Below are 72,089 nucleotides of genomic sequence, written 5' to 3' on the forward strand. Positions count from 1 at the left end.
AGTCTTATAATTTCGCGAAACGTCTACGCACACATAGATAAGTTAGCATAAGGATGGGGCGCGAGTGTCGTTTGATGCAATTGTTAATTTTTAATTTTTTATAATAGTTTTGGACTTTTTTGTAACAAACTATAATATATTTGTTACACTTAAGTACATAAACTAGGTAAATGCGATAATTTATCACATAGTAAGAAAATCAAATCTAAAAAGTGTACGAAGGGTAACCTTTTTCCCCTAATGTCGAATTAAAAGTACAAAATTGTAAGGATGAACATAGTGAATACCTGAATATACCTGAATGTAATGTAATGTTTGCACTATCCTGCTTATTTTTTTCTCTAAATTCGAAATTTAAAACAAACGCCAACTCATACCATTACTCATGTCGTTTAGTTCGTCTGGTTAATTTCTAATTATTTAAATGCTTTATTAAAATAGTGCATAGTGCTAAGAAAAAACGGTTGATATACATTCCATTGTGTATTGATGCTATACTTAGTATCTTTCATGACCAGATACCGTCAACGGCCCACTCCCCTGATTTTTGTGTAATATAAAATAATTTTAAATGAATTATTTCATAAAAATACGTAATTAAATTTTTAATAATAAAGACTTGTTTAACCAAGAAAAAGTATTTTGTCTTTAGTTTTTTGTTAGTTAAAAAAAATATTTGATTAATATTTTGGTATAGAAATTATTTGAGCATCAATATAGAACTTAAGGAAGAAGTTAAAGATAGATGTGAAAACAGCAGCTATAGGTCAATATTCGAAATGATAAGAGCAAATACGGTCAGAACCATCCGAGCTGCTAGTTAAGATATACTTCATGACATCATATAAAGTGAAATGGCTAAAAAATTAAGAAAAAATACTAAATATCTATAACTAACTTAGTAGCTTATATCATCATCAATATAAAAATCTGATTGATTTGAATCTTGCCGTTTGTCGTTACATCGACCATAATGGAGAAGAAAAGTAATACCAATTAAGCTATATATTCAAATTTGATTCCCGTCATGCTTTTGCTACTTCAAATGTTGGTAGTAGTTTCCATAGTCTAGAATAATCATCATCGGATACAGAATTAATAAAATAAACTATTAATTTTGTAATCCAATAGTGGATAATTAAATTCATGAAGAGGAACGCGGTCAAACGGCAAAGATTGAGGTCCCATTCGGTTGCTATAAAGTGATACTTTATGAGTAGAATTCGCCCCCCGGCCTCTCGACGCTTACTTCTATGCGAAGCCCTTATGATATATAAAAACAAAATTACCTTTTATCTCGCTTTTAATCCTACTGTCTCATTGACTTATCGTCTAGACTTTAATATAAAATCAACTCTAAAATGAACTTTCTATTTTAAGAAAGTTTTATTTTTATAGTATTGTAATAATGTTCGCTAAAACGTTGAGTGGTTTGTGTTCAAGTTTAATAAAGAAGTTAAATATCGTGTAGCGAAAACTGAATTCGTTTTTCGTAATCGCTTACTGCTACTATACGCTCTAAAGTCGAGATATGTATGCACCAAAATTCAATGATATAATAATATAAGTCAAGCGACTAGTACAAATGGCATATAACACGACCTTTAATAAGTCAATTATATATTTGTTTACTTCTATTATTTTTAAGATACAAACAATCAATGATCATAGCAGAGGATCATAACAGAATCATCATCATCCTCCTGCCCTTATCCTAATTATACTTGGGATCGGTGAAGCACGTCTTCTTCTTCCATACTTCTCCGTCGGACGTCATGTCACAAGTACTTTCTAACCATATCGTCTTTCACACAATCCATCCATCGTTTCTTTGGTCGTCCCCTACCTCTATATCCACATCCATGCTCAAGGCTTTCCTCACAACATGGTCCTCATTCCTCCTTGATTCATGATCGTAAAAACATATATATGTACATATTTTTCTAACATTTGCCATGGACCAGAATACTACTAGCAAATCAACGACCCAGCTGCGGCTCGGCAAAGTTGGATCGGGATCATATCGTAACCGATAAAAATTAAAAAGAAGAATTGGTCCTCAGTTACGTATTAAGTTTACTTGAGGCTATTTTTTGTGAGGAATACTTGAAGATGTATCGAAATAAAACGTATTTATTTAATTATTCTTATAAGTTAGTAGAATGAACCCCAGGCATTGGACGAATTAATTCTAACAAACATTATTTACGTTTCAACTTAAATATAGTTAGTTGCTGAGTATCATAATTTAGTATTTTTATAAAAATAACATGCAAATTCTATTTTAAACTCACAGTAATCGGCCGAACTGTTTCTTTGGTTGTTTTGCTGCCATAGTTCTCAAGGGTCGATAAATCTGCGTTATAAAAATTATTATTATTCATTTGTATTTAACTAAACTTAACTTAATAATTATAAATAAATAGAATGTAAGTAATTTTAATCTTCAGCAAAAATAAAATTCCTAATTTAATGTAAATACTAAGGTAAACAAAACATATTAGGGCCCACGTAATCGTCCACCTGAATGTCTAGTTTTTGATGTATAGGTATCATAAATGTTCTATTAGTTTCTATGTCAGTACCTCTGTCAATATAATATTATATGAACATATTTCTTTAAATAATATACATGGTTAATTTATTACATCACATAATAGAACACTGTAAAAAAATTAAAATTCCAACTCTACAAACGGAAGCGAGCCACGAGTATAAAGCCAATGCCAGAAATTTGACAGATGCCAGCCAATGATAGAAAAAAAACCTTTGTGGTAGGTTTAATCATTTCTATTTGTAGTACAATTGTGACCTTGATATTAAAAATATAGAAAGAACAGCCTTTCAGATATAATTAAATTAAAAAACATACGGTTAGCCTCGCAGGTATTGCGGTGTGTTTTGAAGAATTTCCTCAACTTCTGATTAATAATGTTCATATCCAACGTAAATGAGCCGTAGACCAGCGGATCCATGCAGGAATTTGAAACAGCCATGATGAAGAACAGATCTTGGACCTTAGCTGATACATGCACTGCTGACTTGCGATCGAACATATACCTATAAAAAATTACTTTATTGATAAATGGTAGCAAATTTATACGAGTATATATATAGTTAATCTGTTAGCTAAACAGAATTATTGGTAATTACCTATTCCCGATAGCACGTCGTAGGGATGACTATTTGTAATAATTTTAACTCCCATATGATTTATGCAAAAGTGTACCATTTTTGAACTATCACGTTTTTTAGCTTATTTTCAAAATAAGTTTCAAAAATGTATTGTATTGTAATGTAAAATTTATTTAAAATAAAAGGATTCAATTGAAATCTCGTTTATTCCGATTTATAAAAAAATATTAAAAACTTCGTTATTCGTGAATATTAAAACAACAATTGTCCAAATATAAAACTTAAAAAAGGGAGCGGAAAACATTATTGCTTTAATATTTACATAATTGCTTTATTATTTTGGAAAATGCCATAAAAACAAAAAATAAACGTTGTATTCATATTCTACTAAACTTAAATTCGCTCTTTGAATGTCTTGTAAATATGTTTAATGCAAAAACCAAAGCAAGAAGCAAAGTGGCAGGTTAAAAAAAATAAACCATATTTTCAAATAGTTCTTTTTCCAAATTGGTGCCGTTTCTTGAAGTACCTACATTCACGATTGTTTTTTTAATTTGAATTCACTACTTATTACTTATTTGAAACACGGAAGAAGAGCTTGATCGAAATGAACATAACGTGTAAAGCTGCTCGTCAAGATTATTCACGGTCGATTTCCTAATCGCAGGTACACTCCATTAAAACTGACACATAGAGTACCATATACCAGTTTTTAATGGAGTGTATAGGCGAATCCAGAATTACCAATAACCTTATATATGCTGCTCCGTGGAAGCAACAAGCCTATATGAATAAATAAGCCTTACGCCTTTTATTATATTTGTAAACAAACCCTGGTGGTAAGTGGTCACGGCCGCTCGTAATTAGCATAATGTCATAATTAGCGCTGTAAAAATTTTTCACCCTACCTTACATCGTCAATGCGTGACCAAACATGGAATCTAAGATATTATGTCCCTTGTGCCTGTAGTTACACTGGATCACTCACTTTTCAAATTAGATGATAATATACCAAAACACAAAGTTTTGTGGTAGAATAGTTGATGAGTTGGTGGTACCTACCCAGACGGGCTCGCACAAAGCCCTACCAGTATGTATAGCTCCGCTATTGGTATTTGGTGATGATAAATCTTCATTAGACATACAACACTATTTTACTAATTCACTTATATCCACTGCACTGAACTGTTTGCAGTGCATAACATAGCAGAACATTAGCAATTCGTACGAAATATGTAAATCTATGGTTTGTTTATCTTTACCTCTCATGCCCATGGAATATTTTCATATTGATTTCTCTTGGTGTGCTTAAAACAATACTTGAACATGTCGATTGGATTCGACAACGAGTTAATAAATCACCTAAATAGATAATCTTTGATCTGCTATAATTAGTCAATGCGACGCTAATATATACCTTGGTGTGTGTGCTTGCTACCTTTAATAAAAAAAAAAAAAACATAAACGCTATGAAATTACAAAGGCATTGAATTATAAAAGCATTTTGGATCAAACTAAAAAAAAAAACGTAACTTGATATTTTAAAAACTTTTTCACATTAATATGTGGTTTGTTATAAAGATTGATAAAGGTTTAGCTGGTAGTTCAGAACTGTCTAGATCTTCTCCCTTGACGATGTCTAAAATTCGAAGACGTTATAAAAAAGAAACGATTTAATAATAGTTAACAACTACCTAGTCTTCCCTTCGTAATAGGCTTCGCCCGCATGAAATTCAGTTCGTGACTGTAAGGGTACATACGTACTGAAATCTAATAAGATTTATTTGTAAAAATAGCTTATCATCGTAATGTAACCAATTAACAGTTCAAGGGCGTTTGTGTGCTAAAGGATATTACAACACTAATGACTTTTTAGTTGACTGCACACCTTGGGAATGAAATGATCGCCTCCGGGCTGTTTCAAATAACTAAAATATAATTATTATTAAACATGCAAAATGAAAAAAAAAACCAAAAAACAAGAAATATCCCGCTGAGTTTCTTTCGCCGGTTCTTCTCAGGTCCGAGGTGTTAAACACTTCTATATTGAATAAAGATTTTTGACTTGACTTTGACTTTGACTTGACAAGTCAGTAAAGAGATAGTTTGATATGATAGAGATAAAAAAATATTAAAGCTATTAAAATGTTAAAATTATATATTGATATATAACTACAAAAAATGGCTACCCCTTTTTTAAAATTTGTGCCAAAGTGCGCGCCGTGAGGAAAAAAGCGAGAGAAAGACTCTTATTATTTTGAAGATTTTTTTTTTTCTTAATTAAATTAAGGCTAATAAATGCAACAAATAATACAATCCATATTAACATTGTTTAATGTATATTATATAATTATTCATATCGTTTATCTTTAAGTCTGTTTAATCTGCAATTAATTACAACACGTGATGTGTTATTAATTAGTATAATTATTTTCATCTTAATTGACACCTCAGCTTAAAACATACTATATGTCTGTCATGGCGAAAAATAAAGTATAAATTATTATTTTATTTTATTGTTATTATTTTCATCTTGACGCATCAGAGAAACAAAAACTAAGATTGGGCATAACATATCATCCTTTATACATCCTGCATAAAAGTAAACCAACACTAATTTTACATTATTATTTCGTGTATATAATCTTAAATTGAGTTTATAATTAATTATATAACTTACCATAAAGTCATGGTAGCATAAGGAAGCCAGCAGCAGGCAAAAACACTGACTATTGTGACAGTCATTCGAAGGGTGCGACGTCGGGCACGGGCTAGCGGACGCTGGTCGGACCGCCGCAATTGTATTCGACCACTTTCGTTTGACAATGATTTTCCTAAAAAATTAAAAAGTATGAAATATTTTGTGGGAGTGTGAAATCTCTTATTAATTCAGTGTATCTGGACGCGAATTTGACTTAGATTCGATTCTGACGTATGTTAACCGATATGCGGTCGTTGAAGCTCACCGCAGATCACATTCGTAAAATGTCAGAAAGTAATATACCCCAAAAAATTTAATTCTAATTTGAATTACGCATTCCATCGTTCCATCGACTGTTATGTATGTTATATTTTCCATTTCTCATCACTAGCCCGTCTGTCAAAAAGATCAAGCTATCTTATACAAGTAAAATATGTGACATTGACTGAATATTTACAACATTTAAAATGTATTAATTGAAATATAATTTCAGACGTGATTTAAGAAGTGAATAGTTATAGAACAGGTATTATAGTTATACGTGTTATAGGTTACGTATATTCCAATAACTGTAATAGTTTCATTTTAGAGTATATCATTGATTTTATTCTTTGTATTGCGATTATACATTAATTATTTATACAAAAAAGATTGTTATTAATGATAATAATGTTTGTGTATAGTGCATCATTATTTGGATTATCATTGCGTGCGGTCAATTTCCTTAGAGACATATTTATATGCTTAATAACCAATGCTCAATCATGATAAATATTCATATAAAATAAATTAAAGGACATGCAAATTATACAACGGTGATATGTTAAATTTGTGACGGAACGTAATGGACACCTTGCATTTATATCGATACTCTTATTACGGACAAAGAGCCTTTCAATTAAAAAAGATCCCTCGTAGTAATTACAAAATAAAGCTTAGCGTTTGGTTTTTATTTAAATAATTTAATTAAGTAAGCAAGTAACATGTTAATGTTCTATGGGTAGTGAAGTTAATGGGCCGTGACTTTTCCACTGCTTGGCTAAGTTTCTCGAAAAGTTTGGAGATTATTCCGCCATGCTATTTGTGATGTGTCTTATATTATGTTCTACATATAGAAGGATATCACCTTATAGATTCAGTTTTTCTGTACCATCGAGTTCGAGATGTATAATCAAAAACTAAAACAAGAAAATGGTAAATTATTAAACGGGTGAAAAGTAAAATTGGCGACTGTTACTGGAATACTTTTATACTATGTAAGTATATAAGTAAGATAAGTTAAGTAATCATAAACAAATGAATACTTACTTATTAATTTTATTCGGTGGATGTTTAATTGAAAACAAATTATTTATTTCTGGCATAATGGTGTTAACATTTGAAAGAAGAAGACACTACATCGTTCCACTGATCCCCCTAAACATTTTTATGTAAAGTCGATCTTATCAATCAAAAGTATTGTAAATAAATTACTGTAACTATAAAACTCAATGTCTACTTATGATTATTTAATTATACCATTTCAGGGTGAACATTTTAAACGTTTTTAAAACTCTAATTATTTTAATAATTCGATATAATTACAAAAAAACATCAAATATCGTTATTAAATTTAAATTACATACTCATATATTAACAAGAATTTATTCATGTTTTTTTTTTAATATATTCGTATTAACCGGAACGCTTTGATATAGTAAATAAAAACAGAAGTAAAAAATAAATAGAGCGGATATCAAGCAATGAAATTTATGTACGTGTAAATATTATTTCACAATCATCATAGAATTAGTTTATTTATTTATGTATTGAACAGCTAATCACCAGGCAAATTAAATTAACAACGATATAAATAACATTATAAATGATACGTCTTTAAAGGTGTAAACAACATTAAATTTCACAAATATAAATATTACTGACCTAATTATATTAAAATAAAAAATCAAATTTTAATAACTAAATTATTTAAAAAATAAGGTAAAAGTTATACTTGTTGTTGATTAATTTTATTTACAAAAAGGAATAAACTGTACCTGTTTTCAAGTGTTTGTCATTATAAATAATTTTCACTTCAAGTGAAAGTAAGTTTGAGTTTGAGTTTGTGTTCGGAGCTGATATGATATTGTTGGAGGCAAGACTAGAAACAGCGACTTTATCATTCCTATTCAGCAGCGGCACGGACAAGCACACAGCTCTACAACCAAGTCTAACTCTACTGGTTTTGAAAATGTTTGTTGTTATAATATACTTCGTACTTGATGGTCAATGAAAAAGATCACGAGGATACCTGCAGCTGATTGATTATAATCAGCTGTATTACAGCAGTAGCATGGAATAAATTCCAATCCTTTTCTCTGATAACAGAAGATGTTGTCATAGCCGAGCAATATGAAATTATCCGTCATTTTAATTTATAATAATAATAATGTGGAACAAAATACAGTTTAAGTTTATGTATCTATTTTTTTAATGACGTTATCATTGAGTTGCAAAAATATTGAATGAAATAAAAATGTACATTTTCTAATTGCAATTTAATAATAATACAAAATCTTAATGTATTTTAAGATAAAATAGAATACGCCACAGTGTTATTTTTATTAAAAAATCGTTTAAAAAATTCATAATAAAAGTGGAACGGCGCCATGTCTGGACGTGAAGTGTTTTTAAAAGATTAATGCTTGTGAACGTTATTATAGATAGATAAAGAAGCCAAACATTTTTCCTTTTTGGTACATCCATGTATCCGTATGTATAACGGAAACTATTAGTTGAAACATCCTGTGTTCGAGATTTTTTTTCCAAAGCTTTCGAGGTAACGTTCAAATAATTTCCACAAAACTCTATGATACTAGTTCATGTTTCTGATACTATACTACATCGATATGAACATTTTTATATACTAACAACATCATATATTTTAATATTTATTGGAATTTCTATTATGTCAAACTTCACGTATATTCAAAATTTATATATATAAAACATTTTTTTTTCAGTTCAGTTCAAGTTCAGTTAGAATTGGAGTTTATCGAAAACAATTGACTTTAATTTTGTTTACGTTTATTTTTTTATACAGTCGTAGTAGCTCTCTAACCGGCCAGTAACTTTTTTCCGCTCTGTAAAATTATATAATTTGTTAATTTGTAACAATTAAGTAAATTTCAATCAAGAATCGTTTTTAATTTTCTGCACATCTACGGCTGGAGCTCTTAAAAATTTGGTCATAATCGATTTTTATGTGCAGTTATCGTGCCATCATCAGTAAGACAAAAATCGGCTTACGCTATTAATATATAAGAAGCCTGCCTCATTGTTATAGTCGCTGAATATAAAGGTCACAGATCTCGGGGTCCTGGATTCAAACGTCAGATCAGACCAATATAAGTTAGTGTTTTTCTATTGAAAAATAAATAGTAACTCATTATCTTGGATGTGTGTACACTCCTGTGCCCAGAAAAGTATGTAGTCAATGGCCGTGCGCCTGAATTATTTCAGGTCGTTTCCATTTTTCTGTCTCATCAGATTATAAGAGAGTCTGCATCTGTGTTTGAGTACACACTGATTGACTGCCGTGCCAGAACTTCTTCATCTCGCGAGATAGATTCTAATCAAACGGTATTTATAAATGTATTTTTTTTATTGTATTATAATTACTATGCCAACCTGCCATCGACTATCGCTCTTTGCAAACTGACGTATTCAATCTCGCCTAAACGCTGATTGTGAGCTACGTTTCATGGAATCTGTTTATTATTTGCGATTTAGTTAGTGATAATGTGAAGCATATTTATGCTATATAATCTATATAGGCGACCATTTGGTCCCTGTATAGATTATCTAGTATCTATTAACAGGATGTGTCTATATTATAATGTTCGACGCAAACTCTTCTCGCTAAATTATTTTTAGAATCGAATCTCCCTAAAATTACATTGTAAGGAAACACTCCATTTTAATATGTTTAAAATAAAGTACCTAATGTTATTTAAAAAAATAACTTGCCCTTAATGTCATTATTGTTCTTAGATTTACTAATAAAAAATGTTTTAATAGCTTTTGTTATAATTATGTATATATTATTTTTATATATTTTTACTCACCGTTAAAAATTCTAAAATCTGACAAAGTTCTATAGAGTTGTGAGAACTGTTTATTAATCTCTATATTTAAAAAAATAATATTCTAGCGGTTTCCGAACTTGAATAAAAAAACTTCACGTCCAACAAATCACCTCTTTTTATTTAGTCGGTTTAAATATGCAGATAAAATATGCTTGCATGCTAACTATGCAACTATATAATATTAAATAGATATTTACAAACTTTATTGCACCCAAACACGATAGTACATCACAAAAGCAGAGGATGTTTAGCAAATTTAAAGCGTGACAAAGCTTATCGCTAAAATGATTGCTTCCTTCGTGACAAAAACTAACCTATAAACAATTTTAAGAAATGGCTGTGGAAGTTGAAACAATAATAAAAACAATGAAAAAAAGATGAACACAACATCTAATGTAAAATAATGTATATATGTATGTGTGTGTCCGTGTGTGTGTGTGTGTAAAGAAAAAATTATCACGTTCTGTTTTATTTGTGTAATACAAATATAATGAATATACTGACCCGATATTTCCTTCGAATTGTTATGGATTTCCCAAAATATGCAAGCATAACACACAGTGATAACGATCAATGGAAAGAAGTACATTGCAATCAAACATGTCACGTTGTAAGCGAGCTCCTGGTGTTGATTGGAAAATGCTTCGAAGGAGACGCACTGTTGAAAATCTGGAACTGTCGGATGATGGAGAACACGGAAAACTAGACTCTAAAACAAAAGAAAAAACACATGAAAATCAACAGAGCTGCAATTATTATAACAAAAATTACAGTCATGACTAATCCTTAAATATGTTATAAAATTAGATTAACAGATTCATGTTAATTCCGTTCCATTTAGTGCTACGAGTCGCACTCCTAGGGAACAAAATACTCGCACCTGATTGGTCGATGCGTTCGGCTAAAGATAAGTGAAAAATATCTGACATGTGAGCACACAAGATGAATTTTATACGGGAGCTAGTTTCGTGAGACATTTTTGAAAAATGTCTTCAAAAGCTATGTGAAGGTAAAAAAAAGTGTTCTGTTTTATTTAAAAATAAAAACCTCTTTACTCCAGGGAAGACTTCTAAAGAAACAAGGATCTTGTCTTTGACAGGGGCCGCGCGGTATCGTATGCAATATTAATTACTTTGCTGAGTAACCTATATTTATCACTTACTTTAAGGTTGAACATATTTAGGATATCAGGCACGCTTAATGAGTAAGATATATTTTGCTAACATTTCTCTTAATTAAAATTGCTGACTTCTTTAATAATATAATACTCAATCACTAAAAACATATTTAAGTGTTAATTAAATTTTATACTATATATTATATTGTAAAGAATATGAAAACCTAATTGACTGTTAATTCTATTAATATCTTATAAAACATTCCTTATTTATAAACAGCCAATACTAAAATATATAAATTCACAGTAAATCCGCATCAAACCTTCTTCATCTCTACAGATCACCCAGCGGAAAATGACTTTCGTCCCTCGCTCTCCGCAAATAATTTTTCATTTTCTAGTAAACCGTTTTAAGTGTATTGCAAAATATTTTGTACAACTATAAAAACTTCATCACCTCGTTAAACGTCACTGTTTCGGCCCAATGGGGAACAGTAATGTTAATCTTAAGAGTAACTTTTTTTTAAGTCGACACTGGCCATACATGACATATTGGTCATGCCTTTGGTGTATCTTTCTAATGCTTTGTGGAGTTTGGTAGTTGTATGGGCCTGCATGTTTTTATTTCCAAGCAGTATGACACTTAACATTTTTGAAATGCAGATTGATTTTGTCTTCTTCTTCAGTCAGGTTGTTTTTGCTTTATTGTGATTTCTTAATTCCTAGACTGGTATTTTATTCTTCAAACCTATTTGTGATGGGGTTACTCTGGATGCCATTGTAAAACATGTCCAGAATCTTCTTAGTAGTCACCGTTCATAAATTATTTACCAGTTTCCTGCCGTTTCTTCACGTCGTCAGAATATACGTTCTTAAATACGCTGTCATGCAATTATAGTTTTTTTTGAGATTGACCATGTTGACCATGAGATGTTGGATACTTCCACAATGTCTCCTTCTACGTTTAAATTGCATCCAATTCACGTTATTTTCCTGCAACCTGGTACTCCGTTTACCCACGTTATATTTATATCTCCTAGTTGTTCAGCTCTTGCAAAGATTGTATTTTCTAGCCATATTAGAACTATGACTACGTTGGGGTCATTTGAAGAAAGAATATTGTTGATTTTTAACATATCGTGGCTTTTATGTCTTGGAATATTGCTACATGATGGTGCTGCTCAATATTCTTGAGTACGTACTCGACGTTGAACATGTAACTTGTAAATGTCAACAGTTTTGACAACTCATTAAAAGTTGGCGCTTTGACTTGACGTATGTTGCTTTGGCTCTCTTTGTAGCTGATGATACGTTTTTGAGTCGCTTAAATAACTCCTCCATTAGCACCGTTGTATATTTGTCCTCTATGCATTCCTAAGCCGATTGTCTATTATATGCATTATGTTGTGAGTTTCCTATCATATTCCCTTCAATTGAAAGAGTATTGACACTGTTATTCTACCGTGCTTCTTGACACAGTCATATAAACCTGGAGGTGTATTATACACTTTCGTTTCATATTGAATGGATTCTACGAAGTTGATGGATCTTCTGTTTATTCTGCAGCATTCTGAATTGAATACATGGAGCATCCGCATTTAAACTGTTTCTTCATCTCCTTGACATAAAGTAAAAAGTAAAATATAAAATTAATAATAGTAATAGTAATATAAAGAAAAGAAAAGAATATGTTATATTATATAGATTACTATTTTCACGTAGTATACTTTGTATTTATTTGTATTAACACTCAAAAACACCTATTGAATTAACCTATTATGTTAATTTGGTAGTAAATAACATTTAGTAACCTTACAATAGTTCTACTTTTTAGATCAGCAGTTTTAACACATTATCCTACATAACATCAATGCGATTCATTTCCGAGTTTATAAATATGACGTAGGTATTTTTATTTAAACTCAATTATCGAATAGAATCGGTCATCGGCCTATACCATTTCAACATTAATTTCTAATTCGATACGAATAATATTCGTCTGATCATAAGTTGGTACAAAGGTATTCGTAATTACGTCTGATCTTACATTTTTAAAACATTATACATTTTATATCGTAATATCAAACGCAGCTTTATTTATAGAAAACATTAATTAAAGATTTTTATGAGACTGAAATTATGAATTTATCGGGAAAATAAGGGAAATTGGTAGGGATGACGGTTGTACGATTTCAAAGTATGTAGTTCATCGATATATTTTTCTATCTATAAACGCTTTAAAGATATACTTTTACGCCAAACTTTTTTTTCCGATATAAAAAATGGAGGTTGTCATATCTAGAATATTTCATGAGTACGTATAGACGTAAAACTATAGAGTTTTTAATTAATTTTCTATTTGTTTTTTAATTTCTCTCTTGTTTATAATGCTTCTTCTTAATAACTTCTTGACACAAAATATTAATTGGAAACGTTATTACGTATTATGTTACCTTCGCATGGGCTTCTATTATTTTAAATAAGATATTATAATTAAATTAAGTACCTACTCAGAAGGTGACATTTAACTTGTAACATAGCTTAGGCGTGGCTTGGGCTGACCTTTTTATGAAATGTTACTTTAGGCTTTAATGAAAATGTTTTATCTGGATCAAATGAGATAAAGTAAATAGGAATTTATCTCTCCACCTGTTTATTCCATACGTGATAGTTTAAGTACAAACATATTTTTTTTACGCAAACCATATAAAAATTGTATGCGTGTAATAAATATTTCATCGGTAAATATTTTGTTAATTTAATAATATACTATATAAAATAAGTACGTCTTGAACATAAACCTCCTTTTTTTGAAGTCAGTTTAAATAGGCCCACTGATTTTATAACGAGGACATGCTACGAGAATTATGGTCACCATTTCATGGAATGGCATCTCTGTTGACTTTACATAAAATTTTGATTTAAATAAACTTATTTAATTCTTCTTACTTATTAAAGATTCCTTATAAATAAATATTTCAAATTTGATACAAATTGTATATTACACTAGATATTTTTACAAATCCTATAAAAAAATTTAACTTATTTTTAGGTTTATTGATGAACATACCTGTGGTAAACTGCATAGGAACGCAACCAGCCATGCGAATAGCAACATAGTTTTACTCCTATTTCTTGCCACCGCCAAGCGTAAAGGATAAAGTACTGCGAAGAATCTAAAACAAAAACAACGTAATTAAAACCTTAAGTTGTTGCAATAAAGACGAAGCTTATTAAACAATATGTTTTTTTAAATATTAATGCAACTCGAAGTTGTTTGCCGAAGGTTGTGGATTCAAAGCTTGTGTACTAAATTTGTATCTATGCTGAATAATGAAGGAAAATCTGCTTAAATGTTTTATATAATCTTATATTATAAATATATTAATTTGTGTAGGATTAAGTTACCGGAAATTCTTTGACTATTATTTTTTATTAGGAAATTAAATTAAATTTATACAAAAGTTATTTAACGAGCTCAAATTTTATATAAAAATTAAACTTTTAATTATATCAAATGAGGGCGAAACCGCTTTTAACACAAACTTGTTGCTATTGAAATTTGTTTTTTTCTAGTTATATTACAAAAAGTATTTGAAACATATTACTTAGTAAATAAGTCGTACTAGTATTTGTGGTGATTGTATACAACAATGATAAGATTAATCTAAAGAAATAACTAAGTTCCGAGGTTATTAACAAAGTGACAAGATATTTCCGCGTATAATAAGTTACCTTTCATAACTTAATATGATATCATTATTACATACTTCACTTGATGTCGTATATCAATATGATAATATTGGAAATGTCTTGATACTGTTATAATCGAGAGATCGTTACGATTCAATGATACAAGAACGACAACATTTTTCTATATTATATAGGATTAGTTGTCGCCCGCGGCTTCGCTCGCGTTTTAGTGGTCGGTTGTCATGCGTTAGGCAAAAAAAGTAGCCAATGTCCTTCCTTGGAGTTCAAGTTTGCTTCATAGCAAATTTCGTCAAATTCGGTTCATTGGTTTGGCAGTGAAAGAGCGACAGACAGACAGACAGACAGACAGAGTTACTTTCACATTTATAATATAAGTATAGAAGTATAGATTATTATTATTTGCTTGAATAAAATCGTTGAGAAAAAAATTATTTAATACGTTATATCCTAGTATTTCAATATGAACAGAATGAAAAAATAAATAAAACTTAAAGTTCAATAAAAACAAGCTGTTGTCCCGGTATGTCATTCGTACAACTTCCTGTTATTTTCGAGCTCAAAGCGTTCGAAAACATATTACTCGTCGTATATAATATATTTCTTTTTTTTTTGAGCTTTCCAAGCTGAAAATATTTTTTTTTAATCATTATTAAAAAAAATCTACTTGATTAAATTTTGATAAGAATAGATATATATTTAAATATTTTAAATAATATCACAATAAAATATTAGTAAACTTTATTATAAGGATAGGAAATAAATAATTTATTATTACTGTGAAATACTTTTAACAATTTGTGATTTAATTAATTATCATTTTTATTTCTGTCTAACATTTTGTTCATGTTTATTTGATAAAATGAATTATTATAATATTTATGACTGTAGTTGTACATTTGTAATCATCAATAGTGCAATGGTGTACAGGCCGCCTAGCGATGTAAAAAGTCGCTGGTTCAATCTTGACTATCATCGACCCCTCTTAGGAATATTAGTAATTCCTTAAAACGTGATACTATTCTTAAAAAAATATTGGATGTATGTAAATATAATTGGAATACCTTGAAATATTCAAACATAAAAAAGTGTTTTTTTTTTTATATATATATATAAATCTATTTTATTTCATTGCTTGGAGATGTTTTGCGTATTTTTGAGCGTATATAACATTAAAATAATTGTTTGGAAAATTTCGAAATTTCTTTCGAACAACAATTATCTGGAAATTCGTTAAATTCTGTTTTGGTTATATTCGGTTACAGCACTGAAGTGGTCACTCGTTTTTAAAGTTGAATAAAGTCGTAAAACTAAAATTTAAGATATTTAATATAAATTGGTATTTTTTTTTTGAAAATGTTAAAAATCGAACTACGCAATCAAATGGTACCGCTATACATTTTAGATGTGGCATGTGGCATTTGTCGCAGTTTTCCAAAAAAACAATGAAACCGTTATTTTTGTATTTGTTTAAAAAAAAAATCCATTTTTATTTTTCAAATATGTTTCTATCATTTTATCTGGTTGACTTCGTAATTTATTTCTTGTTGAACCTTACCCAACGTCCTACTTACCGTGACATTATGATAAACCCCAAACACACACACAAGCAGGAAAAATGTAAATGGCTTCCTAGGCCCTCAAATAATACAGATACCATTGGTGTAAAAGAATGACTTGCCATTTATTTCAATCTTCGAGTGTTTCTCTATTCTTCTTGCTCTCTTTTATCTAAATTCCTAGTTTATATTTATATTTACTTGCAACTTAGCATCACAATGGCAACGCTAACTATTTGTCGAGAGCATCTGGCTAAAGGCCAAAGTTATCCGATTCCTGGAGCCCATACAATTTCACAGGATTTTCTAAATACCGAGACGTGGTGAGTAATATATTTGGAATATTATAAAATACATAAAATAATGTTTAACATATATTGTGAGGAGTTTTCATGCATATGTAAGGAGTTTTTATGCAATGCCATTAACCACCCGACGAAAACTACCTCAGAAGTAAAGTGACATTTCATTGTCGTCGGTAGAATTGTACGGACGGTGGTGGACAAGGACTGTTGGCCATGATTAAGGTCACGTAAGACATTTTGATTTGACTTGATGTTATTTTATTATCTGCAGTATTTGTTTGTAATATTCTTTTGTGTGTTACCTCGCTTCTGGAGGCAAAAATATAGTAATCGCGTCGACTACATGTATTCATATCTTTTACGAACAAACTTGAATTTATCGCCGAAAAACAAAAAAATTGTGACACATTCATACGTTTCCCACAAAATACATAAGTGAATTAAAATGAATTGTTCATTCGAAGGCATCATACATATTAATTAATTTTAAAATTTCCAAGGCTTTATATTCATGAACATTTAAAGGTTCATAATAAATTTAATCTTATATAATTAATGATAATCAGAAACCTTTATTGAAAAGTAGTAATAAAGTTTAATGAAAAGCTTTTATATAACGATTCATCGTTAATTTTATAACAATATTACAGTATTTTATAGCTTTTTTTTTTATTTAATTTTCAACATCCACGGGCTCACAGTTGCCCGTGCCTTTTTTTACATTTTATTTTTATAAATTATGGCGTTATTTTATATTTTTACTAAACATCAGCAGATCTTCGTTGGACTTCGAGCTTGTCGTCTTATTTTTTTTTAATTTAAAATAATATATAAATAATATATGGTAATATATAAATATATAAGTATTTTATAGCTCTTAATGTTCCGCAGTTTGATCAATGTTCGGTGATGATTCAACCAAATCGTTTTACTGCGTATTAGTACATATGTATATAGGTCTAACTTAATCTGTCAAACGCTGGCTTACTCACGATGTTTTCCTTTATCGACGGGTACGAGATTAATTATTCTCAGAATTTATGCAAATTTAACCCAGCGGTTCTTGTCACTTGTAGCATCTTAGCTTCTACTATTGCTACAATATTAAGTGGAAATCAAGTATATAAATAGGCCTTGTTATATTATTATTATTATGGATATAATTGTCTTTAAGACTATTCTCACAACGTCGAATATCGTTAGATATAATGACAGTCAACCAATCGATCAAATGGATACTGTAATGTTCTCATAAAAGTGAACACTACAGATACATATGTATTTTTAAATACATATCAACCCTTTTATTTCATTAGTTTAGTTATGACATGCCAAAAGATATTATTATATCCATTTTTTTTTTTACGATCAATAATTTTGTAGAGAAACGCCTATCCAAAGTTTCATTCCATTCCAACTTGACCTGACTCGATGGCAAGAAAAGTTATCTCGAAATATATACAACTTTTAATGGTTGATCTGTAAGGTACGTATTTAGACTGAGCTATTATCGAGTAAGAGAGTGAATTTCGTTCACCGTTTTTTCTCAGAAGGTTATTTTAGAACCGGTAGTAGAATATTTACAATCAATATGAAATTATACAATGTGTAAAAAAATAACTCTAACAATAGAGTTATTTTTTTACACATTGTATAATTATAATTTATTAGAATAATTTAATTAATAATATGTTGACTATTTTTAGAATATGTTGTTATGTAATATTTTAATTTTTCACGATTAATACTGGCCGAATGTCTGATACTGGCCGGTACGAAAAATAATGTCAAGAAATCGAACGCGGCGGCAGTGTTTTGTTGTAATTCTAAATATTTTTAAAATAATTAGAATTATGGCCGAGATTTTGGATAATACAATACATCCCTATTGTGAAACGGATTAGTGGGTAAAATAAATGTGAAAATAGTGTTAATAAATGAATCTGGAAGAATATCGTTGTTTAAACTTTCGACCATCCTAAGACTATATTTTGATTTTCAATTTGTAGTAGGATTATTATTCGTGTCTTTAAGACGCTACAGCTCACAAATGCTATATTAGTTAAAACAATAATCAATCAAGCCATGTTTGAAATTTTAAATTTCTAAAGTTTATTGCCTTTCAATATATTGTAATCAATAATACTTCATTACAAATAGAGTAAATTGGAAAAATATACTGAAAATTTAAGGAATAAATTACGAGGGACGCTATTCGTTGACTAATTTAATGTAATCTTTTCATTCATGTCTTTCTCCCGAAAGAATATCTCAACTGTAAATATTATTAAAGTTTAACAAGATTTTTAGATATTTTATTTTTAACAAATCATTTCATAAATTTCCATCCTTTATATTATGCTCCATCATTTTTGTAAGCGCTTAGTGCGCTTAGTACAATGATGTTAAGAACTGCTCAACTGTAAGTCAAGTTTACAAACAGATACAATGTACTTAAAAAGTAGAAAATATATCACAAACAACTGTGACAACAATTCCGTCACGAATGAAGAAATTCCATTTTTGGATGTGTGATAAAGAGAGTTTGTTACTCTCTTTATCACACATCCAAAAATGGAATTTTCTACCAGCACACGTGTTTCTTCCTCTTTTAACCTGACTTTTTTGACATGGGTAGGGTGACTGGTTCAGTTCATTCAACCTGACTGTACTAGCCATCTTCGCGTGTCCACTTATCATCAGGTGGAGTGAAGTCATATGCCTACCTGAATATATATATATATATATATATATATATATATATATATATATATATATATATATATATATGTAATCCCAAAACAAAAGCCACTAATAGTTGGGTGTAACTGGTTTAACAATCAGTGGCGGGACCCACACTTAGTAACATATGAAATTAACTAAAAGCAACATTATGCCCAAACAACTATTAATATATTTAATATTTGATAAAATAGATACAAAAGAAAAATCAAAAAGATTATTCGATAAATGATTTGTTTCCAAAAAAAGTTTCACAATTTTTATAAAAATATTTAAATTTAATAGAGACACAAACTACACTCAATATTGTCGTATGCGCTCTGTACCAATATGTTTCTTGTCGGCGACAAAGTTTTCCAACTCTTAACAAGGTGTTAAGTCGCCGACTAATCTACCGACAACATAGCGGCGTGTGTACACTACTTTAGGCCACTATTATTAATTATAAATTTTCCTAGAACTCACTGGAATAATATTTATTATATTATATACTAATTTTAGTTTCGCGAATATTATCCGTTTCCCGACGGAATCAAGACGAAAAAAACACATATAAATTTTCCTTTATCTTTGAATAAAACTCTATGTTATAATATATTTTTAAATATTACCATTTCAATATTTTCCAAGAAATCAGAGATAAATACAATAATTTTGTACATTTCCTTTTAATATCTTTTAAACTATGCAGTTTAAGATTTGAAAAAAGTCATTAATATTTGCTACCGTGGATAAAATGTGAGTCAATCAATCAAGGAGTCTAATTATGATCTACTGATTTTATACTTGTAGGTATTTCATTAATCCTCACCTGTCTAATGATATACAGACTAAAACGTTTGACGATAGATAAAGTCCGAAGGCTCGTAGAACTAAAAAAACTTTGCACGCCATATTCCCAGCCAACCATGCGTTCGTCGTTCGCCATCCAATCTGAAAGAAAAACCAATAATAAATGTAAAATGCTTTCAAACTTCCTGAACCCTAAATAAACATCCTTGATACAGGATTTGTAAAAAACCCATACAGGATAATAAGTTTTACTCTTTTTAAAGAGCTAAGCTAATAGTACCTAATATTTAATTATAGTCATACTTATTTTGTAATCTCATATATTAACAGCCTGTAAATTTCCCACCGCTGGGCTAAGGCCTCCTCTCCCTTTGAGGAGAATGTTTGGAGCATATTCCACCACGCTCCAATGCGGGTTGGAACTGAACGAAATTCTGCCACACACATGTAGAAGTCAGAATTTTGTTGGAATTAGACACATGCAAGTTTCCTCACGATTCTTTCCTTCAAAGTTGAGCACGAGATGAATTATAAACACAAATTAAGCACATGAAAATTTAGTGGTGCTTGCCTTGGTTTGAATCCGCAATCATCGGTTTTAGATGCACACGTTCTAACCACTGGGCCATCTCGGCTTATATGAGATTATTTTTGTAATATTTACTTTTTGCTTATTATTATTATAAATGTAATGTACCAGAGAAGATGAAGATATGAAAAGGACGTGTACGATACATCCAATATCAATATATCGTACTTGTTTTGTCATGTGGTTTATACATAACTAGCTATCACAAGAGGCTTTGCTTGCGTTTTAGGGGTTGGTCGTCACGTGTTAGGCAAAAAAGTAGCCTATGTCCTTCCTTGGAGTTCAAGTGTTCTTCATAACAAATTTCATCAAATTCGGTTCAGTGGTTTGGCAGTGAAAGGGCGAAAGACAGACAGACAGAGTTACTTTCACATTTATAATATTAAGTATAGAAGTATAGATTATTGGGAGTCGTGTAAGTAATACGGTACCATATTCTCAAGGTCATGTTGTAGTAGCGAAACAAGGCGCGGGATTGCAGTCTATTATAATTCGGAAATTAAATCTTATTGTGGATTTCGTCCGCAAATCCCTGTCAAAAGCAATAACTTTAATATGCTAGTCTCTTTTGCGACGTGCCTTTATCGACTTAGCACGATAAACGCACGATCAATCGTAATAGTTTTAAGACTTTTCAAACATATTAATTTTAGACTATTAAAGTACATATATATTATAACCTCAAACGCGTAAAACAAATCGTTTGTCAAATATCAGTTGTGTAAAAAACTATTAACAATCCTAAGTAATCAATTTAGGTAGTATTAAGGAAATATACCATAACTTCGATATATTATAATAAGTAATAACTCGTTAGTGTTATAGTCTAATACTCTTGATTATATTTACGCACCTTACGCAAAGCCAATGAAATATAAAAGAAAAAGATTTCCAGTGAACCCTAAAATTGTCTTATAATATATATAAAAACCAGCGGAACCTGCAGCTTAACCCGCGCGAAATTATAAGAATTTAACTTCAGCACCCATTTACGAGGGGTGAATTGAAAAAAGTAGTCTTAATGCTTATCCGGGACTCTAAATATGTCCATATGAAATTTTATCTAAGTTAATCGGTTAAGGTAACAGACAGAGTAAATTTCGCATTCATACATTCGTACATGCTTGAGACATACACATAAGACATACATAAGTATATTTTTCATAATAACGGAAGTATATATGAATGAACTTAGCCCACACACTCAGGAAATTAAATTCGGGATTTGTATACAGAAAGACTATTAGGAAATTATTAGAGTGTGAATAGTGATAGCTTTCTATTTCAATGGGTAATCCGGTAAAAAAATTGGGAATGGAAATCAGAAATATAAGATTAATTACGATGTAACAGACTATCAGTAGCGACATAAAATCATTCAGAAAATCTTGAATTTGAAATAGCACATTATGTTTTTTGTTTTATTTATTATAAATGATACGCATACTGGCAAATGTTTTTGTTGGGAAAAGATCACGCATATAGAAATTTGAACAAGGAATATGATTATGTACTTTGTACACGTACACTGGCTCACACACCCTTCAACCACGAACAACTATACTAAATATTTTGCTATGGAAACAGGAAGTATAGTCGTATTTTTTAAAGTTCGAAAAAGTTGGATAATTTTTTTTAAGAACGTCATTGATTGATTAAATATTCCGAGATTTTTAAACAAGAAATTATTGTGTATAAAAAGGCAATACAACTTATGTAGATAAAGGATTTTCATCTCTCAACAAGGCCGGCGATGGATCTACAATTCTTCCAGTGTTGCAGATGTCCATGTGAAAGACGCTAACTTTTCATTGAAAATGAAGTAAGTTTGCCGCCTAAACCAAAGATTCTTTAAAATAATGGAAAAGACATTTATTCCAAAAGCCTACAAGGCTAAACAGGGATATGCATATATATATATATATATATATATATATGCATATCCCTATCATATATATCCCAGCTCCTATAGTTATAGGTTTTCTCGTAGAGTTATGAGTTCTGAATGGAGAGCAAGATATATCAATTATGCACTATAGATGTTAAAAGAAATGGGATCAGCCACTCATCGTTACAATTATTTATCAAAGGCTCGTATAAGACTTTAAATATTGGATAAACAATATATTCAACGGATAATAAATTATTTATTTTAACTCGGAGTTCATTGAACACACTTTGAATCATTAAAGATACAATATGTTCATTACCATAATAAAGTTAAAACGGGCCACAATAAGGGTGAAGATAAACAAATTTATTGAAAAATATGAACATGTAAAAATTGTATTCATATTTTCAACATCAAAGTGAAGCGGATGTTTTAATCAATAGAAAGAATTCAATTACCGGTGCGACTTTTTCTAGTTATGAATAAAAAATATCTACAGGACATTGCCCTTAATACATTCTGATTGACAAAGATACCTGAAATTCGGTGAAAACCTTCGTAATAGATAGGCACAGTAAAGAAAGATATTCAACTTATTTTATCGACTCGTTTAAGTTTCGCTATTTTTAATATAAAACGCTTTTTTGAAGTTTGACAAACATATAGGGCTGAAAACAAAGTCCTTCCTCCTCCTACTTCGCAGACAAGGCTGCAACGGATAGGTAGGTAAGTAGATATTTATTTTATTTACACTTGAACATAGAAAGACTATATTTAGTCTGTAGTAGTTAACAGCGATTTTCAAAATTATTTTACACAATAATGAATTATTGGTTAACCAAATTATCGTATTTAAATTGAATAGTTATTTGGCAATCGTACATCGTTTAGGTTTCAACCGATAAATACCGACCGCATTGTTAACATTGTACATAGAGAAAATAATAAGAATACTTTTATGTCACGAAAAAAAAATTAGACATCTATTAAGTGTAAACTGCGTTATTTTATTGACTAATGAAACTTGGCACTTGGTGGAAAATAACAAAAAGTTGCAAAACAAAATTATTTTTATCCCACGTTTATTATAAATTACGCACAACTACCAACTGTCTGCCTAGAGTCAATGATCTCTTTTAATACCAGTAATCGTGAGTTCAATACTCCGCTTTAATCAGATGTTTATGATTATTGTATATACGCGTATAATAACGTGAATGTCCGGAAAAATTCAACATTATTTTTATATCAGAGAAAATCAAAATATTCATTATTCAAGGAGGCTCATAGAATCACTTTTGAATCGTCATATTAAAGTGTTGAATTAAATGTAAAGCTATAATAAATGTATTTTTATGTTTAAGTTATTTGATTTTTTTTCGTTTCTCTTATGTTCACTCATATGTTGTGTAATAAACATTTAAATATTAAATAATGTAAATTAGTGCGTCGCCCGCGAAACTTTTTTAATTTATTCAACAGATTTTTAGGAATTTCGAAACCGACGACAGGTTTTGTTCTGATTGAACTTCATTGTAAACTGACGACGTCTGTTCGCATGTATTACATTTGTTTTCCCGGCCAGTACTTTTTCCGCTCTCTATAATACATTATTTGTTATATCGTAACAATTTAGTAAATTACAATCAAGAATCCTCTTTAATTTTCTGCACATGTACTAGCTGGCTAGAGGTGGTCTCATAATCACTGGGACAAAAACCGGCTTACGCTTTTAATATATAATATAATAAAATCTTACTAATATTATAAACACGAAAGTAACTGTCTGTTACCTCTTCACGCATAAACCGCGGAACCGATTAAGATAAAATTTGTAATGGAAATAGATTGACCGGGAAAGGACATAGGCCACTTTTTTAATTTACGTCACGAGAGGGTAAAGTTGGGTGTTGGTGAAGGTTTGTGTGCTATTGCTAAAGTTTTATAAATGACACGGGGTTAACGCCGATTCAGCTAGTATTTCAAATAACATAGGTTAATAAAAACCCATAATCAAAATAAACAAAGAATGTTTTTTTTTTTGAGAATCTAAGCTACGAGCATGCCTTCGTATAAGCTAACTCACCCAAAAATGTTTTTACAACTAAAACGTTCGTAAAAGCTTTTTGCTGTGGACGTTGGGTAACTACGTGAAACTATGTTTTATAAAAAATATAGAAATATGTACTGCGTAAAGTTATTGCTACATTTTGAACTAGAACTGTGAAATTAATAAACCGAAAATACTTTTATTTAATACGTATAATAATATAATTTAATTTCATACGTATAGAATTTTTGTCTGGGTTGGTACCGTGGGTACAAGTGTTGTTCAACCTTAAAATCGTTTAATTTTGTACATTTCAATAATTGAACCAGTATATGTCAATAGTTCCATAAAGTCTTAGACCTCGTGGTTAATCTACATACAAAAGCGACCACTTACGAACCATTGGCCCACTGGCACTTATGACGTTTATTACTAGACGAACAATATAAGTCTTCCCTTGTTCACAAGACTATTTCAAATTAAGAATATTAAAGTTAATAATAAACATTAAAAAAAATTTAGTAGATTTTTTTTTTATTGTAAATGATTAATTACTTGCTTTATGAATTTCGCGGAAACTGTTAAGGATTGGAATCCAGATTCATATTAATCTTTTAAAAGATTATCACCATTACCTTGATTACAAAAATCTTGTCAAATTTTTATTATTCGACGAATTTTTAATACTATAATTGAATGATTCTATATAAATAACGCAGGCTTATAAAAAAAAATGTACGTATTTTATGTAAGTACTTAATAAAATTAAATATTGTCATTTTTGTCAAAAGAAGCCCTTGAAAATAAAATTAAGCATACATACTGATCTTGATCTTTACAGAGAAAAACTAATTTTCCTTATATTTAAAAACCGGCAACCGACTTACTGCAAAACTAATACGTATATTCTATCTTACTGTCAACAAAACACTTAAATAAAATAATTATTTTTCTCTTGGAACATAATTAGAACTATTTAGCTTTCATGTGTGTGTGCGTGTGTGTGTATGTGTGTATGTTTTCGTATTATAATCATTTAATTATATTATTCATAAATTTATACAATTTCATTTTACAAGTTACTGATAGTGCAAGGCAGTTTTAATTTTATGAGATACCTATTTTCAAGTTTCCGTCATAAAAATAACTGTAAGTAATGATTAATAATTACTTGTTTGTCGCGAGCTATTACAGTTTATGCATTAGTTTGCAATAAAGCTATTAAACTTTCCATAAAATTAAAAAAAAAATTTTGATGACGTCATTAAATTAAATAAATCGATTAAATCGCAATGTTGAAGCAAGTTATACGATATACCTGATGACTCGCTTAATCAATTATGATTCGTATCTCAATGATAATTAAATAGATTCTTAAATGTTTCCTCAACCGATAAATAGCCAACCACTGTTATTTAAATATTTAACTGTAAATAATAACATAATTATTCTATAATTGATAGTGTAAAATTTAACAAAAAATACGTGCATTTTTTTCATTTTGTGCAAGTGACATTATATTATATTGTATTGCCAAGAGTCCAAAAGAAAGACATAATTTCAGCTCATTCGGTTACTTCGATCTTTAATTCAGTTGCAAGACTGGACCCACACGTTCTAACAAACGAAGTTAAACCGTACAAAATTAAACTTTCTGTGGGGCTTCTCCTCGATTTTTCGCAGTAGAAATTTACTTCTGTAACTTGAAATATATATTTAAGTATATTATAATCTCACCGGCCTATAGTCATACCAACCCTTCTTGGTAATACTTTTGTTGGTTAGTTATCTCAAAACCATAGAATGAACAGGTTGATCAATTTATTGAACGCTTATCACAGGTCACCTTTTTATATAAGAGTAATTCAGGCATTTATATAAATACATATGTATATAATTATATTTAACTAACATAACTTTGTATTTTTAAATGTTGAAAAAGAGTAACTACTGAGTTTCTTGCCGGTTCTTTTCGGTGGAATCCGAACCGGTACATTCCGAACCGATGGTAGCTCGAGCTACCGTTCCTGATGAGAGAACGTAGATCAGTCATCACCACTTTTTTGAGTAGTCATGATTTAGAGACTAAATTTGATATACATATAAATGTGTGTATTATATGAGAATGTTTTGATATTTATTGAATCGTTGTGTCTTTGTTGATTTATTTAATCTGTCTGCCTATACAAAAAAAAGACTTTTAAATAACGAATAAGTTCTCTAGCTAAGTGTCCAAGTTTGTAATGTTATAAATGTTCTTATGATGCCTGATTTCTTGTAAATGTTTAACGAATAAAAGAAAAACATTTTATTATCCTTAAAATAAGAATTTCATATATTGTCACATGTTATCATTTTTATTTGAATGAAAACAACATTTTTTAAATAACATGTTACCTCCTACATCCTACTAGGCACTTATTGTATTAAAGAAAATATACAAGTCTATTTTAACCGTCCCTCTAATAACACTTTGAACAGCTAATAATGGATGATGTTAACAACTCTATTATGTATTTAGATAACAAAGACTATATTTATAGAGAAAAAGTGTCTTAGTAGTTGTACTGCAATATAATTTATTAATAAAAAGTATTTAAAATTTAAATACTCGTGAAATTATTTGTTCGTCGTTCGTCTTTTTTTTTATTATTTTATGGGCCACGTGATAGGAAGTGACCTTCACTGTTCTTAGACATTTGCATTGTAAGAAATATAAAACATTCCTAAACTCCCTGAGCCACCAAACTTGGGAACAGAGATGTTATATCCTTTGCGCCTGTAGTTACACTGGGTCACTCACCCTTCAAACTGAAACACAACAATACCAAGTTGCTGCTTGGCGGCAGAATATGTGATAGGTGGTAACTACTCAGACGGGCTTGCACGTAGCCTCATCGCCAAGTAAAATTTCTTAATATTCTTGTTACGAGATAAGTTACTATAAATAAAATTTAAGTAAACTTCAATCGGAAATCCTTTTAATTATCATAAATTAATGTAGTTTATTAATTTATATATTTATTATTGCACCAATACTTAAAACTATTTTTTACGTAAGACATAAGTTGCATGAGTGCAACGGGCGTAATTTAGTTGAATAAAATGATACTAAGTTTGACAAATAACTAAGTTTTTAAATTGTAATACAATATAATAATAATATATAAATATAATTATGATACAGTAGGTAATTGTTTTCTGGTTTACGCTCGGTGGTGAATATTTTTATAAGCATACGGGTTTTAACTATCGACCGGGTGTTAGACTGAATTTGGTTTTACTTGTTTCTGTTTTCTTGATATATAGGGGTAGGTTTCTAAAAGAAAGTGTTGAGTCCAACCCATTGTAATTTCTTTATATTAACTTTACTGTATGTAAACGATCGTGTTAAAAGGATTGAGGATTTCCTTTTTAACCCTTAAAACTTTTAATTGCGGTATTGATTTTAAGCTTTTCAATATATGTTACACGGATCATAGTACAATTTTAATTATGTTGCTAGGAGATGTATATATATTGGAACTTTTCAAAAGTTACTAGAACTTGTTATGATACTTTAAATCATATTTTTTGGTAATAACAATTTGTTACGTTCTTATCTATATATTGTATTCTTTTATACTAAAATTATTTGTCGTTTGAATGATATAAAGGCAAACTATGACAATTTTTGGGATGTAATATTAATAGCAATTAAAAAAATTAAATTTACCTCGAGTGGAATCACAATGAAGATCACTATCAAGTCCGCAACCACTAGATGTGTCATTAGGAGATTAACCCTTGATTTTCGCCTCCGTGAGCGCACTAAAGCCACAAACACACAAGCATTTCCAACTGCACCCACTACAAACAGCGTGCTGTATATACCCACAACGAAACCCTGATCGGAAGCCGGCACAGTGTCGACGGTATCCGTTGCGTTGCGTACATCATTGAAATAGTCCCAAAATTTATTATCAAGTGATATGTTTGATGTTATATTTTGCATAGTTATAGATATTTTGATACTTAAAACTAAATGTTTGTTTGTTTAATACTTTTTTTTAAACAAGCAATTAAAAATGAAAGAAACGTTATGTCAGAGTGTCACTATTATTTCATTTATGATTATTTTTTAATTTATAAGTGTTTAGCACATATTTTTTTTCATTTCACATTCACTTTTTTATTTTTAATATTAGTACATAAAGCTAATTACAACAACGTTTTCATTACACACTTATCTAAAATATGAAACAAAATTCAACTTTTAACTATGACGATATAATAAAAACATCGTAGCGGCATGTAGTGCTACGAAATGAAACGTGCGTTCTGCGTAGCGTCGTAGCCAACTGTGCCGTATAGACACTTTGAATAATCAAGTCTACGACTCCGTTAGTGATATAAATAATATTAAAATCTTAATAACTCTATCGAAAATAAAAATAAATTCAAACCTTCAATCAAATATTTGTGTAACAGAATTGTACGAAAAGAGCTTGACACTAAACAATTAGTCCGGCAGCTGAACAAACTTTCTATCCAATTAAGAACATTTATTTTAAAATTTACTTACCGAGTTTTATGTTTTTCTCATGCATTGGTAATTTTAAACATTATTTAAAAAAAGTTAAAACTATTATGATTTTAAATCCTAAAATCAAATCGAGAATAGAATAAATTCTAATCCTAATAAAAACGCGTTTGTATTACTAGCTATAATATTGTATTGGGTGGTAGATTTTTTGGTGATTTCTATTTGCGTGAGTTTATATGTGTATATATTAACCTGTTTTTTGCTTGCATACCTTGAGAGCAATCGTTGATAAGGACTCAATATCCATTTTATTATAAGCGTCATAATCAACGCCCGGTTGTTTTAATTAACGGTTTTTTTATCATATATTTTTACACCTATACTATATTAATTATATTTCTATATTATCTTTAAACTAATTTGGTACCACCTAATCCGAAATAATTTAAGGTCATTAAGAATAGGTACATAAGAAGGATGTGTTATACTTTATATATACGCTACGGTAGCCTAGCTCCCTCTTTTTGCCACACGTTTAAATTAAAAGTCATTTGACGTATAATGTGTGTTTAAAAATGTATAATGTAAAATAATATTCATAATAAAAAATAAAAAAATTAAAGTTGTACAGGTCGATAAGCCACCTTATGGTAAGTGGTTGCAAGTTAATCGGTTAAATGTCAGGTGATTAATCAGACCGTCAAAGGGATCTCCGTAATAAAACGATAATGAATAAAGAAAAATGCAATAGTTAAATAAAGAAAACCTATAACCTATAAATATAGAGTAAAATAATTAACACATTAATTTCGATAATAATAATTAAATAAATATCGTTTTCTCAGCATTAGAATAATAATAATAATAAATGGCAACGGTATAATCGCGCTAAGCACATACAGCCTACAAGAAACTCTGAACCCTAGATTATAACCTGCGTATATTACCACTGGCACAAGTCGATTTTTTTTTATTCGAGCGCCTAGTAATTTATTTAGAGCAATATGCTTTCTTTGCAATTTATTGACGATGTTGCTTTTTAATTAAAAAACAAGATTTATCTGTGTTACCCTAAAACATGCATTAATATGAGTAATCAATATTTACTGTTGCGAAATTTAAAAAAATTGTTAAGGAACGCTTGTGTGCGAAAGGTTACTATACAATTAGTGAGTTTATGTTTGATAGCACACCTTGGGAATGAAACGATCGCCTCCTGGCTGTTTCTACTCATATACAATTATGTATATAATTAATTTGATGTAAAAAAAAAGTCCCGCTGAGTTTCTTTCGCCGGTTCTTCTCAGGTCAGGATGTTTTCTTTTTCCGAACCGGTGGTAGTGTTTAACTTGACAATCAATAAGAAAGTGTAATACTTCTATATTAAATAAAGGAATTTGAGTTTGAGTTTGACTAAAATACATTTATTCCTCAAGTTACTATATTAGCAATTTAATACTTGGTTTTATTTATAATTGCAATTTTGATAGTTGCTTTGAATTTTCTTCGATATTCAATACCTTCGACAATAAGATAGTAAATGCCGACACACTTTAAATACATTTTAAGTCGCATTATCTGTTCGTTTCGTATTGAAGTTTTAATCTTATCTTAACATTTTATCTTAACAATTAAATCAGAATTTGTTTACTGATTATCGGTATTCACAGAACGTCAATACGTTGAATAATTTTATTGATAAGAAAAACAATAGATGCGTTATAATTAATAACATTACTGCAAAATAACCTCGTATTATTTAAAAAAAAATCAAATAGTTGTGATAAGTGCGTTTTGTGTACCAATAAACGTAATTATGTGTGTGCTTTTATTTTATATTAATACTTTCTTAATATGATGATCAATTTATGTGCATGTTCCTTGTGATTGTGACTACCTTCGTTTAAATTAATAAAACCAATTAGTAATATATTATCAATATAAATATACAACGTGTTCTAAAATATTAAATAGTTATTAATTCTTTACCGTGTTTTTAGAATTTCAAGTGATGCCTGACAGTGATATTATTACATCATATTTTCAAAGTATTTAAATATTATTAATTATGATTCCGCATATTAAAGAACCCCAAAACGAGTGGGATGACATGGAGCTAAATTATCAGTATCAACAAGTGAAAAGTAAGACTTAGAATATAATTAAGCCAATCATAACAAATATATATATATATATATATCTTATAAATTGAAAATGTTATTGTAGGTAATATAAAACATTCTCTTTCCAGAAATAAAATGGTACCATAACATTTTGTTGAACAGGCCACTAAAAGTCGCTATCGTTTTTTTACTTTTAACTATAGTATCACCTATAGTACTCTATCGATTTATATTTTTCACAAGTTTAAGCCTCCCACCATCAGATGGATACTCTGTTGGTTCCTGTGTAATATCAAGAGAGGCAAGACTGCCATGCGGTGTAGGATTTATGACAGAATCAGAATGCCACACTCATTGTTGTTTCGACCGTAATTTACACATGTGCTACCATCGCATACCATCAAGATTTTCCTATATAATGGACCAGCCTTGGACTGAATACACTGCCCTACAACCTAGGATAGCAACAGTACCATTTTCGTTTCAGAATAGTTTACCAGAAATTAAATTATCCATAAATGAACAATCTACTACGCACATGGTTTTAACTTTCTACAATTCTAGAAACATTTCCATAATTGTCGGAAATAGAACATTTAACACGGAATATTCGTATGAAGTATCTTCACCAGAACTTAATGTAGTAGTGAATGCCACGCAAGGAACCATTTTTGATATGGCAAGAGGACCTCTAATTGCATCTAATAACATTTGGGAGATAGCATTTAAGTTAACAAACGAGTCTATGTACGGATTGGGAGAGATACCCTTGAAAACAAATACTACAAAAATGTTATACAAAAATGACGGAAGTTTTAGTTCAATTCCATTAATTTATGCCAAACTAAATGATAATTTTCATGGTCTTTTAATTGATGTGAGCGATCCTACAGAAATTTCTATAAGAGCTGATAATCAAATTGTTGTAAGAAGTATAACAAATTTTGGTTTCAAATTTCATTTGTTTTCTGGTCCGGAACCCAAAAAGATTATGCAGGATGTTATGAAATTAATAGGACATAACAAACAATTAGAATATTGGATGTTAGGTATTCATATATGCAAGTAAGATTAGAGTCATAATATTTAATAATAAATATTACTCGCGACCTAAATTCCCTACTCTTACATTATTTCAACTTCTTTTTTCAGTGAACTTCCTGAGATGGATCTGTCTAGTTTCATCTCGAACGCCACGAACGGGAATATGCCATATGACAGCCATTGTGGACATGAACCCATAGTCTTCAACAGCAACCAGTGTAAAAATAGCGAGATAAGTAACATCGATCGTGTGAACGCTGGCGCTTCTTTAGTTAGAAATGCTAATAAGAAATTTGTACCTCACGTATCACCTTATGTAAGTATTTCCGGTAAAAATGTTATTGTTAAAGTATTTTTTATCTTTATCTATTCTATAAATATTATAAATTAAAGTATCTTGCTGAAAAATCGTTTGTTGTGAAACTGATGGATAAACGACTAAATTTAAAATGTTGATTTTGACAGTAAGTTTAAATATAGAATCATGGACCAAATTTCAATCTATGTTCCATAATGAGATTACCGCTAAAATCTACTTTGACTTCATTATTGAATATAATTTCACATTTAGACAGTTCTTTAAAGTAATGAATAAATGAACGTTATAAAATAAATATACCAACTGAAATCTTGCAACGCGCACTTCTCCTTTTTCAATTAATACATTTCTCCCGAACTATGCCAGTCGTGGAAAATGTGAGTGTTTTTTTTGTTTGTCGTGCTTTCACATCTTAACTACTCAAACGATCTTCAATAAATTTAGTATACTCGATTACACGTACAGGGAATACAAAAAAGGACATAGGGTACCTGCCGTATATGAGCTTGGACAAGCGCAAAAGCTAAAATAAATTATTATTTTCAAAAGATATTGTAGGGTGTACTTGGTAACAGAATAATAGTTTATTTTTTAAATAAATGACCGCCTCAATCGCTACCCTCGTCAAAGTCTAATATCCTAAGAGATATGATTTATAATTTGAATAAAAATGAATTATAAGAACTATGATTTGTTAAAGTATTATCCCGATAGGTATTCAAAAGGTATCACATTGATATTAGACAAAACTTACTAATGTATTTTAAACAAAATGATAGTATAAAAAATTAAGAAAAATATATATTTTTTTTTAAATAAATCGATGGATAATAAGAACTAGGGCATTAAAAAGAAAAGGTAAATTACTTATCAAATATCCATTCCCCTCAGATTCGGTATATTAATGAAGAAACTAATAAAACAATGTCTAAAGAAACAGAAAATCTTGAAATAAGCGAAGAAGAAATTATAGAAAGTTGTAAAATTATACCTACATTTAATGACATCATGTATCGTTCGCAAATAAATTCCGAGTTATATAAAGGAATTATCAATGACTACGAGGTCTTGTACCCAAGTTACGATGCGAATTCTGAAAATTTTATGGATATTCTTTGGGCTTATAATACTGAATTAGATGGCATTATTTTGGAAAATAATTGGCCATTAGATCACACAAATAAGACTTTTGAAGACATAGACTTATATTTACCATATTTTAGTAAGGTTTGTATTTTTAATTTTAATTATTATTTAATGAATATTTTCCTTTTGCTACTTTTTTAGTTGTATGGATAAATTATATGCTAATGAGAATAAAGCGAATTTTATGCAAAAATTTTGCCATTTACAGAATTTCGAAGATGCATTTGAAAATACACCAAAATGGAACTTATCACTTGTCAATAGCAGCGAATTATACTTATTCAAACATATCAAATATGGAAACAATTTTGCCAACGCTTTTAGTAAAAAAACGAACAATACACCCATTTCCTCTAGTAGCTTATGGATGAACGGTCGCTTTGCAATAAATAGGCAAAATATTGATGTTTCATGGACCAATCTCCATAGAGAGCTAATTGCAACTGCAATTGGAGGAATATCAGGATCCTGGCTTTGGTCATCTCCGATCTGCGGTGATACCAAAAATTATGACCCAGAAACTCAGGCGAGTCTTTGCGTCAAATGGTACTTAGCAGCGACATATTTTCCTTTATTAAAAATTCATTCAAAAGATATTCCAAGACACCCCTTAGCCTTTAATGGTACCCATAAAGCCATAATTACGCAGGCATTAAATCGGAGATTAGGTTTATTGCCTTATTTTTACACCACACTTCAAGAAGGACCCCTACTTCGACCTATGTTCTACCAATTTCCATCATCAGCAGCGCTTCATGATATTAATTCACAATTTAGCGTTGGAGAAAACTTGCTCATTGTTCCCAATTTGCAACCTTTCCAAAGTCATGTTCATGTCTGGTTGCCTCCCGGAACGTGGTATGAACTTTGGGGCGGCCTTAAGTTAGAAGGAAATGAAGGAGATCCGGTTACCATATCAACAACAGAAGCGGATTTTTTAACTTTAATCAGAGGTGGATCAATATTAATTTATCAAAAGGTAAGATAACTTATTTTTTTTCATAAATATAATAATATACCATGTACATGTACATTGTACATGGTTATGTTTTGTCACGTACTAAGCTGATTTATATATATAATAAAACTGAAATCCTTCTTATACTGTTGATCGCTGCTTCTCCTGTGTTAAGGATAAAGACACCTGAGTTTAAAGCCACTCTGATTCTCACGTCTGTAAAATTAGCATCTCACAAATTAACTTCATTTATAATGGCGTCCAGCATAGTTTGACAGTTCCAAAACCAAATTATAACTCGCTTCTCACTCTGAAAATTCATCCATCTGATCTTAAAATATATGTAATCTAACAACTACTCTCTTTTCGGAATGTTTTTTTGTTGAAATACGAATACTTATGTGTCACAATATATTTACAGTTATATCTAGTATATCAACATCAATGATTTCGGTAACAACAGCGACAAATATTGTACAAACACGAGAAGTAAAGATAAACATGTTAAATCAAATTTTCTACTTGACAATTTAGTACATCCTTCGCGAGGACCCTGCCTCAGGAAGGATGTGCTAAATCTGGATCTACTATTCGACTCGTTAATAAAATTCCGCAGAACATAGTACATTTGTTATAATATATAGCTTAATTTAAAACTTATTTTAAATAAAAAAATACAAATAAAGTATGTTATACTGTATTGGATAATATAAATGATAGAAGCGCTTGTTGTAAATATTCGTAGAATGTCGTACTTGATAGCTGAATTAAATTACATGAGTATCTATATGTTTATTACTTGGAAATGGTTTTGATTAAATTATTTTTATTAAATTGTAACTAATAAGATTTTTGCTTGTTCCTCTCAATAAACTCAACAATTTGAACCGGTGGTAGCTTGACTTAAGCTTAACCAAGAAATGAGCATACTGATATAAAGCATATTTTGATTCAATCTTTTCTTATGATTTTTTTTTTAAATATTAAGATTCTTGTTTATATAATAATATGCCTCAGATATTTGGAAGCATCTCGACATACAATTTCGTCTCTAGATGTATTAAGCTATATCTTAAAAAATGTGTAATGTATTAACGTACTCTATGACATATGTCCTAATTGAAAATATGAAGTTACTAATGGATCCATTTGGAAAATCAAACGAAACTTATCTTATACTACCAGTATAAAATAAGTTTCGTTTGATTTTCAAATCAAATATACTATAATACCAGTGTGATTGCAATTACGCCAATTTTAAATTTCAGGAAGCTCGATTAACAGCAGAAGAAACGCGTTTAATGATTCCATTCTCAGCAATAATTGCTTTGGAATGTATAAAAACTAATTATACTGAAAATTGTCAAGCGTCTGGAAAGCTTTATGTTACGCCTGAAATGTCATTATTCTTTGAGGCAAACGAAAAAAATATAACAATAACAGCAGAAGGTAACGACTTCGATCCCATTTGTGATATCAACACCGGAACGTGGGCTTACGATTTTGAATATTTTACTGTCTATGGTTTGTATGAGGAGTTTAATAATTACGATAACTATAGAGAGGTCAGAAAATTTGTTGATTTGTGTGTTTTAGAAAATGATAGCGAGATTGTCATAGATTTGCTATAATAACCGATTACATATACTATTTTAGTACATTGTGGTTGTTGCACAAATGTTTTAAATATAAATTTTATTTTATTATAAAATATGCAATGATATCGTTTATTTATTTTATTTATTAAACTGTTTTGAGTTGGTTTTGCTTTATTCACTTCCCAATCAAAGCACGCATGTCGTCCACTCATTTATTGAAAGGCAAAATTATGTTAAACTCAAATATGGTAATATGGAAATTTTAGATTTCCACAAATAATATTATACTCATAAAAAAAATAATTATGTTATTATATTATATGAAGATGCTTCTAAGCTTTTTCAACTATCCAAATGAATTAGATGACAATATAAATTCATTTCGCCCACACGGTTATAATTAAATTTTAGTAATAAATAATTAATTATAATTATTGACAGAGTCTCAAAAGGTCATAAAAGTACACACAGTAACTAATATATTACGCTTTTATTTTTTTTAAAAAGCAATTAATTACTCCATAAAAATAAAAATAAGATTCGATTTCGGAATAAGGGCACAGATTCCGATTTCTCAGAATTAACGATTTTATAATAATCATATTTCACTCATATTTATACACAACATCAAATTAAAATAACAAAAGACAGCAGGAGTAAATGTGTGCTTTTAAGTAAAATATATATTAGAATATATATATATACGAATAACATCTCTTAGTTATTTTTAGTTAAATATAAGAATGTAAATAACTGTGTTCATCGCTCGCATATAACTTAGTCTGACCATTCCTCATGTTACGAGTCTACACGTGTAATACGTAACAACAACATAAATTATATTATTGTTAATCGTAATTTCTTAGAGCCGAGATGGCCCAGTGGTTAGAACTCGTGCATCATAACCGATGATTTCGGATTCAAACCCAGGCAAGCACCACTGAATTTGCATGGGCTTAATTTGTGTTTTTAATTCATCTCGTGCTCCGCGGTGAAGGAAAACATCGTGAGGAAACCTGCATGTGTCTAATTAAAACGATATTCCGCCACATAAGTATCTAACACCCAGCATTGGAGCAGCGTGAGAGAGGAGGGAGAGGAGTCCTTAGCCTAGCAGTGGGAAATTTACAGGCTGTTAATGTAATTAATTTCTTATATGTAAGGAGCAAATAGATCACGTGATGGCAAGTAGTCCACAGCACCCATATAAATTGGCACTATAAGATATATCAACCATCACTGCGCCACAACCGTGGGAACTTACATCTAATGTTCCTTGTAAACACAACACAACAATAGGTATTTCCGTCTTGCGGTAGAAAACGAATGGTTTGTGGTACCTACCCAGACGGACTTGCACGACGTCCCACCAAAAATCAACGACAAAGTAAAGCAATTCCTCAAACGGATCATACCTCTAATTGCAAAAGCATTTGTAAGTAAAATGCAATACATGAACACAATTTTAAAATTAAATATTTTTAAATGTTCAAAAACAATAATTATGTTAATATATATCCTATATATTAAATATAAAAAACGTTAATAAAGTCTAATAATTTTACCTTATTGACGTTTTTTAACGTATAATCAGAAAGCTCACTATCTATAAATACATTTATTTTACAACGTAACACTTAAAGTTAATTAATTCGACATAAAATATATGCCTGTAATTTATAAATACAAATTAAATTAACACTGAATATTTAATATCCTTCTTGGTTCAGTTGCATTTACATAGAGCTGTTTAAGAACACACTGTGGAATTGTAACATTATTTTAACATACTTATAGTTTAATGGAAACATTTTTAATGAGATAGAAATATAAGTTAATAGTTAGTAAAGTTAACCTTTAGAAGTAACAAAGTCTAAAAAATATAAATTGCTTATTTCGATTTGCTAACAAACAAGAAACGATTGCGATTAAAAGTAAAAGTAATTAGTAACGATAATTTTAGCTTGTTATATAAATATTGAATATGATGTAATTTTGTTTGTCTATATCGTTATTCACTTGTTGATAACAAACAGTATTCCATTGCGGGGATGCTGAGATATGATTCGACCTCATCTTGAACTTTGATAAATCTGTTTGCGGCAAATAACAGTTCATATACTATCGCGATCACTAGTTTCGGCATACTTTACTTGCATCAGTCAGGCTAATGACATCAGACGTAAATAACGGAAATCCAGTAGACTTGAAACAGAAACAAAAAGAAACGAAGACCACAGAACAAACTCCCAGAATGCCAAACATCAAAGTATTTACTGGAAGTTCGCATCCAGATTTAGCGAAAAGAATCGTCTCGCGACTTGGTTTAGATTTAAGCAGAGCTACCACTAAAAAGTTCAGTAACAAGGAAACGAATGTTGAAATTGGTGAATCCGTCCGGGGCGAAGATGTGTACATCGTGCAAAGTGGTTGCGGTGAAATTAATGATAACCTTATGGAACTCCTGATTATGATTAACGCTTGTAAAATCGCATCGGCTTCCCGAGTAACAGCAGTTATTCCATGTTTCCCGTACTCAAGGCAAGACAAGAAAGAAAAAAGTCGTGCCCCGATCACAGCTAAACTTCTAGCTAATCTTATATCAGTTGCTGGTGCTGATCATGTTATTACAATAGACTTACACGCATTTCAAATTCAAGGTTTCTTTAACATTCCTGTTGACAACTTATACGCAGAGCCAGCTATCACCAAGTGGATCAAAGATAATATTCCAGAATGGAAAAGCAGCGTTATGGTTTCACCTGACGCTGGTGGTGTAAAGCGTATGACATCAATAGCAGATAGACTTGATATCGACTTTGCTATCATTCATAAAGAAAGACAAAGAGCGAACGACGTAGATTCAACTGTTTTGGTGGGTGACGTAAGAAATAGAACGGCTATTATGGTTGATGATATGGCTGATACTTGTGATACCATAGTCAAAGGAGCTGAAAAGTTACGCGAAGCTGGTGCGAGTAAAATTTACGCTATATTGACTCACGGTGTTCTTGCTGGTAACGCTATTGACAAAATAAACAATTCATGCTTGGAAGCTTTGGTGGTAACAAATACGATACCTCAAGATAAAAATATGAAACTGTGTCCTAAATTACAGACGATGGACATATCAGTGATGCTAGCAGAGGCTATACGAAGAACCCATTACGCGGAGTCGGTTTCATATCTTTTTACAAACGTCCCATATTAATTTTAAATAAAAATAACTAACTGCTCCTAACTAGAATTAGAAGCTTAATTATTTATAAGCTTCTAGCTTTTTGACATTCTAAATACATTTCGTATGATTCAATGATATTTTTTAATGAACAAATACATTTTGTTATTAATTAAAACATTAATTTCATTCATTAATCATTACGCAACACTTAATTCAACCGAGGAAATCTGCTCGCGATTATGTTCGTTATTATTATAAATTATCTAATGACGCCAAAACAACGGGAAAGTAAACAAACTAAGAATAGGTTGTAAATCAATACGTCAAGAGCAGATAGAGGGTTGCGTATGCACGTAAGATCACAATGAACTTGGTTTATTCATATATGGAAACAAACAACTTTAAATATAAAGGGTACGTCATATATATTACTGAAAACAAACAATATAATATATCCAAATTTAAGTTCGTATATTTATATAATATATAGTTACTTAATGTATAATCATAGCTATCAGTACAACAACCCTTTCATCAAAGATCGTCTGGAAGTAAATTGTAATTAATTTCAATATATTTGTTGTATAGTAGTTGTATATATTCTATAGTACGTATATTATATATACATAAATTTTATCATGTTCAAACTGTATTTATTTTATGTTTGCCTTGATAGATCTTAAAGCTAGGTAACTTACCGTTTCAACGAGTCTTTGATATAAACAACATATTAAAATTTGATTAAATATTTAGGTTGGATTTTAATTCCTTTTTTATATATTAGTCCACAGTACAAAATATAAGGTCCTTGTACTGTGCCTTTATACATATAATAAAAAAATCTGTTTTCAAAAACATATTATTGAACCGTTTTATTTTTCTTTTGATTTAACATGATGCTCAGGGATGAGGATAACTACAGCCCAAGGGTTGAGTTTGATAAAACCTGCGACTTTCACATCGCTAGGTGATTCGTGTAACGTTAAATCTTTGACGCTACGATATTGCTATTATTTATATTTTGATCCGTAGTCGAACTTAAAATAGTTACTTAATATTATTGCATAAAAAAACTTAAATAGATATATATAATTTAGGCTATAGGAAGTTTAAGTTAGTAAGTAGTAAGTTATAAGAAGTAAATATTTTAAGCCGTTAGTCAATAACGCATTTACATTATTCTTAAGTATTCTTAGGAGTATTCTTAAGCGGGGGTACCGGCACCAATAATACCCACTTCTGCCACTGAGATATGTGAGAGCAGCTTCAAGTCTGGCAACCTTTACAAATTTTAAAAGTAAGTGAATTAACTTACCTTAATACTCTTTACTTCAATATGAAAATTCCAATTTTATTACTATTAGTAATTAAAGCTAACCCATTTATTTAAAACTGAGGTCGTTATATATAATAACAAAAAAGAGGTTTCCAAGAACACTTCGAAACCACTTTTTTATAGTATTATCGCCATTAAATATATTATGTCTTGCTTACCTAATCAAAGACAATGAGCTTTAGATATAGTCAATTTTACTACTTTAAAATTATTTGATATATTCCTAACTTTTTTAGGGTTTGTAATCGTTTTGATATTTTTCTATCATGCCATTAGATTAAAGTGCCTCCGCGGTATATCTTCAAATTTGTCATTTATTGTTTTATTCATATGATTCAACTTCATTACTACAACATCTATAATTTGACAAAAATCTAATTAACAAAACATGGTTGACTTGATTGATTTATATTCAGGGCCGGAATAAGAGGTCTGAAGACCCTGAGACAACAAAGGAATGGAGGTCCATAAATAATTTATTGCGTAACAAATTCAATTCTTTTAACAAACATTATACATATATTATGAATTAAACTAAATACGTATATTTCACTGCATCTACATACCAGTTATAAAAATGGCTTACGTTACTTGTGGAGTTTTTTTGGACATCATTAAATCTTACCAACCCAAACACATAATAAGCGTAACAATTTTTCCTTATTGATTTTTACTTATTTATATATTAGACATGATTTTTAAAAGATTCAAGATTTAAGTCAGACCAGACAAATGAACGACAGCCAACAGTGTAAACGTTTTTTATTTTTATTAATTAGTAACATCCCTCCAGGGCTCACAAGTTGTCCGTGCATTTTTATAACATTTTATTTTATTACAGTTTATGTTTTATCTTATTACTAAACAACAGCAGATCTTCGCTGGATTTCGAACTTGTCGTCTTCATGGAAGACGTGGCCCACACTGACTTTATATACTTAAATATATGTTTTTTTATTATACATTATAAAATTACAATAAAAAGGGAAAGTTTTTATGGAAAACAGCTATTTTTTTTTTATTGTTATGAGTGTTTATATATATCTATATATACATTTGGTCTCATGTTTTTGATTCACACAATTTGAAAAAGTCATTTTTACACTTTGTTATAGTATTCTTAAGTTTAAAAAGCTTTACTGCAATCCAGTGGGCCTTGCTCCGCGCTCGATCAGGAAGTATAGAGCCTCGGCGACTCTGCAGCGTATTGATGTCGCGTTTGTGTATAGATATCTTGCTCTAGGACAATATTTTCTGAGGCACCCACCGCTCGGCCGATGAATCTGCCGATGGTGTCGTCACCGTCATCCGTGTAATAGACACAAGTGTTAGTGTGTCTAGTGATTGCCACAACTGCGTGAAGAACACTTTCGTGAATACAGAGCCTCACATTCTTCGAATTCCTCGATTCTGATAACGTCACCGTAAGTCTGTCCCTGAAATTCGTAGATAGTCGTGACGCCTGACTTTTCACCTTTTCCGTATCCCTGGTCCATCAGGAGTTACTTTTCTTCCTGCGTATGGACCAAATATAGGGTTTTGGTTGATCGGATGGTATGTTGGCGTCGGTGAATCTCTCCATTTTGTGGGAGTGGACGATGGTGCTTTTAGAGTAAATGCTACGGTAGACATTACTGTCTTTACTAAAGGGCACATGGGACAACGTGCCCAGGGCCCCCATCCTGAGAGGACCCCAAAGAACCAACAATTTCCTTCACACGTTTGTGTTCACGTTGACTGCTATTTAAAATAGCCATAAGATTGTACAACCAATCAGAATCCTACGAATATATGAAAATTACCGTTTATTTGAATCTATACTGAAGGCCTGGCCATAAGCAAATTATTTGTACATGGTAGTAAATATCTACCAAAAGGCACCAAATTCAAGGGTGCCCCAGCATAGCTTGAGACCGCTCTGACGGTAGACCTCGCTAATGGCGTATGGGACGTCGTGATTCGGTGCGTACAGGATAACTCACGGGTAATGTTTGCTGTCAGGCTTGGCCAGCAAAACCTCATTTCGAACTGATTTTCTCTGTCGATATAAGGCAATTGGTTGATATCTCCGATGAGGTTGTTGATATCCACCTCGTTAGCTCCGAACAGTGGTGCCGCCATTATTATGGCTCCGAAGTGGTTCATGAGGGCTTCGTCGACCGACAGTCGGTTACACTTTATGCTCTCGTTGAACCCGTTCACTAGTACGGATGTCATACGGTCTTCACAATGAGCAATGATTTTTCGATAACTATACGTAACGTACGTACGTATGACTATACGTAAAAAAAAAAACAATATGTAATTATAAATCAGAGCCTCGATTCAAGGAACTTTATCGAGAAATTCAATACAATACAATAATATAGAATAGAATAGTATCGATACTATCGATAGTACTATCGATAGCTCTGCAACACCTCTCCATAATATCATTAATCATTATCTCAGGACTCAGAGTGTATGGGAAATGTATCTTTGAGTATAAAAAGTGTCGTTCAAAATTTATAAAACTTAAATAACCCTGCTGGAGATTAAGGGGGCAATTTAAAGGAATCCATTAACATCCAAGTATAGTAAAACGGAATTAGAGAAAGAAATTTAAACATTTGCTTTCAAAAGGTGCTATTCCCATATCATTCTGTTCATAAAATCTATAAATCACAATATGAAAGGCGGGTACCACATGTAAGATACTTCTATACTCTATAGTCTACGGCTTGACGCTAGAGATAAGAAAATAATTAAATAAATACCTACCTAAATGACAAATGTCAAAATATAAAATTTGATGACAGTTGACATGACGATGGCAGTTCGAATCTAGAATAATAAGTACCTAATATGATTTATATCGGAATTAAATCGAATGATTCATATTTATTACGTCTCTACTTATAGTATGCCTACTTTATTATCCTGGCGATTACTTTTTTAGCTTTTCTAATATATCGAAAGCGAATTATAGACGTCATCAAATATTAAATGTCCTGTAACTAATAAGTATGTAAGTAAAAGTTTTTAAGTTACTTTCGATACATTCATATAATATATTATAATAACTATAATACAAAAAAAAACCTTGTTAATTTAATTGATATATACAATAGATAATATTTGAAATAGAATTTAGATATCAGTATTGTTTAAAAAGTCAATAATTTGTCATCTCTTGTGCAATAAAGTGCAGGATAATCATCATTGCACTTCTTCACAAATTGTTTTTACAAATTTACTTTGGATATCGCTGCACACAAATCTGATAACCGTTGCTGTTGTTTAAATGACCTAATGTTTGCCACATTAGCAACAGCAGAGATGATGAATACTTTTTGTCAGGTGTAAATCCACACACATGATTCTTTTATAAAGAAGAAAATTCCATCATTAAATTTATTAAGAAAAACTTTTATGATCATTTTATTATATTATAAAAATTTATATGATATCAAAGCTTATCAAATACTTTTATATATTTCCCATTTCTATATGATACTAGGTGTCGCGTGCCACTTTGATGAGTTTAAGGGGTTGGTTGTCAAGTGTGTTTGGTTCAGTCACTGAACCATACCACTGAACTTTAGTGGTTTGGCTGAGGAAGAGTAACAGAAACAGTTACTTTCGCATTTATAATATTAGTATTGATAAAATTATATAATATAGGAAAATTATGTTTAATTTTATTCAGAACTTATTTTCTCATTTTTATTCAATTTAAAATTTTTATTATTCAATAACTTATTTATGTTTTAGTTTTTGTTTGACTTATTATAAACTATTGTTGCATGGTTGCTGACCTGTTAATTTACTACAATCTAAGTTTTTAATAATTAAACCTTCTTGTTACTAGACCCTACTCTCTAAGATATGAGTATTTCTAATTCTGCTTGCAAGATTTGATCAAAACTAAGGTAACAAACATTGCAAGCTTATATAAATATGACATTCCAGTTATATTTTTGGCCACTGCATTATTAACTGAATTGAGCCTTAAAGCGTTTTAAGGAAGAATTTTTATATTTATATATTGAAGAAAAAAAAATTAACAATATATGTAACCTTTTGTGTTATAAAATCTTGAAATAACGATTGAATACTTATTTAATTTGTTCACCATCTGCCATAGTAAAATGTCCACAACAATATACAAAGTCGACGCTAGTCCCCCAGCTCGTGCTGTGTTGATGGTTGCTGATCTCCTCGGTATCAAATATAATGCATGTGATATAAATCCCCTGTTACGAGAACAAGACTCTCCAGATATGACGAAGGTAATGTAGTTTAAACAAATAAATATTGATTTTGAACTTATGTTTATAGTCAACTGGACTTGTCTTAAGCAAAAGCTCTGGGTAGCAATCATAAATGAGGTTTTAAGTTTTAAATTTATGTTTAAGTACCTTCTCATACTTGGTGATAAAGAGAAGTATGTAAGCTTGCTTGTGTAATAATAAATTTTGAGATCTCTTTTTGCATTAGGGTGAATTTTAACATTAATTAAAAAATTGAGAACCTTTGTCTTTTTCTTCTAAATTTTTGAAAAAGACAGCCATCACATATTAACATATTCTTTGAAAGAAAATAACTCGTTATACAATATATTTATCGTAGTTGCTATTATAAAATATGTTTTACTAAAAGTCATTTGTTATTGTGGATGCTTTAATTTCAGAAAAATCCTATGAGAACTGTTCCATTCATAGAAGAGGATGGTTTCTGTTTAGGTGACAGGTTAGTATAGAACCCACAACAATAAAATTAAAAGAATGTCACATGATTATAATAACTATTTGTTTTTAATATACATTCATTCTAACAATGTTACTTAACTGAATTTTTTGTTTACTTAAACAATCTTTTCATTACTTACTATTTATTGTAATATTTGTATAGACCAGATGTATATTTTTACCATACCACTATATTTTTAAATACTAAAAAAATTTAATCATAAGTTTTTAAAAAGATTGTTAATATTACACAACTATAATTATAAATTGTTTTTGCCATTACATACCTACAATGATTTCCTTTTACTAATTTTAATATTGGATGAGAAAGTGCAGGTGTATTGAATTTGAGTTTAATTTATAGTTTTTTTATTGTGCAAAAAAGCATTCTAAAAATATAAATAAAACTTATCTTATCAATAGTATGATATATAATGTTATATACAAGTATCATAGTTATGTAAAATATTTACAAATTGAAAAATTATATTTCCATTACACATTATTTTTAGTCACGCCATTATTTTATATTTATTTGATAAGTATGGAAAGCCAGAACACTCGTATCTTTATCCAACTGATAAACGGAAAAGAGCTACAATAAATCAGCGACTATTCTTTGATTGTGGGATTTTATTTCCAGCTCTAAGATCAGTAATGGTAAGAAATTATTCATACACTAATTGAATACACTTCTTGAATTCGCAGTAATGTTGTATTTCATGTTATTTTAAATATTTATAAACTTTAATGTAACAAATAATATACAATATTAAAAAAAATAAAACATATAAAATGATTAGTCTTAGATATTGATGAAATTTTGACACAATTCCAGGCACCAACTTATACAGGAAGACTGACAGAATTATCAAAGTCTATGGTAAGGAATATAGAAGACGGGTATAGGATGCTGGATGCCTATTTGTCTGATTCTATGTACTTGGCAGATGATGTTATGACATTAGCTGATTTGAGTGTGATTACAACTATGTCGACCTTGCATGGTTTACTTCCTATAAATAGTACCAAGTTAGTAATTTAAAATTTACTAGAAATTTTTGCAAATTATTATTTGTTAATATAGCTTATTTGACTCTTTTTTTGTGCATATCTATGAATGACAAATATTCAAGTTTCCTTTTATAATAAATACTAAAAAAAATTAGGAAAACATCAAGAATTATTCAATGTAGTTCGTAATGTATTGATTAAAATAAACACCTATTAAAGAGCGAATTTTAATATTGTTATACTCAGTAACTGTTTTTTCCAGATATCCAAAGTTGATGAATTGGTTTAAAAATATGTCAGAAAAAGAAATTTGCAAAAAAATTAATCAACCTGGAGCAGACCAACATGTTGCCGGACTTAAAGCATTTATGGAAAATAATAAAACTAATCAGAAATCAAAACTATGATATTTATATTTTGGCATCATTAATTGTGAAATAAAGTTTGTTCTGATGTTTGAGTATTTTTGGAAAGTGGTATAAAATATAAACAACATATATCGTTACGAATCACAGGTTTTCTTTTATTTCAATAACTAAAAAGAAATGCAAAGAATTTTCCAACTTTACACTCCAGTAACGTCTAGGGCTACCATATGGATAACTTTATGAGAAATTAATGATTACAAAAAACGTTACACATTAAACATTTCCTATAAGTCTTATAAGGTTTCTCGTGTCGCCCGTCGCACTCAGAACATTAATAGCACTTATTATATCGATTAAAGTACACAATACTATACCGAATCTTCCACATGTTGTCCATCCATACACAACACATACCTAATGCGCGCAATCATACAAACATTTATGGAATAAGAGACTATGTTCAACGCGAACTTATCAAGTCACTTGTCAAATTTTGAAGGATAGTGTTTGTATTTGGGCGTTACTGACGTATGTTGCACGTTAGTCTTATTTTAGGGCAAGAGCGGCCTGGATTAGCCGTCCTCCTTCGGCGGTGTGAACCAGCCTGAAAGCAAAGAAAATATAAAATTACTTTGTTAAACAAGTCACACATCACAGCATATTCTGTTAATACAATATTCTATCAATTCATAAAAGTTTTAGAATGTCAATCACTCATGAATAATAACTTAATAAAAAACGTTAAGCAAAATAGCAGTGTGTTATAAGTTATTACAAAGTTTTGTGATTGTCTAAATTTCGAGTCATTTGAAAGTGTGGTGATCATATATATACTCTATTCCAACCATAACAGGAGAAAAGCCGAATAAACAACATTTGGCAGCGTGAAAGTGACGCAATATCAAATATTATAAAAGTAGTTCTTGTCTGTTAACTCTTCACACTTAAACCACTGAACAGATTTATTTACTTTTTTGATTTACCCTCGAAGGAGTAAAATGGAGGGTGACGGTTTGTGTCCTATAGGTAAAGTTCCATAGAATTCGTGCAGTCAACGTCGCGGGTTTAGCTAGTCTAATACTCGTTTAAAAAACTAACTAGTAAAGAATAATCAATTTGTTTAATCACTAAAGTATTTTAGAGAGTAATTATGTACCATTTTTCTCGTGTATTTGCACCAAGCATTTGAAGCTCTGCTGTGCGCGTGCCAAACTGTACGGCGACTGTGAGACCACCTTGGTCGCTCCAAACTGGATCCTCGCTTTTCCCTTCACAAGAGTAGCGGCTATCTGCATAATCACAGCTTCCACTGTGTATGCTGAGGACCAGCCTTGCTTCGTTAGTAACTCCATGCATATTGCACCACCAACGAGAACATAGCCACCTGAAATACATAAAAAACTATATTTAGTTAATTTACTAATTAGAATTATTAAAGGCACTCAATAACGTAGCATACTCTGAACTTAACGAAACTTAACGAAGCTTAATTCCCCAATACGACTAGTAAGAAGTTCTAAAATTTAAAAAATCAACAACGGTGTTTTTTAATTTCGACTCTATAGTCAAGCAGCTTAAAGTACAAATTGCTAAATTAGACAGAAATTTTACAACCCAAGAGTGGAGTGGAGTTTGAGTGGGTCTTGGTGGTACTGGTAGTGGACACTTTAGTTGGTTCTAAATTCAAATAGTATCAAAATATTTTGTTACGATTGATTAAACTAAATGTGGTAAGAGAAGCCATGATTACAAAGCACTATTATAAATATCTAAGCTTGAGGAATGTTGACTTAGTTATGTTTTTGAATAAATAAAATATGTATAAATCATTATCTCATATATAAAATATTAAAGATAAAAGCATTTAAACCCAATAATTATATTATGGTTTAAGGTGACTCAATATGGCTATAAAACCTCACCTGATATAATAGGATATACAACACGTACAAACGGCGGCTCGAACGGGTATGTCTCTTTGAACATGATGTTCAATAGGATAGAGTCCTTGCCCTCCTTCTCCTTGAGCAGGAGCAGATCATTGTGAAGTGGACTGTCTGGATCTACCGATCGCAGTCTTATGTTCCACTCGTAAAGTGAATCATTAACTAACTCTGTAAAAAACAAAAATGTATTTGTATTAAAATTAATTTATACATTTCTTCTTTCTGTTAAAACAAAAAATATATAATTAAATGGTCTGTTGATAAAATAACCAATGTCCATAACACTTTTTGTAATAAGAGTAAAAACAATGAATAAAGTTGGTTGTCCTATACTCGTTATTATATTCGTATAAATATTGTATTTTTAATTTTTAAAATGGCAATGTATTTTGTTTACATTTTACTCAAACATGTACTTAGGCTATTTTAGCATTAGACCACATATTTTCGGCTGTGGCACAGTTAACACTAGTACAATCGTCAGCGTAATCTCTCTTATCTTAATATGTATATTCATTGCTATTGTTTAACTTTGATTAAGAGATATTTGTAAAATGATAAATAAATCATAAAAAATATAATATTACTATTAAAAAAAAGCCACAAATAAAAATATACTAATATACAAACCTCATTTACTAAAATTAGTTATTATATATTAATATATAAACACTTTTTTATAAAATCTTACCTATAGAATACATATTATTTTTAAAGGAATGCGAGCGGTATATATCACGCAGTTCCTTCATTAGACGGTCAGTCGCCTGTAGACTGCCGGACACGCTGCCTGATAGGTAATCTTGCCTCTGGTTTTGCCTTAGTCGTTCTAGTGTCGCTAAATGCTCTGTTTCCATATCATCCTGAAATGTATATTGTTTTAGTAAACCAATAGTATACATTGGTGACATTAGCGACCCGTCCCGGCTTCGCAAGAGTGCAATTTATACGGTATGGTTGTACCATATAGCTCTCAGGAATAATATGACTTCTACCAGTGAAAACATTTTTAGAATTGGATCATTAGTTCCTGAGATTACCCCGTACAGACAAACAAACTTTACTTTGTTATTTTAATGTTATTGGTATTGGACCTTGAATAATCTATGACATTCAGTATGGATTTTACTAAATTTGGCGTTTTCACCGTCGAAGAAACTGTTTTCAAAACTTTGGAAATCAAATTAAAGTGGATATAAGTAGTTATTTAGACGTATTATTTAAGAACTATTACTAGCACACAATCTATAGCTGAGCTATTAGCAAATCGCCTGGAATAAATAAATAGAAGGTTTATTTATATTAATTCCTATTCAATGATTTCCTTTCGATTGAAATATACAATAGATTCGTATATATTCTTATATGCACTTTTCAACAATTTTAAAGGGTTAAGTTCAATGTTAAGCTACCGTTTAGTAATCATTTGAATATTCATCGACGAATTGAAGAATTGTTGTTTTTGAACTGCTAACGTAACTCTTTTTAATAGTAATAATGGATTTATTTGAATGAATATGAAATCATTTTATTTTTTTCTGTAAACTTCCAAGCCCCGCAAATATTATCGTTTATGTGATATTTGCGGCTCTGATTACGTTTAGTTTTTCCACTATTCATAGATCAAATATTAACGTGGTTAGACTATCCGGCTTTTTATCAGAAGCATACAATAACGTAGTCGCTGCATCGTCTGCAGAGCGAACAAGCAATGTCGAATATTACTTGAAAAACGATATATGGGGTTTGATGGCTAAATTTCTAGCCTTCATTTATACCAAGACTGTGTGTTGTATTTTACTTGAGCTGTTTTCTTTAATTAAAAAAAATCTTTTCGGTCCTGTATCTAATAAAACGTGATTTTAATTATGAAATGAAGTGTTCATTACACATCCACATTGGACAAAATTAGTTTCGGCGTAAATTAATTAGTAATTAGTGAAATATAGTCTCAGTAGTTTTGGTTTGCACTCAAAATATTATTATTATTATATTATATATTTTTTTTTTATAAACAATCTAATATCTTATTTTAAAATTACAGTCAATACGTACTTTGTTGCTACGACCAGCATCATCAACCATCTCAAGCGGCAAGTCATCCTCTCCCTCTGATTCGTCCTCCTCGGCAGCCATTTCCTCATCTTCCTCCGTGCCTGATTCCGCACCATTTGACGTTACGCTCGGTACTCTGTGAAAATAATAATAATAGCTTATCAGAACCTAGTTTAGCAAATAGGCTAACGGGCAAATGGTCTGAACCAAATGAAACTGAAACTGGAAATTTATTCGGCGTCCTTTTTTTCGGCCAGGGTCGGACTGAGATGGTCAATTCATGGTCAAATGATTATTATGAGTGAGTGGTATAGTTCTATTAACTTACGAACATTAAGAACTTGATTCAAATTACTTGATGGTAGGACTTTGTGCAAGCCTATCTGGATGGGTATCACAAACTCATTAAATATTCTACCGGAAAAGAGCAATACTTATTATTGTTTGTGTTCCGAATGGAAGGGTGATTAAGCAAGTGTAACTACAGGCACAGGGACATAACATCTTAGCTCCCTTGGTTGGTCACGCATTGGCTATGTAAGGAATGGTTAATAATTCTTACAAAGTCAATGTCTATGAGCGGTAGTGACCACCTCCCATCAGAAGGCCCATTTGCTCGTCCGAATAGTTTTGTGCACACACAGATAATAAGGTGAGTAGATATAAATACATAAACAGATAGATATATATGTGTGTGGATAGCTCATGTCAATCATTACCTCTGCTGCGGTGCTGGATGGACGGGAAGCGACAAAGAATCCAAGTCTGGCGGTTCTGGGACGCCGTGTAATTTGCATAGCTCCCTCAGCAGAATTCCCACCTGTTAAAAATATATTTCAAAAATTAATATTTTACCTCTTCAGAAATAAGAACCAATAAAGCGGAGTGAACTCAGGTCTTTTACAGGAAAGAAATATGACCGAATTTCGAACACGCCTACTTTTTTTAACAGTCACTAGCCAACTACGCAGTAAGAGAACAGAAGTGTGAACTACTCAAACAAAGGCACAATATCGTAATCTGACACGACCGGACTTTCAGAGGCACTGGAGTGTAACACTGTCGACTTCCAAACTACAAACTACTGAGAATTTACTTGACAGAAAAATTCAATGATTTTTGATGGTTCAAAATAATTTAATATTATAATTGTATATTAATACGTAATAAATAAAAAATATATCACAGTCGAAAATATAGTAGGAACTAAATTATTCATAAATTCCAAATTGAGATTAGCGATTGGACGTAGCTTTAGGCAATATTTTTATACGACGTCTATGGATTGTCGTCATTTTAATTTCGAAAGAATGATAATACGGTTAACAAGAAAAAACATTTAATAAAATTAATACGTTTTTTAAAGATAAAAATATTACAGTGCAGTGAATATCTTTACAATACCGGCTTATCTAAATTAGAACAATAACCAAGCGATCGACCCTATACAGAATTATTACAAATCAATTTCCACATCTTGGGAAATAAACCTTATTGATCGATCTATTTTATAGCTTTAGATATTTATCATATAAGTATATCTCAAAGTTACCTGATTTATAACATGATTATCCCTTCCCTGTGTATTGCTTAGGATCTGGACAGCGTTTGTCACAATGGGATCTTCGCTGTCTGCGAACCACACGGGCGGTGTGTTTGGGTATGTTTCCTGTAAAAATACAATCGAAAAATAAGAACCCGTTTCTACTTTCGTTTCCGCTCTGTTAAACAAATTCCTTCTTTATAAATATAAAGGATAATTATGAGTTTATTCTATCACGATGCCTGAATGCGAGTTGATGTCTTAGAATGTCTGTAACGCATAAGGGTTATTTAAGATGTTTAACTTCCCCGCCGACCGCAAGATGAATCGTTCACCCAAACTTACACGAATAACTCAGTTGAGCTGGTCAGATTTAGAGTTTAGTATTTCGGTTTAAAACCAACAACTTGTGTACATTGGAGTCATCTAAGCTTAACGTCAAATTAATATTACAATCCGCAAACTATTGTTACTACCTTCCCTCACAAGAAGGTGCCTTACTATGTCTTCTTAGCCACCGAGCACGAAATAAATTATAAATTAGGTACATGAAACTCAGTACTGCGTACCCGAATTTTAGCACGCTATAATCGATTTAGATCACGGGCTCTATTCACTGGACCATCTCAGGGCAACAATCATTAATTAAAAAAACGCTTATTTAAAAAAAGATTAACATTTAAACGTGATCAATGTTTTTGTAGATTGTATGTTGTTTCGATACAATTTGCAAACTTAAATACTGATATTTAAAGTTTTATTTCGATCGAAGGCTTCATCTTATAATTGCATACATTAAAATATACTGTAACAATAAAGTTAACAAGTTCGTTTTAATAATATCTGAAACTGATCTAAATATAATAGGTAGGCTAAATTTGATAGGTACGTTCTTAAGGAAGGTTATAGGCTTTTTATTATTACGCTATGGGCTATGAGGGTAGAGCAGGACCGTCTAGATCGGCGGCAACCGGGCTAGTGGAATTAATTATAAAATAGTACATTTGCGCTGATAATTATAAGAATTATAAATATATTAATTAATGGAAAAAAAATATATTTATACAATTTAATTATCTGTAGAATTACATTGTTAACAACTATTTCCTAAGTATTACACTATTTCTTTTGCAATTAGTGTATTGCTATTTACGTATTTAATTTGTATTATTAAATGAGACAATTGGCAACACTCACATAGAATAAAAAAAAAATATTCACTCATAGCAAGCCAATAATTCATGTTTTGTTTTTGTAGTCTGACGTAGTATGTGTTTTGTCGCGAATTGCTCAATTATATAATACAAGGCGATCAATAGAAATATGCACGTATAAAGTGCGGCAATCTAGATTAGAACCAATTTTGACCATCTTCAAAATTGTACTATCTATATACGTCGAATAACCACTGAAGATTTTTATCTTTTAAATCTTCTTATATATATTACGTTATTTAAATTTACCGCTTCATTCAGTGGAAGCAGTTCTTTAACACATTTTCATATTAAATACCAGACATTATATTTAAAACAAAATTAAAATAATATATTTTTAAGTTTTAGAAGTAGTTTTGTATTTATAGCACATATGTATTATATTTTTTAGAAATAACATTGTCTATTGATTGTAAAACTTAGAGTTAATTTTGTTTACAGTGGGGTTGCGTAAATTGAGTAAATGTTGCATAGGTAATAGATGCAGCTACATACATTCAATTATGAATATATTAATATAAATATACGTTATAAGTTATAACATTATATTAAAAATCGAATCATTACGTATCAGGGTAAGCTGTAGGGTTCCGCGGTCGTGTAAAATTGTTTGCGCAGTCACGTAGTACGTATTTGACATGTGCGCAATTGCGTGATTATTATTGGTAAACGAAGGAGGTTCGTTGGTTGGTCAAACTGCATTAATTTTAAAGACTTGATGCAAAACTTCAAATGGTCAATATATATGTACATGTTCTATGCCGATATTTATGTGTAAAAATACATGATGCTTAAATGTTTATCGTAATAAATTAGTAGCGATCGATTTCGAAAAAGTTAGAAATCATTGAGGTAAATACATTTAAATAAACTATAATATATCAACTATATAAATAAAGTATAATTTGGTTTAATTAAATCAATTTAATTAAAAAAAAAAATTGACAAGTTTTAAAAAAACCTTCAGAAGAATGTTGGACATTTAAATTATTCATAACATAACAGACTAATAGGTTGAGAGAAACCCAGTTTTTTTATGAAAGTCCCAATTATATACAATTTCATGTCACCGTACAAAGCCGAATGGCCCATATTTAAAAAGAAAGATGTCAGGAACAGATGTTTTACTTGACCTAGTAAATATAACAATGAAATCCCATAGGCTGAATGTACAAAGTTAACATGAGAAATTATACAATGGCTATAATACTCTAAAAAGCTCTTCAAAAGTAGGTTCTGGCTCAAGGCAATATGGTGGCTATGACAAAATATCAATCTCTTTTGTTAATAAATAAACGTTTCTCCTTCAATATAAATCCAAGATGGGGAATTATTATTACTATAACAAATCAATATATTGATTATTTCTAAAAAGTCAAGTGTAATTAAAAAAATAAATTACATATTGTCATCTATTTGAAAACAATAAGTAATATAATAATTAAAGGTATTCTTGTATAATAAAATGTGTACATCTTTTTAGATGTACACAGCTGATTTTTCAACTGTTACAAAAACTACATAAAACTCTGTGGTAACCTTTGTTAAAAAATTTCTTTTTAGAGAAAATCAAATAAATTAATAACATTTAAATGTTATAATAACTATAATTTAAATTTTAGTTATTTACAATGCAAAGATCATTATAGATCAACTGATGCAAACTGGTGTTATGGATGCGCATTCTCTTAGTGTTTGATATGAATTTATATTATTGTATAATGTATAATTATAAGTAAATTATGAGTTTTATTTACTTCAAAAAAAAATATTTTTATTATTTACCACTGTACTATATGTTGTTTTTGAAAATGTAGTTTTTTTTATATTAATTTATATATTAACGAAGACTTACTAACTATAAAATAAATATACCTAAATATAAGATTCAAACTCGGTTTCAGTGTGGCAAGTACCTACTTTGCCTCTCAATACTCTATTCATGTGAGATCAGAGTTATATATTTCTAATGTATTGATCTTTAAGTTGAAACACATTTATAATAGGTACTGGTAAGTAAGTATTATTATATTTAGAAAATTTATTATATCTAGAAAAAAATTATGTAAATTGGATTTTCCTTTAAAGAAATATACTTATTTTTTCATTAAATTATTTGATCAGTCTTTAACCCTTTCTAGTTCTTAGAGGTGTATAGTTTTGGTTATTATGTATCAGAAGCCAGCTCAAGAAAACTCATTTTATATGTATTACACTATTTAAGAGACAATGCAATTACTTCTTTGATTAATTGACATATAGTAATTTTTTTATAGATCTTCTTCTGTTTACTATAGGTACTAATAATAATAGTATTATGTAAAAATTTGAATTGAGATTACACATAATAATAATTATGGCTAGCCATGAGGTTATTTCACTATATATACACTTTATGAATCTAAATGGATAGTATGAATTAATGACCATTTCATATTGAAATAAATGTTGACAATCAATGTCTAAATTAAAACAAATATTACATAAGTAAACAAAAAGAGAAAGTTGAATTACAGATATTGATTTTACAATAAGTACTTGGACAAATCTAAAGAATTACATATAATGGTAAAGTTGTCACAAAAAGCAGGTAGCCAGCATGACTAAGAGCCTTTGTCCCAAAAATCGCGCATCAATACCGTTATTTAAACAAAACAGATGTTACCCTCAATAAATATAGCTGTAGTCTCACCTAACACGAATAGAGTACTGAAACCTGAGTAATCGATACGATGATTCGTCATGGACCCGTAAAATCATCTAAGATAAAATGTCATATTATGATGAAAAACATGCGCGTACAGCGAAAACATGGCTAACTGTACAACGTAAATAAACAACTTTGTTATTTTTCAGTATTTTGAGAAGCAAAACACGCGTTATAATCAATTTCACTAGGAGTATAATCACTTCCGTAAACCTTTTGTTGACAGCCCTGCCCTCATAAACACGACCCTTTGTCCTAACAACGATAATCAATACGAGCTATCATTAATCTCACTTTCTTGTTTTTACTCCGAAGAAAAATTCTATTGAAGGAGTTAGCGTACTCACCGTGATATTTGCATGTATTTCATATTTCTTTCCATTTTTGCCAACGAATCTGCAGGTCAGTTCGTCGACACTAGCTGACATTATCTGAAACCGCTCATGGTTTTTTGGAAACACTTGTTCTAGAGTCTTTATTTCTAACTTAAGGGTATTTAAGCAAGCCATTAGTGTATTGAAACACTAATTTTTAAACTAAATAACTATTTGCCACATTAGAATACATAAAAATAGTTTTACGTTCACTCCGGACCAAGCAAAATGGCGGAGCGCAATGGCGGACATCTATAAATACAAATATTGACGACAGAGGGCGCTTAAAAAACAACATTTATCTTCCTTTTCATTTACTTTATAGTTCTGAATCATGAAATAGAAACTGTTGTAATCTTAGATTTGCAAAATATTTATTACAAAACAAAGGCATTATAATATATAATCCTAAAATTATTATTATCTTGTTTTGTACATACTATTATATTTATATTTTAAAACTCAGGGTTCGTAATTCATAGTGTTCCATTCTCGTGTTGATATATTAGAACGTGTATTTACATTATAAAACATTTAGCCCTACATTATAATCTCCAATTTTTACAGAAATCAGCTGTTTTTTTAATCGGTTGGTTATTCTATACACAATGGAGAACAGAGACCAATTATCGTAAAAACATACTACATGTTAAAATTATCTGATTTCTATTTGTAATCTATTTATGTATTCATATTTTATAATGTGATATATAGTTTCACATGAATAAAATTAAAACTTTAAATATTCTGATTTGAAATTTAATTCGGGACTTCTAAAGAAACATTGTATTTTTTATGGAAGGTAATTTAGGTAATTTGGTGAAGGGTAATTTAAATTCAATTTGCATTCTTCATGATTTTAATGTTTTTTTTTTCATATTTTATATATTTTTTGCTCAAATTATTTACAGATTCTATTGAAATCAAACTTATTGATTCTTTCGCTGTGTCAACGAATGTTATTGTTCCAAAAATGACACATTTTTAAATGTCAATATCAATGTCAAACGTCAAAGTATTGATAACAAAGTTTTGACCTATTTTTGTTGTATGCATATTATAAAAGATTAAATTACAATACCAAAAAATATATTCACGTTATAAGGTTAAATTTTATATATCATTAGTTTAAAACATTGATGAGTCAATGATATGTCGTACGACATTTTTTATAAAATTAGTCTAATCTACAAGTTTATACAGTATGTAAATAAGTTAAAAATTTCAATTAACAATAGGCTAACTCTCTTACATTTAATTGTCCGTTGGTTACCTTAAATGTATCATGTGTATATAAATGTATTATATATATTGGCTTGCATAATATTTCAATGGTCAATCAAAAAATTAAAATAATTTTCACTTTAAAAACTTTTTATATCATTATTGTTTTGAAAACCTTAATTGAGTTAGCCTAGTGTTTTTAATTATGTTGAGGTACACCTTAAGGCATACATAACGTTTTTATTTTTGTTATTCAATTTATAATAATTTATATTACATCTGCATTTTTGACCCTTGAAACTCTTAAACTAGACTTTATAAACATATTTGGTTAATATGAAAAATGTACAACATTAACTGTTATTTGGTATCCACAATCAATAAAATTTATTTATTACATGTATTTGGAGTTAGGCTAGCATTTATTTACAAAGTAACACAATAAGTCAAGTAAAGAAAGCTTTAATCTATTACAATTCGAAAAAACCTCTTTTTCAGTTATAATTGACTATGGATCACAAGTCGAGAGATCATCACAAATCTTCATCAAAAAGAAGCCGATCTGATTCACTTGAAAATACCTCTAGAGAAAGACATAAATTACGAAAGCAAAGTCCCCCAAAACAACCCAATGCTGTAGAGTTCAGTTTTCTAGATTACAAAAGAAATTTGAACAAAATGATTACATACAGTAATGATTCTAATACAGTTATAAATAATCTTGACGATTTCTGGGTGTTTGTTAAAAAATATGAAATGACATTAAAAAAGGCGGGAAAATCAATTATAGAGAATGAAAATGAAATAGAACTCAATGATATTGGAATACCAATAAATTTTTCCAAACATAATTGTATAAATTTTTTAAGTAAAATGAAATTTATGGATAGTGTTTATGATGAAAGGGAGAAGAGAAAGCTAGACAAAAAAATGTTCGATGCATTCCTAAATATTGTGTCGATTTATTTAGATTTTAAAAATAAAGAGAAATTTGAGAAGTTAAAAAAATTGAGAAAGGCACAGAGTGAACTTCCTGTTGCTAAATATAGGTTTGTATATTTAAAATTAGAAAATATAAAAAAAAAAATTATATAAAAAATATGTTTTCTTTACTGTTTGCAGGAATGAAATAGTATCAGCAGTACAGAATGAGAAGGTAGTCATTGTTGCTGGTGATACAGGCTGTGGAAAATCAACTCAAGTACCACAATATCTACACACAGCTGGTTTTCAGAATATTGGTATTTTATATTTTAATACATATTATTATTATAACACATAGTCAGGATGGTACAGTGTTTAGGGCATTTACATATTAAATAAAGATTGCGGCTGTATAACTCAAGTACCACTGAGTTTTCACATACTTATTTTGTGCTCATGTTAGGAATATTACATATTAGTAAACATTTGTAAGTTTGTTTATGTCTAGCACAAACTAATTAATCAAAGCCAGTCCTGGCTTTGATTAATTGTCATCTACATTAAAGTAGTTTCCATAATTTTGGACTAATATACAGTAACTAAACAAGAACAAGAAATCAATAGTGCTAAGTCGTACATAAATGAGAATATTCTATAGAAATGTTTAATGATAAATTTAAATATTGTGAAGATATATGTATCTGAAGAATTTTTGTCACATGTTCATTTACTAATACAAAAACGAATAACTTTCAAGTTTCCTTAAATAAAATTAAAGGCATTTTCATTTTGCCTTTGGCCAATATATATTACATTTATAGGGCAGGCTCAGTTGAAAAGAGCATCAGCTTATTTTGTATTGCATGAGTAGGTTGAGGTGCAATTGGCCGACCTGATGGCCACCTCAATTGATCACCACTGCCCATAGACATTGGCACTGTATGGAACTTTAATCATTTCTTACATAACCCTAGAAACAAAGATGTTACTTTTCTTGCGTTTAGTTACACTGGCTCACTCACCCTTCAAACTGGAACACAACAAGTGAGGTTTAGAGTTAAGTTAGTATATCTCATTTCCTAACAGTACCGAGTATGGGTACTTTAAAAATAAATAAATATCCAAAGACCCCAAATTTGAAAAAATAGATTATATGTTTAATTTTACTTTTTTTAGCTTGTACCCAGCCGAGAAGAATTGCGTGTATTTCTTTATCAAAACGAGTTGCTTTCGAAATGTTGACTCAATTCGAGAGTAAAGTTGGCTATCAGATTAGATTTGAAAAAAGCAAGACGGCGGATACGAAAATTTGTTTTATAACTGAAGGATTATTGTTAAGGCAGGTAATATTACCTTCATTGAATAATCAAATAAACTGTCTTTAATTAATATAGGAACTTTTAGACTTAATACGCCATGCCTGGTAAAGTATTAAAAAAAGTATTCCTTTTTTAAAATAAAAATTGATAAGTTGTCTTTTTTTTTCTTAAAGACTTCCTTCAGTATGCTCTTAAAGCTAACAACTTTTTTATAATATCGGACATAGCCGCGCTCTTTTGTAAGCATTCTGTGATAATAATATTCTGGACAGAAAACTTATAACGCGGATACGAATGCCGGCAAGAATTATTGCGAATTCTTATTTAAATTGATCTCGTGCTTGGCTGTAAAGAAAAATATTGCCAGGAAACCTGCATGTGTAAGCTTTCGTTCTGTGTGTATATTTATCTACCTGATGTTGACCACCGTTGTGTAATAAGCTCTTTTTCTAAATAAGAGGGGCCTTACCTAAGTCCTAGACGATTAGCTAAAATATATACGTAATTATGTTGTATTTTTATTTGAAATAAATTTACATAAAATTACAGATGTCGTCGGAAAATTTACCGAGCTACGACGTCATAATCCTCGATGAAATCCACGAGAGACATTTAATGGGAGATTTTTTGCTGGGTGTCCTCAAGTGCTTGATACACTCCCGTAATGACATCAAGCTAGTACTCATGTCAGCTACGATCAATATTAAACTTTTTGAGGATTATTTCTCAGCGGAATCGGCTGTCGTTATTCAAGTAGGTATTCTTTGTATACGATAAATATTATGCATGTGTGTATGGACTGCACTTGTCAACATTTAGATCAATGCCGATAACAATAACATATTTTGTGTGTATTTGAGTACATACTCATGTTTAGATTGGACCCGTTAGGTAGGATCCGGGCGATGTCAGGACGGGCACCTTGTTTAATGCATATAGAAAGAATCTTTGAACGAATTAAATAATATAATCAACTAAAATTTTTTTTTATTAACGAATGCTATCTCCGTGATATTTTTTAATTAATCAGATATATGATCTTGTTTTGAAAAATTAATAATGATTTTTATAACAAAAAGTTAAATTTATTAATTGATAAACTTCATAATATCTTCAATACGATTTTACAATATTATAAAAATACTTAAGCACAAAAAAGGTTTTTGATTTTAATAAGTCAGAAACGAATTGTTATGTACTACTGTAAGTCTTTATTTTGCGAGTTCTTAAGATGGCGGACTCAAATGTACAGTCAGAGTAAGAAAACCTTCGTCAGTTTTCAAATTCATTCCTTTATCAAGTCGTAAACACTTAGGATATTTTGAAACTACAGCATTAAACAGAAAACTGCACATAAAATTAAACTAACATAGTATGACAACTAGGTTCAAAATAGTGTACATTGCAACGCAATATGTCATACTCAATCGGTAAAGCAGATTATCGCGCATACTGAGCACACGAAAATAGATCTTAAGGTGACGAACCTTTTCTTACCTCGACTGTACAATGAATGTCACATTTCAGGTACCGGGTCGGCTGTTCCCTATAGAACTGAAGTATAAACCTATTTTGATAGAAGATAAACCTACTAGAGATGACCGACTCGATCCACAGCCCTATGTACAGATCATGCAATTAATAGACAGCAAATACCCAAGTAAAGCATTTTTTTGAATTAATTTCATATTTTAGGTATATTTTTTTTTAATCTGAGTATATATAAACAGGCAAAGACACTTTTATAGTCTGTATATTGACGGTTTTTTTATATTTAATTTTATCCTCGTAGTCTTGTCTGCCCAGAAGTCATATAAAATTATTATGGTCGGCGTTAAATGATAACATCGTGAGCATACTTGATTGCATCTGATGAAAAAAACTACATATGTATTAACCATTCCGCGTTGGAAAAGTGAGATGATACAAGATTGTTTTACCACACTTTGAGTTGGAGCCTCCTCTCCTTCAAAAGGAGGAGAAGCTCTAGCCCAGCAGTGGGTAACTTTAGTCTATTATTAATAGATATATTTCCGGTCTTTCAGGTGGCGAAAGAGGTGATCTTCTCATTTTCATGTCGGGTGTGAAGGAAATAACAGCGATATGTGACGCCGCTCAACAGTATAACGAAAAAGCTAAGAGTTGGATCATTTTACCCTTACACAGTGCATTGTCGCTCGCTGAACAAGATAAGGTAATCTTGTTACTTTTTTTTTTTAATTGAAGGGCGAACAGTCATATGGCTCATCTGATAAAGCGTTATGATCAAGTAGGTAATAGGCATATGGACAGTTAGTAGTTTATTGCATAATTTATTATATCATCTAAGTACTAATAACTAAATTAAGAATAAGATATGGTCATAATCCACCAAATCCACACTAAAACCCAGTACCCCTTCCGGCGAGTACCAGCAATAAAGTTTTAATTCAAATGTAAATATTTATAGTTTTATATATTTTATTTTTAATACAAAAAATTAAATGTATTTAATGACTTTCTAGGTTTTCGACTACCCACCAGAGGGCGTTCGGAAATGTATTATATCAACGAACATCGCGGAAACCTCCGTCACAATAGACGGGATAAGATTCGTCGTTGACTCCGGAAAGGTATCCATACTATGATAATGTAATATAATGTCGGAAGAGATCGCTTTACATTATGATTTATCACTTAATCCAACATGAATACGTATTTAATACCATAGTAGCCCTAAAATGTCGCACTGGTGTGCCAAGGCTTCATCTCTTTTCAAGGAGGAAGTTTGTACCATTTTACGATCTGTTTGTGCAAAATGTTTTAAGATAATTTATGACAAATGTAGATTATTTTTAAAAGGTCAAAGAAATGAGTTACGATTCATCAACGAAAATGCAGAGGCTGAAAGAATTTTGGATATCAAAGGCAAGTGCTGATCAGAGGAAGGGGAGAGCTGGGCGAACAGGTATCGATATTTGAAGTTGTATTAATTTAGTTCATTTATCTTGATTTCCTACTATACGCCTCCCGAAATTTCTCTTTCTATTGAAAAAAGTAAACTTTTATAATCTGTTTGTAAATCATCTAGTATTATGTTTAAGTTCGACTGACGTCCTATAGAAACTGAAGGTGTATAAATTTTGATTCCTGAACTGCCTAAGTGAATTAAAACTCAAGATTCTTCTGTGAAATAGATTAAAATGTCGGGCAGTGGGATATTTTTAAGTGTTTTCGCAAATGTGCAAATCAAAATATTGCCATTGATTAACTGTGAATCCGAGTGATTAAAACTTTTCATAACTGATTTAGTTTTTAATTATTAAGCAACTGCTGCTAGATGACAGTAACAGAAAAAACATTTAAGAAACTTTACTAGAATACCTTGCCAGTAAGCCAATGTAACTACAGGCACAAGGGACATAACATCTTAGTTCCCAAGGTTATTGGCACAATGGCAATGTAAGAAATGGTTAATATTTCATACAGCGCCATTGTCTTTGGGCTTTGGTGACCGCATACCATCAGGTGGCCCATTTGCTCGTCCAACCTTTCCCAAAAAAAACCTTGCCGTTTGTGGCATAAACGAGCTGATTATATCTAGGTCCTGGAGTCTGTTACCGCATATATTCTGAAGAGCAGTACTCGGATTTGGAAGCGTTCAGTACCCCTGAAGTGTCGAGAGTGCCGCTCGCGTCGCTGCTGCTGTTGATGAGTTCGCTCGGTGTTAATGACGTCAGAAGGTTCCCGTTTATTGATTCGCCGCCGGAGGAGGCCATTGAGGACGCGCTCTTAGAACTTAAACAACATGTAAGTAACAATAAAACTATAATACTTATAGATCTTTTAATTCGATGAAAAATTTAATCTAATTTGTATTTTTATGCTGTCACTACTCATAGTAGTCATCTCACGCACAGTAGACATTATGTAACACAAGCATTACTCATAATAATTAATGTATTTAATAATTTAAATGAAAAGATGTCTATTACGTATTTGAGTCACGACATATAGATGTCGATGCGTTCATACAGTGCAATGTCTAAGGGTAGTGAGTACCACATACCTAATTTGCTTCTATGAGAAAATTGCAACCAAACATTAAATAAAAAAAAAACGACCAAGTGCCAGTGGCACGCGCACAAAGGGTTCCGGTCCATTATCTATAAAAAATATTTTTTTCTGTTTTTAGTATTTTTTGTTGTAGCGGTAACAGAAATACATATAAATAGTTCCAAATATCAAGAGGAAGTCTTTTATTCGCCTTTATTTCATCTTATCAAACTATTAAAATATAGCACTACATCGCTTGTAGAGTATTGATATCTCGCGACCAAAACCTCGGAAGCGCCGAGATATTTATGGCACTTACGCTTTTCGTTCAAAGTAGTTTAACGCCACACTTAAGTCAGGTGAACAGTCTGCGGTTCAGATCAGTCGAACAGAGTAATTGTTCGGGATGCCATATCTAGAGAGTAGTACATACATAAATGTCTGTATAAATGCACTCGCGCGTCCAGGGCGCGCTGTCTTCCAACGAGAAGCTGACGGCGCTGGGCGCGGCGCTGGCCAAGCTGCCGGTGGAAGTGTCGCTGGCCAAGGCGCTGGTGGCGGGCGCGGCCACGCTGCCGGCAGACCGGCTGTCCGCGGCGCTGGCGCTGGCCGCCGCGCTCGGCTTGCGCTCTGTGTACACCGCGCGCGCGCATCGGGACTTCGACTGCGAGGTACCGCCTTCGCCCTCTCCTGTGTTGTGGCACTCGTGTCTGTAACTGTCCCACTGCACTCTTAAAAATCCGATCATAGAAAAAAACGTATTGATTTGTGGCGTTTGGACGATTGATGCGTGAGTATTGATGATTGAAAATTAGGTGGTCACCCCAAGCCACCACCGGTAAAAGTTGTGATGATAAGCGATCACCTCAAGTAGACATTGACTCCATAAGAAATGTTATTCCTTACATCACAAATGCGCTCCCAACCTGCCTCCCAACCTCCGGGAGGTTGGGAGGCAGGTTGGGACTGAGATATTATACCCTTTGTGCATGTAATTACACTGGCTCACTCACCCTTCATGCCGGATCCCAACAATAAGTATTGCTGTATGGCGGTAGAATATATGATGAGTGGGTGTAACATACACACGGGCACTATAGTAGTTGTATATCTTATATGCTATAAGTATTGGAAACATTTAAATGTATCACATGTGTTGGTGAATGTTTTTATGGCATAATGTTGACGTTAGTAACTTTTCCAATTCACGAGTGTCTCATCATAATTGAAAAGCAGGTAGACCAAAAAAATTTTGACTATTATATTGGTAAAATAGTTAGCTTAAAATATCCCTGCCTTTTGAGCAGCTTTGACCCCGACGTGATTTGAACACGCAACCTTCTGATCTGGAGTCAGACGCGCTACCGTTGCGCCACGGAGTCGATACTCTATACCGTGAAATGTCTAAAGATAATAGAATTTTCTTTAATAAACTACAAGCGTAAAGTATTATTTATTATAGAAAGTTAATTTCGCAGGCAAAGATCAAATTTATTTATTGAGAAATATTCTTCTTAATCATTATTTATTCTATTAGTTGTTGCTTTTTCATTGACTATCAATAAGTAGAGGTATTCCCATTAGGAGGTAATAGGGGTGACTATTTGTCATCCTTATTGGTAAGTTTAACCATTGTGTACAAAAATCGCATCAAATATGGTGCCGAATATTTTGACTAGTTCGGTATTTACAACTTAAGAAAATAATGCGACTTCGCTTATGCAATAGGAGAAGTCACTTCGAGGAAAAACTTTTTAGACTAAATTATAATAAAAAAATGTATTAAATCGAAATTTGTTTTTTTAAAACCATTGCTGTTATTATTAACGTTGACTTCATATAAACGGCGGCTAAACAAGAGTTTAGGTGTTTTGACTTCGATAATATAAGATTGCTTCAAATACTAGTTAAACATTTTAGATGATTTTTAATTTATAAAAAAAAACTTTATTTCATAATAACTCTTGTCAAAATTTCTTCTGAATTTTATTTGTTTATATGTTATATTGTTATATGATTTTTCAAAAGTAACATAAAGTTTCATGTCGTGAACTCAATTATTTGCATATTCCAAACTGGCAATACCTTCCCTAGAACTGTTAATGAATACGCCGATGAAAAATTATTTGAAATCTTTCCTGGCGTTTGTTTTTAATTATAAAAGTTGACAAAGTTTGAGTGCTATGGAAAGTAAAGTGAATTAATATTTTAAAAATAAACTTAAGAAGTAACTATTAAAAGTTCTCATACCTTTGTGTTTAGTTATTTCGCTGCTTAGAGCATCGACTCCGTGGCGCAACGGTAGCGCGTCTGACTCCAGATCAGAAGGTTGCGTGTTCAAATCACGTCGGGGTCAAAAGATAATATTCGTTTTACCTCCTTTTTTTCTATTATAATATAATTTTACGTGGACGTTATAATTATTTACTTGCTTGGTGTATATTTGTTTTCATATGTGTTAGTTTTCATGTTTTGGCTGATTGCGACTAAATTCAATAGAAATTTTTGAGTTTACAATATAATTTTGACGTTGTTTTGTCTATTAACGAACTTCAGTCAATATATTTGATAAGTTTAATTTTCTTGCGGAAACTTCGGAGTTAAGCCTAACTGTCCTATATTATTATCATATGATAATCTACATATATAAATTTATCAAGCACTTTATTATTAAAAAAACTTTGTTAAAACGTACTATAGTATTAATTACATTAAGATAAGATTAATAATAACGCTCTTAATTGTCTTTGTTTATACAAAATACTAATAGTAAATGATTTTTTAATCAATGCACTATTTACACTGTCATATTCGTTTTTTCTGTTAACTTTAAAAACAATTTTTGATGTACATAAGTCTATCTTGCAATGAATATAAAACACGAATAAGGACCAAAGATTGACCCTTGTGAAACGCTTATTTCTAACAAAGATGTTTTCTGAAGATTGAACTTCATTCATAAAATGTACTTAACTTTACTGCATCAACATCGATACTGTAAGTCGTAGTACACACTCACGCTGATAACTTAACTGGTGACTGTCCCAGAACGCCCGGCGCGCCGACGAGTCGGACCACGGCGACCCGGTGTCGCTGCTGTCGCTGTACAGCGCGTGGCTGCGCGAGAAGGCGCGCGGCGGCGGGCGCGCGTGGTGCCGGCGGCGCGGCCTCGAGGAGCAGCGCCTCTACGAGCTCACCAAGCTCGCGGCGCAGCTCGACAGCCTGCTGCAGGTGCCGCTTGTTCCGACTCTGAATCTACTGCTTTTGAAACGTCAATAGCGCAATGGTTTACGGACTGCCCTTCGATGTAACAAGTCGCAGGTTCGATTGTGCCGTTGAGCTATTGTCGACCCCACTCTGATCACAAGCGTAGAGCTTAATTGGAGGGGTAAATAGGAGTATTAGTAATTCCTTTAAATGGGGAATTAGTGTGGCAGAACTGGTCATAAGTTTTTATTTATTTCAACACTGTAACACGATTCAAAAGCACTTCTATGAGCTTATTTGTTTAAAGAGTATTTTGATTATTTTATTGACAAAGGACAGTATGGTAGTGTTGCAATTGTAAATAAACATTCTAATACTTATCGTGATCGTACTTGCCTAAATAGGATTTCGAGTGCTTCCAAACAATTAAATCTTAATGTACCATTGATGTGTTTGCGGGTAGTTCTAAAACTTATGCTAGAGTTTAAACAGTTTCAAATTTGACTATTTTATTCGTACCACTTAATCCAATCGAATAAAATTTCAAATAATGAGTGAATTTTAGATTTTCGTTGGAAATGAGATACGACATTAATCCATGGTAAATTTATATGGCAAAAATTATTTCCAGGACAATAACCTAACGGAGGCTCCAGAACCTGAAACAATGTCGTCAGCGGAGAGAGCGCTACGACACGGGCAGATAAAACAATTGAAAGATATGAGAAGGTATTACAACCTTTATTATTTTACATCATTATTACGAACGTTCAGATAACAATCAATCAGTATTCAGATTTTACTTCTAGTTTATTTATTTATTTTAATGAGGTAACCTGTCAAATGGGGCAACACCCCCCCAATTATATGTGTGTACTTTAAGAAATATTAACCGTCCCTTACATCGGCAATGCGCTACCTTGAGATCTTAGATGATGATCTCCCTTATGCCTATAGTTATGCAGGCACAGTCACCCTTCAAATCGGATTTTTTTTTGCAGGCAGTACAAACAAAAAGCGGCTGAAGAATCGAAACGTCGTAAGCGTCTCAAAGTCGACTCGTGGGAGATAATAGACGACAAAGACGAGGATAATACTGTGGACATTCGCGACATAGAGTTCCGCATGACCAACGACGCGGGCAGGATACGGGCTTTGATCAACGGCTCCAGTACGAACAGTGGACGGGATCTTATCATGTTAAAGGTGAAAGGATAATTTATATATATTTATTATCTCCTCGTTTTATACTAACTTCATTCACGATAAACTTCATTATATAGCACAAATATTATTTTCAATTTAGTTAGAAACATCAAAATTTAATCGAGAAATTAACGCGTTCATACAAAATTATATTTATTATATTCGTATAGATGAATTGGATTGCCTGGTTGGTCTAGTGGCTAGATGTAAGGCCACCGATCCCGAGGTTCTGGGCTCAAATACCGTTTGGGTCGGTAAAAAGTTATTGCCCTTTTTTGTCAATCAATTCTCAGTCACAGTTCTCTGAGTCTGGAATTTGGAAGTGTGTAGACTCCCGTGCCTCTGAAAGGACGTAAAGTCGTTAGACCTGCGTCTGAACTCTTACCGCTCGTGTTTGATTTGTCGTCCAATTGGATTTTAAAAGTGAGGGAATATAGAGAGGCTACTTGTTTTTGCGCTTTTTTGCGTTATTTAAAATTTAAAATTTTAGTTGTTTTAATTAGTTAGTTGAGTTACTAACTTAGGTACTAGGTATCACAGGTATAAATATAGTGGTAATTGAGCCTCATTGATTCCATTTAATTACCAACTTTCGAAATCTTCGAACCATGTTATATTTCAAGTCATAGTTACCTTATCGTGTTCTTTCAATATCATTGAAGTAATACGGTACTAAATCTCGAATGTTTAGGACATATGGAAGGTAGTTAGATACCCTCATCAACTAACAAAGAGCTGATGACTTTCAAACGGCTGAACAGATTTTCGGGATAAAATAATCTACAACACATAAAGAACTAAACGAAAATCGGTTCATCCGTTTGGAAGCTGCGATACCGCAGGTAGATATACAGACACGTTAAACTTATAACCCCTCGCTTTTTGCGTCGAGGGTTAAAAACAAAAGTAACGAGGATCCTCTGTCTTAGTTTCGTAGCCAAATATTTTTTAAACGAGAATAACAACTCTAATTATATTAAATATATATATATATATTTATATACTTCCAGTTGATACTCTGCAGAGCTTTGTACCCACAAGTCGCAGTAGCAGACGAATACAATCATTGCAAGGTACGGACTTTTATTTTATTTCGTTAAATCAATATTAGACATTAATTGTGTTAAAGATCAATTTATGTGTCCCGAAGTTTAGGGCTCAAATCATTTAAAATATTTTGGGTGGTACCACCATCAGATATTTTATCGTTAAAAACAAAATTGTGTTCTAGTGTAAACGCCGCATTTACAAACAGTACTTCATTTCGTTTCTAAGCATGATTTTGTCATTATTACAGAAAAAAAATACGTAACATGGCAGATTGTATTATTGACAACACATTGAAAACTTTTGGATAAATTAAGACTTGCAACCATTGGACCTTAGTCCTTAAGATGTTTCATAATAAATTCGATAATAATTTCGCCGACATTCAGAACGCAATTCTGTTACTAATCCATAAGCAATACCATTAATCATTCCAATGGTATGACGTCAATTCAAAGAAGTAAAAATTGTTTTGGTAAATGTTTTATACAAAAATAATTCCTTCGTTCCAGTCTGTATCCGAACAGCTGTTCCACACATGGAGTAAGCCGTTCGTGTTTCTGCACCCTACGTCCATCTTCGGCAAGAATCCAAAACTTCTGCAACTCACTGAAGCGGACATACAGACCGAATTACCGAACGGTTATAAAAACAGGCTACCGTTATCAGCAAAACATCAGATACTGTGTTACTTGTAAGTTATTGGTTTAACTAATTGTTAATATTTTTACAAATATTATTCTTTTAAACTAGTACATTATTTATTTTATTTATATAGTTAATTACATTAGCAGCCCGTAAATGTCCCACTGCTGGGATAAAGGCCTCCTCTCCCTTTGAGGAGAAGGTTTGGAGCATATTCCACCACCCTGCTCCAATGCGGGTTGGCGGAATACACATGTGGCAGAATTTCGTTGAAATTAGACACATGCAGGTTTCCTCACGATGTTTTCCTTCACCGCCGAGCACGAGATGAATTATAAACACAAATTAAGCACATGAAATTTCAGTGGTGCATGCCTGGGTTTGAACCCGAAATCATCGGTCAAGATGCACGCGTTCTAACCACTGGGCCATCTCGGCTATATATAGTTAATTGCATTAGAACAATTGCATAGCAGGTGAACTTAACGCTTCTGCAATCTCTACCAGTTCACCTTTAGTGGGTAGATTATTCCAATCGAATATTTAAGATTTCCATTTGATTTTCTAGTAGTTCAGGTATTATACATAATACTACTATATATAAAACTACTAACAGTTCTTGATTAATTTTATTTTACGTTTATTTTCAAGTTTAATTTTACTTCAAAAGTTCCGATTGCAATAATCGATCTGATCGAAAATCGATAATGAATTTCATAGATTATTCAAGATCTCGACCAATGATATTGCGTCAGTATGATGTCAAATATATAGCCTTTGTTCTCTTGCTGTTGGAATATACTATAGGCGGTTAAGTGGACTTTTAACAATCGTTTAAAACGAGAAATTCAAAGATATATATCATATTTATATGATAACAAATAATATTGTCTGCCTACATAATTAAAAAGTCTGAATAGTGTATACAAGGGCGCAGTGAGTAATCTACTCACTAAAAAAAACAAATAATTACTATTAATAAAAATTTAAAAATTATTTTGTCTTATGCAAAAATATATTAATAATTTTAATTTAAAATGATATTGTTTAACTCAATTTCAGATCGCTGTTAGAGACAACAAAACCCTACATAGTTAATTCAATGCGAATGCCAGCCGCCCAAACGTTGCTGCTTCTAGCACATTCAATAGACACCAACATTGGTTTCACAAGGTATTAAGAACGTTATAAATTACATTATATAACTCACTTTATTCATTTGAACTTAGCATTGGGATTTTTTAAAATATTCTCTTGATTGATCAAACTTATCTAATGCAATGTCCAGCAATTTTTTTTGAGCATTGGTACATAATCTCTTATAGGTTGTGTCAGAGGACATATTTTTCTTGAGACATGAGGGTACTGTGTGCCTAGTGGTTATTCGTGTAAAGGATGGTATTATACAGGTTCAAGACAATCTTGGTACACTTATAACAGGTTGGTACCATCGACACGTTATATGTGACGTAGTAGCCAGTTGTAGGCAACGTCCGCTAGATGGCGCGTTTTCAGTATTCACATATTGTGAACTTATTATATACATATATGTATATGTTACTGTAAAAGCTCGAACTACAGT

The 72,089-nt window shown here is 31.1% G+C and overlaps 5 protein-coding genes and 2 non-coding genes across 12 annotated transcripts in view; 4 read left to right on the plus strand and 3 right to left on the minus strand.

Moving 5' to 3' along the window:
* Positions 1 to 2,279: 2,279 nt before the first annotated feature.
* LOC125067926 (adipokinetic hormone/corazonin-related peptide receptor variant I-like) lies at positions 2,280 to 28,713 on the minus strand. The gene is made up of 7 exons (XM_047676824.1): positions 28,435 to 28,713; positions 20,209 to 20,330; positions 14,151 to 14,256; positions 10,468 to 10,672; positions 5,816 to 5,969; positions 2,873 to 3,060; positions 2,280 to 2,356 (listed from the first exon to the last, which is right to left on the minus strand). Exons 1-7 carry the CDS (start codon positions 28,711 to 28,713, stop codon positions 2,280 to 2,282), a joined length of 1,131 nt encoding a protein of 376 aa, XP_047532780.1.
* Positions 28,714 to 30,918: 2,205 nt separating this feature from the next.
* LOC125067602 (ribose-phosphate pyrophosphokinase 2-like) lies at positions 30,919 to 40,472 on the plus strand. Of its 3 annotated transcripts, none has more exons than XM_047676260.1 (7): positions 30,919 to 31,062; positions 31,245 to 31,388; positions 31,496 to 32,432; positions 32,520 to 32,727; positions 33,622 to 33,957; positions 34,085 to 34,855; positions 36,103 to 36,596. In XM_047676260.1, exons 2-7 carry the CDS (start codon positions 31,313 to 31,315, stop codon positions 36,463 to 36,465), a joined length of 2,691 nt encoding a protein of 896 aa, XP_047532216.1. In that variant the 5' UTR covers positions 30,919 to 31,062; positions 31,245 to 31,312; the 3' UTR covers positions 36,466 to 36,596. The 3 variants fall into 3 exon arrangements, with proteins under 3 accessions (XP_047532216.1, XP_047532217.1, XP_047532218.1); XM_047676261.1 differs by having other exon boundaries at positions 30,958 to 31,054; XM_047676262.1 differs by lacking the exons at positions 30,919 to 31,062; positions 31,245 to 31,388; positions 31,496 to 32,432; ... (1 more) ...; positions 34,085 to 34,855; positions 36,103 to 36,596 and adding an exon at positions 38,637 to 40,472 and having other exon boundaries at positions 33,655 to 33,709.
* A 3,273-nt stretch (positions 40,473 to 43,745) lies between these two features.
* Positions 43,746 to 47,207, plus strand: LOC125067592 (glutathione S-transferase 1-like). 3 transcript variants are annotated; one of them, XM_047676239.1, is made up of 6 exons: positions 43,746 to 43,956; positions 45,059 to 45,220; positions 45,622 to 45,680; positions 46,192 to 46,339; positions 46,518 to 46,711; positions 46,956 to 47,207. In XM_047676239.1, exons 2-6 carry the CDS (start codon positions 45,080 to 45,082, stop codon positions 47,098 to 47,100), a joined length of 687 nt encoding a protein of 228 aa, XP_047532195.1. In that variant the 5' UTR covers positions 43,746 to 43,956; positions 45,059 to 45,079; the 3' UTR covers positions 47,101 to 47,207. The 3 variants fall into 3 exon arrangements, with proteins under 3 accessions (XP_047532195.1, XP_047532193.1, XP_047532194.1); XM_047676237.1 differs by having other exon boundaries at positions 45,076 to 45,220; XM_047676238.1 differs by having other exon boundaries at positions 43,746 to 43,952; positions 45,076 to 45,220.
* LOC125067591 (ubiquitin-conjugating enzyme E2 Q2) lies at positions 47,191 to 57,154 on the minus strand. Its single transcript, XM_047676236.1, has 8 exons — positions 56,874 to 57,154; positions 52,615 to 52,731; positions 51,782 to 51,882; positions 51,063 to 51,198; positions 49,699 to 49,870; positions 48,984 to 49,175; positions 48,218 to 48,445; positions 47,191 to 47,665 (listed from the first exon to the last, which is right to left on the minus strand). The coding sequence occupies exons 1-8, from the start codon at positions 57,033 to 57,035 to the stop codon at positions 47,634 to 47,636; spliced, it is 1,140 nt and encodes a 379-aa protein (XP_047532192.1). The 5' UTR covers positions 57,036 to 57,154; the 3' UTR covers positions 47,191 to 47,633.
* A 772-nt stretch (positions 57,155 to 57,926) lies between these two features.
* LOC125067590 (probable ATP-dependent RNA helicase DHX34) overlaps positions 57,927 to 72,089 on the plus strand; it is a 17,239-nt gene continuing 3,076 nt past the window's right edge. Inside the window, exons 1-17 of one of the 2 annotated variants that reach the window (XM_047676235.1) lie at positions 57,927 to 58,005; positions 58,623 to 59,173; positions 59,247 to 59,365; positions 60,225 to 60,391; positions 60,917 to 61,120; positions 61,895 to 62,027; positions 62,413 to 62,561; positions 62,872 to 62,979; positions 63,209 to 63,314; positions 63,951 to 64,156; positions 64,870 to 65,073; positions 67,451 to 67,633; positions 68,241 to 68,338; positions 68,611 to 68,815; positions 69,826 to 69,888; positions 70,375 to 70,556; positions 71,570 to 71,680. In XM_047676235.1, coding sequence (XP_047532191.1) covers positions 58,635 to 59,173; positions 59,247 to 59,365; positions 60,225 to 60,391; positions 60,917 to 61,120; positions 61,895 to 62,027; positions 62,413 to 62,561; positions 62,872 to 62,979; positions 63,209 to 63,314; positions 63,951 to 64,156; positions 64,870 to 65,073; positions 67,451 to 67,633; positions 68,241 to 68,338; positions 68,611 to 68,815; positions 69,826 to 69,888; positions 70,375 to 70,556; positions 71,570 to 71,680 — 2,777 coding nt within the window. In that variant the 5' untranslated portion in view covers positions 57,927 to 58,005; positions 58,623 to 58,634. Of the gene's footprint in view, positions 58,006 to 58,045; positions 58,103 to 58,622; positions 59,174 to 59,246; positions 59,366 to 60,224; positions 60,392 to 60,916; positions 61,121 to 61,894; positions 62,028 to 62,412; positions 62,562 to 62,871; positions 62,980 to 63,208; positions 63,315 to 63,950; positions 64,157 to 64,869; positions 65,074 to 67,450; positions 67,634 to 68,240; positions 68,339 to 68,610; positions 68,816 to 69,825; positions 69,889 to 70,374; positions 70,557 to 71,569; positions 71,681 to 72,089 lie in introns of those variants that run through there. The other variant, XM_047676234.1, reaches the window with a different exon arrangement.
* On the minus strand, positions 65,713 to 65,784 carry Trnaw-cca. The gene has a single exon. It is a non-coding gene; the product is annotated as a tRNA-Trp (tRNA).
* On the plus strand, positions 66,687 to 66,758 carry Trnaw-cca. The gene has a single exon. It is a non-coding gene; the product is annotated as a tRNA-Trp (tRNA).

This window comes from Vanessa atalanta, chromosome 12, assembly GCF_905147765.1.
Source record: "Vanessa atalanta chromosome 12, ilVanAtal1.2, whole genome shotgun sequence".
In the NCBI taxonomy this organism is placed as follows: Eukaryota; Metazoa; Arthropoda; class Insecta; order Lepidoptera; family Nymphalidae; genus Vanessa; species Vanessa atalanta.

Coding starts and splice junctions, on each gene's coding strand:
- LOC125067591 (XM_047676236.1), bottom strand. CDS start 57,035: ATGGCTTGCTTAAATACCCTTAAGTTAGAAATAAAGACTCTAGAACAA. Junction 51,199..51,781: donor CATCCAGCACCGCAGCAGAG/GTAATGATTGAC, acceptor TTATTTTCACAG/AGTACCGAGCGTAACGTCAA. Junction 49,176..49,698: donor AAATAATATGTATTCTATAG/GTAAGATTTTAT, acceptor TGTTTTTTACAG/AGTTAGTTAATGATTCACTT.
- LOC125067592 (XM_047676239.1), top strand. CDS start 45,080: ATGTCCACAACAATATACAAAGTCGACGCTAGTCCCCCAGCTCGTGCT. Junction 45,221..45,621: donor ACTCTCCAGATATGACGAAG/GTAATGTAGTTT, acceptor CTTTAATTTCAG/AAAAATCCTATGAGAACTGT. Junction 46,340..46,517: donor CAGCTCTAAGATCAGTAATG/GTAAGAAATTAT, acceptor ACACAATTCCAG/GCACCAACTTATACAGGAAG.
- LOC125067926 (XM_047676824.1), bottom strand. CDS start 28,713: ATGCAAAATATAACATCAAACATATCACTTGATAATAAATTTTGGGAC. Junction 20,331..28,434: donor TCATTGTGATTCCACTCGAG/GTAAATTTAATT, acceptor TTTTTCTTTCAG/ATTGGATGGCGAACGACGAA. Junction 2,357..2,872: donor CAATACCTGCGAGGCTAACC/GTATGTTTTTTA, acceptor TTTATAACGCAG/ATTTATCGACCCTTGAGAAC.
- LOC125067602 (XM_047676260.1), top strand. CDS start 31,313: ATGATTCCGCATATTAAAGAACCCCAAAACGAGTGGGATGACATGGAG. Junction 32,728..33,621: donor TACCTCACGTATCACCTTAT/GTAAGTATTTCC, acceptor CATTCCCCTCAG/ATTCGGTATATTAATGAAGA. Junction 33,958..34,084: donor ATTTACCATATTTTAGTAAG/GTTTGTATTTTT, acceptor TGCCATTTACAG/AATTTCGAAGATGCATTTGA.